This window comes from Suncus etruscus, chromosome 5 (assembly GCF_024139225.1).
Source record: "Suncus etruscus isolate mSunEtr1 chromosome 5, mSunEtr1.pri.cur, whole genome shotgun sequence".
Taxonomy (NCBI): Eukaryota; Metazoa; Chordata; class Mammalia; order Eulipotyphla; family Soricidae; genus Suncus; species Suncus etruscus.
In genome coordinates, this window is record NC_064852.1 from 2,473,752 (window position 1) to 2,534,699 (window position 60,948).

At 43.9% G+C, this 60,948-nt stretch overlaps 3 protein-coding genes across 4 annotated transcripts in view; 2 read left to right on the forward strand and 1 right to left on the reverse strand.

Moving 5' to 3' along the window:
* PHF19 (PHD finger protein 19) overlaps window positions 1-7,659 on the forward strand; it is a 16,552-nt gene extending 8,893 nt beyond the window's left edge. The window contains exons 9-14 of the mRNA XM_049773087.1: window positions 1,315-1,382; window positions 2,236-2,400; window positions 2,894-2,978; window positions 3,442-3,527; window positions 4,398-4,493; window positions 7,308-7,659. Of these exons, the coding sequence (XP_049629044.1) occupies window positions 1,315-1,382; window positions 2,236-2,400; window positions 2,894-2,978; window positions 3,442-3,527; window positions 4,398-4,493; window positions 7,308-7,650 (843 nt within the window). The 3' untranslated portion in view covers window positions 7,651-7,659. The remainder of the gene's footprint in view (window positions 1-1,314; window positions 1,383-2,235; window positions 2,401-2,893; window positions 2,979-3,441; window positions 3,528-4,397; window positions 4,494-7,307) is intronic.
* LOC126008810 (protein CutA homolog) overlaps window positions 1-31,800 on the reverse strand; it is a 484,819-nt gene extending 453,019 nt beyond the window's left edge. The window contains exons 1-6 of one of the 2 annotated variants that reach the window (XM_049773083.1): window positions 31,702-31,800; window positions 25,782-25,930; window positions 18,538-18,597; window positions 16,583-16,628; window positions 16,079-16,128; window positions 12,124-12,229 (exon numbers count right to left, since the gene is read on the reverse strand). In XM_049773083.1, the coding sequence (XP_049629040.1) occupies window positions 12,127-12,229; window positions 16,079-16,128; window positions 16,583-16,628; window positions 18,538-18,597; window positions 25,782-25,930; window positions 31,702-31,770 (477 nt within the window). In that variant the 5' untranslated portion in view covers window positions 31,771-31,800 and the 3' untranslated portion in view covers window positions 12,124-12,126. Of the gene's footprint in view, window positions 1-11,888; window positions 12,230-16,078; window positions 16,129-16,582; window positions 16,629-18,537; window positions 18,598-25,781; window positions 25,931-31,701 lie in introns of those variants that run through there. The other variant, XM_049773084.1, reaches the window with a different exon arrangement.
* Window positions 31,801-41,799: 9,999 nt separating this feature from the next.
* PSMD5 (proteasome 26S subunit, non-ATPase 5) lies at window positions 41,800-60,620 on the forward strand. Its single transcript, XM_049773070.1, has 9 exons — window positions 41,800-41,975; window positions 43,885-44,029; window positions 45,594-45,707; window positions 46,426-46,554; window positions 50,496-50,748; window positions 52,574-52,765; window positions 56,514-56,623; window positions 57,586-57,726; window positions 60,072-60,620. Exons 1-9 carry the CDS (start codon window positions 41,800-41,802, stop codon window positions 60,327-60,329), a joined length of 1,518 nt encoding a protein of 505 aa, XP_049629027.1. The 3' UTR covers window positions 60,330-60,620.
* The last annotated feature ends 328 nt before the right edge of the window (window positions 60,621-60,948 follow it).

A 60,948-nucleotide genomic window follows, 5' to 3' on the forward strand; every position in this document is an offset into this window, starting at 1 on the left:
CCACCAGGGGGGAATAGGGGACCCCGAAGCCTTGTACATACCAGGTTGCCTCCCACTCCATCTAAGGGGGTAGGCACCACCTTACCAGCATTTCACTCAAAATAAATGAATTTTCATTTGTTTTGCTTTGGATCACACAAGGCAATTCTCCAGGGTTGGTTACTCTTGATCATACTCAGAAATTACTCCTGGTGGTGCTCAGAGGACTGTCCTAGATGGGATATGTGGGGGTTGAACCTGGGTCAGCCTTCTTTTTTTTTTTTAAACAACTTTATTACATACATGATTGTGTTTGGGTTTCAGTCATATAAAGAACACCACCCATCACCAGTGCAACATTCCCATCACCAATGGCCCAAGTCTCCCTGCTCCCCACCCAACCCCCCCCCTGTACTCTAGACAGGCTTTCTATTTCCCTCGTACATTCTCTTTATTAGGATAGTTCAAAACGTAGTTATTTCTCTAACTAAACTCATCCCTGTTTGTGGTGAGCTTCCTGAGGTGAGCTGGAACTTCCAGCTCTTTTCTCTTTTGTGTCTGAAAGTTATTATTGCAAGAATGTCTTTCATTTTTCTTAAAACCCATAGATGAGTGAGACCATTCTGTGTCTTTCTCTCTCTCTTTGACTTATTTCACTCAGCATAATAGATTCCATGTACATCCATGTACAGTCCTCAATGGAGAAAAACTGGGTCAGCCTTCTCAAGACAAATCCCCTACCCATATCGTCTCCCAAGTCACAAGTGCTGTTATTTTCTTACTGGATCCCTTCCTGGTGTGGCTTTTGGCCTTTCCCCCAAGTCTTCACATTTGCTCCCCTCTACAAACAGGGATACAGCAGACATCCCTGTTTTTGTGTATGTTTTACCATCAAGTTGTGGTGAAGCTTTTTATTGTATCTACACCGTTGACTTGCTGGTTCTGAGGCCTATGCTCTGTGTAGTGAGGAGAGAGTTATTCTCCTTTATGTGTGGGGTGATAAACTCAAAAGGGTTAAGACTTGTTGGGGGGCACAGCGGTAGGGCATTTGCCTTGCAAGCAGCCAACCAGGGAAAGACCCGGGTTAGATCCCTGGCATCCCATACTGCACCCCAATCCTGCAGGAGTGATTTCTGAGTTTAGAGCCAGGAGTACCCCCTGAGTGCTGCCGGGTGTAGCCCAAAAAAACAAAAAGACTTGTTAGGGGTTGGGAGGAGTTGGTGGCCCACACCTTGGGAACTTGGCAACGTCAGGGGCAGAAGGAGGGAGGGTTGGCTAAAGCCTCTGGAAATGCCTGGTGCCCACCTCTGAATGCTGCTGGTCTGCTCCCTTCAGCTCACCAGCACCCCCATGACGGACCGAGGACCACATCTCCTCAACGCTCTGAACAGCTACAAGAGCCGGTGCGTACATGCGTGGCTGAGGGCCCCCATCTCCCACTTTGGCCGCATCCTGCCCAGAGCCCTGGCTCCTGCCGGCATCCCCCTCCATCTTTGAGATGATTTTGTAGCCTCCCCATCCTTCCCGGTCCTGAGAGTCTCCACTCTTCAGCAGCAGCCTAATTTACTGGAGTGCTGGGCTCAGCTCCCCGAAGGGCTGTGCTACTCCCCTGAGTTCTGAGAATCCTCAGAACCCCCAAAATTGAGATCACTTTCCATATTTTCCCACTCAGAAGCCCAAGTTTTCCACCAAGAGAGCCTTCACCAGACCTGGGGCGGGGGGAGATTTCAAGGCTCCCTTGTCCAACACGCTTGCTTCTGGCCCTTTTGGCTTCCTTGTTCTGTGGGTGTCGGCCCTGCCAAGTCCTTAGCACTCTTTACTTTGTCTTTTTGCTCATTTGTTCCATCAACTGCTGCTTTGTGTCAGCCTCGGAAGCCGAATGGCTATGCCCAGGCCAGCTCTGTAGTTGGCATTGCAGTAGCTCAGCCAGAGTCGGGAGTGCCTAAAGGGTTTGTTTCCTTGGGGAGCGCAGAATAGAAAGGTGTGGAATCCTGAAGAAGACTGTTGGTGTTCCCCAAGGTGCTGGAGGCCGCCTTTCCCTAGGTTGAGGCAGAGAAAGAGAAAAAGCAGCAGGAACCAAAGCTGCAAGGGGAAGGGCAGGGAGGAGCCAGTGGTGATGTTCTGGGGTGCTGGGTTACTCGGTGATATTGGGGAATCTGCATCTCCACAGGCTACTTGGGGTCCAGAGCCAGTCAAGTTGGGGGTGGGTAGTCCCCACACTTTTACTCTCAGACTTTCTCCTCTGCCCATCCCCAGGTTCCTCTGTGGCAAAGAGATCAAGAAGAAGAAATGCATCTTCCGCCTGCGGATCCGGGTGCCCCCTAACCCCCCTGGCAAGCTGCTCCCTGACAAGGGCCTGGTGGCCCCTGAGAGCCGGGCTGCCCCCTCTGAGCTGCGGAAAAGAGGAAAGAGCAAAGCTGGGTCAGTGCACAGGGACACCCTGAGACTAGTCCCAGCCTAGGGCCCTGTGTGGATTTGGAGGGTCCAGTGGGGTTCCTGTTTACGGGACCTACAAAACTAGGGTATGGAGGACTGTACCCATAGATTGGTAAATCTGAGGTACACTGAGGGCCAGTGGGACTTGACAGGAGTAGAGAAAAATTACAATCAAGTGGCCACATCTGGCTGGGTTAGGGCTCAGGGGAAGTCACTGTGGAAAGGGGTCCCCCACACCTAGCCATCTGGCTTAAACGGAGTCCCTCAGCCTATGGGGAACAGCATATCTGAATGAATTTGCCCCCCGACAGACACCCTCTCTGCCCACCCTGTCTCCCTTTCTCCCTTCTATGTCCCAGAAAACTGCCCCTTGTCCCCTGCCCGCTTCTGAGGTTCCAGCCCTGTTAGCTCCCTCACCCACCTCCCCCAGGCCTTCAGGCCCTGACCCGGCCACTCTCCCCTTTTTCTATCTTCACAGTTTGCTGCCTCAGGAATTCCCACAGCAGAAAAGGAGAGTTTATAGAAGAAGATCCAAGTTTTTGCTGGAAGATGCTATTCCTAGTGTTAGTTTTCTTCCTCTCTGCCTTCACCCCAGGGACACCCCACAGGCCTAAAAGGGGAAGCCAGACACTACAAGACCTCTTTAATGCCCCCAAGTTCTCCCAAGAACCCCCAGGAGGGAGGAGGGCAGGGTTAAGGGATACTCTTGCCCGCTCCCACCCCTCAACTGGAGGGAAACTGAAGTCCAGAGAGGGGCAAAGACTGCACAGGATGCTGTCTCCCCAAACTCTGGCCCAGCTCAGTTCCCAGACCCTGATCACCACTGTCCTGCTCTGGGCTTCCCCTTCTCCCAAGAGCCTCTGGGGCAGTGGGAGTGATGGAGGCTGGGTGTGGGAAGGTCAGAGCCATGACTAGAGTTTGGGCTGGAGGGGGGCAGATGGATCTGGCTCAAGTGCAGCTAGGGAGATGGGGTCTGGCTTTGATGCTCCCTGAACCCCAGTGTCCTATCTTTGCACCTGTCCACAGAGTGACTTCACCTCGGCCTGGAGCACGAATCACCATCTGGCCAGCATCTTCGACTTCACCTTGGATGAAATCCAGAGCTTAAAGAGGTGGGGCGCCAGGAGAGAGGGATGGAGCCACCATGTTCTCACTGGATGTAGCTCCCAGCAGGGGAAGGGTGGGAAGGTGGGCTAGACCGAGAGCCCAAGAGTCTTCCCAGTACCGAGGGTTTAAACCGTACCTTTCCTTGCCACCTCTAGTCCCTCCCACCTCGCCAACTTCTGCTGCTCTCTGTCTCAGCCTCTTGTGGTTACCTGTGAGCCTCATTTCTGCAGGAACCCTGGCTCCCCTGGTGTTTCTGCAGCTAGGGAAATACCTCTCCTTTGTTTCTGGGGTATAGAGGGAGGAGCCAAGGTGTCGGTGCCAGGCAGCTTCCAGAGTCAGCCCCTAAGTACCAGTTGCTGGCAATAAAACTACTTTGGAGGCCAGAGAGATAGCACAGCAGTAGGGCATTTGCCTTACATGAGGCTGACCCAGATGGACCTGGGTTTGATCCCTAGCATCCCATATGGTCCCCCATGTCTGCCAGGAGCGATTTCTGAGTGCAAAGCTAGGAGTAAGCCCTGAGCACTGCTAGGTGTGCCCTCCCCCCAAAAAACAACTACTTTGACTTTTTTTGGTCTTTGGGCCATATCTATCTGTGCTCAGAAGCTTGAGGGGAGTAGGGGGCTCCTGTGGTGCCAGGAAACAACTCAAGAATCCTTCCTGCAAAACCCGCATTGTGCCTGGTGGGGAATCTCAGGCCGAGGTGGGGGGGCATTTAACCTTGGACTGAAGTCTGGCTGGGGAGAAAATGGACCTTTGCAGGAAGCTGAGCCAAGGGGGGAAAGGCAGCCTCTTGGGAGATGAAGGACGTGTGTTGGGGACCACGAGATGTCAGCGAATGTTAGTGGCAGGCTGACCCTCTTCCTCCCTCTCAGTGCCAGCTCAGGCCAGACCTTCTTCTCAGACGTGGACTCCACTGACGCGGCCAGCACCTCCGGCTCAGCCTCCACCAGCCTCTCCTATGACTCCAGGTGAGTTTTCCTGCGTCATGAACACACCGCCCGCAGCCCTTCCGGCCCCCACAACTGGGACTGCTGGCTCAGTCTGTGCCCAGAGTCTCTCAGCCCCAGATCCTGGCCTGTAGTTGAGTGAGCGATTATGGGTTCTTATTTTTTTTATTTTTTTTTTTTTTTTTAGTTTTTCGGGCCACACCCGTTTGATGCTCAGGGCTTACTCCTGGCTAAGCGCTCAGAAATTGCCCCTGGCTTGGGGGGACCATATGGGACGCCGGAGGATTGAACCGAGGTCCTTCCTTGGCTAGCGCTTGCAAGCCAGACACCTTACCTCTAGCGCCACCTTGCCGGCCCTGATTATGGATTCTTGATCTTCCATCCTTGAGCCTGGGGTTCCTCAGACAGTGGTCTAGCAGGCATTCCTGTCAATCTTCTTACCCATAATTGTCATGTGACGCTGCTCTCTCATGATTCCAGAGTAGACATGTATGTCTACTATGCATGTATGAACCTATGCATGTCATGAGTTCATGTGTCTGTGGCTGCAGCTGCAAGCACGTGATTCTGGGCTATTCGTCTGGTCTCTGTCAGACCTCCAAGGAAAAGGCTGATGGAGGAAAATGAAGGGAGAGAGACTAGCAAACTGCTGGGTCTCACTGGGGTCAAAGGGTTGGGGGGAGACAGTCTGTTTGGCACAAGCTGATCTTGCCCAAGTAAAAGTGAGAGTTTAATCCCCACTGATGTATATTTTGGCATATTCATCTCCAGAAGGCTGCATTTGCTGTTGTCCTCTCTGTAAAATCACCCCAAGGTGAATGAGTCTGAACCAGGGTCATGCATGAAATAATCCAGACCAAACTGAGGGTGGAACACATGTTGTCTGGCATTCTTCTACCCCATATCTCCACCCAGCTGCCTGCCAGAACTGCTGACTTTGTTGTTGTTGTTGTTTGTTTTGTTTTTGGGCCACATCTGCTGGTTCTCAGGGATTATTCCTGACTCTGCACTCAGAAATAGCCCCTGGCAAGCTCGGGAGACCATATGGGATTCCTGGAACCTAACCCAGGTCTGTCCTCCGTCCGCTGATGTAAGGCAAATTTGCCTTACCACTGTGCTATCTCTCCTGCCCCACAGAACTGCCGTTTTTATTGAGTCCGGAGACCATCCTGGGTGGGGCAGTAAGGACAGTGTAAGGACAGATAGTTTAGGCTATCCTGAGCCAGACCCACCCAGGTTTCCAAGTCAGACCATCTCTGTTTGGGGGTAAACCTAAGTTGTAAACAAACATGAAAGGAACCAGGAATCGTCTTTGATTTAGGTAAACTAAGTTGTAACCTAACAATTTCTTTTCTTCCCCTTTATTTCTTGGATCTTGGTTCCTGTTTCTAAACTGCTATGAATGTCTCAGTTTCTCTTGCACTGCTGCCTCTTGTCATCTGTGTCATGTGCATGCCCACAGGCCTGCTACAGAGCCTAGGATACAAGGCCCTTGAGTATGTCATGGACTTGTAGCCATAGATGAGTCCTAGAGAAAGCTGGGCATGAAGAATAGGGTCTCCTCTGGTTTTTTGTTTGTTGGCTGGTTTGGGGGCCACACCTGGCAGTATTCAGGGGTTACCCTGGCTCTGCACTCAGAAACCGCTCCTGGCAGGCTCAGGAGACCATATGGGATGCTGGATTCGAACCACCGTAGGTCCTGGGTTGGCTGCTTGCAAGGCCAACTCCCTACCGCTGTGCTATCTCTCTGGCCCGGAGATTCAGGATTTAGATAATGCAGAGGAGCTAAATAAATACAAAGATGAACTTCAGAACAGTTGGGTCGGGAGAGAGATAGCACAGCGGCGTTTGCCTTGCAAGCAGCCGATCCAGGACCAAAGGTGGTTGGTTCGAATCCCGGTGTCCCATATGGTCCCCCGTGCCTGCCAGGAGCTATTTCTGAGCAGACAGCCAGGAGTAACCCCTGAGCACCGCCGGTGTGGCCCAAAAACCAAAAAAAAAAAAAAAAAAAAAGAACAGAGCTGGACTGCCCTAAATCTGTCTGTCCCATCTCATTGGTGGTTTCTCTAGAGTCCTGCTCCAGGTGGACAGATCTGAAGCAGAGTCCGTGAGGATCAAGAAACAAGACAGACACTAGAGAGAAAGCATGGGGGGTGGGGGTGGGGTTAAGGGACTAACTGCCTCGTGGATAGAGAGCCCCGACTGTCCTTTCCATTGGATAGTTATTGTTCAGCAATCATTGGTCATAGAAAGAACAGATAACAGTCTTTAGTACAGGGATGTGAGGAATGAAGAGGTTTTAGGTAATAATTTCTGGTTGTCTTCCTCCAGGGAAGGGTAACAGATAGGAGACTATAAAAGGTGTCCCACCCTAGGACATTCCCTGAATGGCGTAGACATTCCCATAACTTGTCTTAAAAGCCCTTCAGTTCATTATCTGTACCTTTTCACAGAATCCCTGACCTCTAGAACTTTGGGCCTTTTTCACCACTTATATTTCTAACGTGTCACTTCCTACTACAGGTTTCTCCTAGGCAGGGCAGTAGTGAGAGAACCTATGGCCAAGACTGGAAAAGGACCTTTGTTTTTTGTTTTCATTTGGGGGGCGCCACACCTGGCAGTGCTCAGGGCTTACTCCTGGCTCTGCACTCAGAAATCGTTCCTGGCAGGCTCAGGGGACCATATGGGATGCCTGGAATCGAACTCGATTCTGTCCTGAGTTGACCTGGGTTGTGCAAGACAAATGCCCTGCCACCGCGCTACCACTCAGGCCTTGGAAAAGACCCTTTGGATCATTCCAGCTCATCCCTCTTTTCTCTTCACCTCTGACCATAGGTGGACAGTGGGCAGCCGAAAGAGGAAGCTGGCAGCCAAAGCGTACATGCCACTGCGGGCAAAGCGGCACACGGCGGAGTTGGGTGGTCGCTACCCCTCGGACAGCAGCGCCGAGGGGGCTTTGGGCCCTGAGCGGCCAGATGAGGGCATCGACAGCCACACTTTCGAGAGCATCAGCGAGGACGACTCGTCCCTGTCCCACCTCAAGTCGTCCATCACCAACTACTTCGGGGCCGCCGGACGGTTAGCCTCTGGGGAGAAGTACCAGGTGCTGGCCCGGAGGGTCACCCCCGAGGGCAAGGTCCAGTACCTGGTGGAGTGGGAAGGGACCACCCCTTACTGACTCTTACAGCCCTGGACACGTCGGGAGCCCCCAAAACCAAAGGAGAGTGGGGGCCTCGAGCTCCCCAGTGCTGTCCAGGCTGGTCGGAGGAGGAGACCAAGACTGATTCCCAAATGCCACCAAGGCCTTTCTTGCCTGCCTGCCTGCCGGCCCATCTGCCAAGGCGCCTCTCAACACCCCGAGTTCCTCAGTCCTCTGTGCCTCTGTGTTCTCTCAGCTGTGACTCTTTCCCGAGACCTGAATCTTGTCTCTGGTCTTGTCCCTAATTTGGTGCCTCTTAGCTCTCGGCCTTTTTGGGGTGTTTGTGTTCTCTCTCTGTACAGGGATGTTTTATTGGGTGTCTTACATTCAACCCACTGGGCAGCCAGTCCTCCTAGGATGCATCCCGAGAAGGAGGAGTCTTTGAGAAGAGCCAGAGTTGCCTCTCCTGCTGTCTGCAGAAATGGTGGCGAGGCAGGACACCTCTGTGAACGCCTGTGTGGCAGAGACCCTGTGCCCCTCGTGGTTTGAGGAGTGAAGGGGGTTCTGCCTGCCTGTCCCTCAGCAGCCACCACCAGCATCGGAGCCAGGTTATTCTTAGAGCTAGGATGAAGGTCGCCTCTGAAGTTACAGCTATTCTCTCTGGCTACGTCCCTAGCGAGCCCTTGCACGCTCGAGGGTTAGGACGCCATTGGCTAAACCTCAGATCTGTTTCCTCTATTGCCCACCGCCAAAACTGACACACCACCAACCAGTATACACTCATTCACACATAAGCTCTTCTGCCTTGTCCTTTCCTCGTCCAGAGTGGTCCCCACACCCACACACTCACCTCACATTCCCTCCAGGGCCACTCCTGCTCTGCCTTGTGCTGCCACTGTGAAAACTCCCAACACTTTCCCCTTCCTTACAGCCCACAGGCCAGCTTGGACCCTGTCGTCAAGAATAGGCCCTCTTCTTTCTTACCCTTTACCCTGTCCTTAAGTTGACCATTTTTGCAACAGTCATTTTCTTATTCTACCCCTCTTAAGGGAAACTCTGCTCCTTGGGAGTAGGTGGAGAATCTCTAGGACTGACTGATCCTCCTGCTTGTACCACCTGAAAGGAAACCAAAAATGGGAGGGGAGAGGATGCCCTCGTTTGTGCTGCTTCCAGAGATGAAGTGATGTTAGAAGCTGCTTCAGTTGGTTGGAACGTGACAAGAAGTGCCTTAGCAGCAGGGGCTGGGAGATTGTCGCCGTTGGGGACCAGCCTTGCCAGCACTGTTGTGACCTCTATTTGGCTAGCTGCACAGGCTGCCAGCGGAGTCATCCCTATAGAAGGGGGTGCCAGCAGGGCTTCTGGCCTGAGGAGCTGGTTTTCCCGTGACTAGATGGTTCCCCCTCCACACCTATAAGCATGTGGGGTCTCTGGGAGAATTCAGATGCCTCTGACTTAATTTTCCTCAGTGCCTTTCAAACAGGACCTGACCTGGTCACAGCCTGCCTGTTCCCTCTAATTCCCTGGCAGGGACAAGCTGGGACACCTCCATGTCAGCCCCCAGCTGGGATGAGTTGAAAGGGAACTGAGAAGCCAGCGCCCAGCCTGACAGTGGGGTCCCATTGATGTCTTCTGGCCTGGCTACTGAGGTGAATCTGCCTGAGCTTAAGGCCCTCAGAGGGTCTCTGCTTGAGGAGGAAGCCTAAGGCCTAGCAAGGTCACCCCGACTTTGCACCCTGACATTTCATTCATACCAGTTACTAGCTATCTGACTGCCAACTGACCTTCCTTGTAACCATGTGCACCTTCAAAAAGATTGATGGGTTTGATGTGCTGCTTTTAATAACATTTGTTATATTAAAGTTATAATTAATGTGTCTCTGCCTATCTTCTTCACAGTCGGCTATTGGGTAGCCAAAGGAATTGGTTCTGGTATCTTGCCTCGTTCTTCTGGGGGCTTAGGACAAATGGCTACACCTGCCACTGCCTGCCACCTTCAGCAATATCCTCATTTTGGTTGGAGCGACAGCATAGCAGTAGGGCTTTTGCCTTGCACACGGTTAACCCAGGTCCGATCCCTGGCATCCCACGTGTCCCCCAGGACTAGGTATGTGGTAGGGCATTCACATGGATTCAACTCAGCACAGCCCAGGTTAGGGCTCCACTGATCCCCAAACACCTTGGAGTATCACTTCCACAATAATGAAAAAGTTCCAGGCAAAATTAAAAAGGGTTTTGAGACACAAACCAAGAAATTGTTTATCTTAAAAGCAATAGGGGCAATACTGTTCTGTGGCTCCAAACCTGGGGTGATCATTGTTTTAGGTAAAATAACAAGTACATTTTAGTAGGACTTATGCTAAACAAGATTTTTTCTCTTTGTGTTTTGGTTTTGAATTACTTCTGGCTCTGTGCTCAGAAATCACTCCTGGCAGGCTTGGGATACCTGGCATATTGGGACACCTGCATTCAAACCACCATCCATCCTAGTTGGCCACATGTCAGACAAATGCCCTACTGCTGTGCTATCTCTGGCCCCAAGAGTTTCTTATGTATCAGAAACCAAGTTTCTTAACCCCAAAAGATAACATCACTATTTCTATTCTCTTTGTTCCAACTGATGATCAGACAGATATCCTCTAGATGGGAAGATCTTCAAAGAAGGGCCCATGGAGAACCTACACTGGTAGATCTAGTGTAATTAAGATCTGAGAAGTATAGCAAGTGTCAAAACGATAGCCTGACACTAGCCTCCTCCCCAGACACCCTTTCCACTGAAATAAAGACCAAGGGGACCACCACAGATGTCTGGAGCCCGCCAAACTGCCCACTTCTCCCTCATGTGGAGTCCCCTGTGATATTCATGGGGTGAGGGAAAATAGGTCAAGTTTCTGTTCCCACTATACGGGACCTGCCTTCTCTCCCTCTTCCAATTGAGAATCATGGAGGAGAAATACAAGAACAGACATGGTCACTGGTTTGTGAACTTTTTAGACAACTTTTTTTTTTTTTTTTTTTTTTTTTTTTTGGTTTTTGGGCCACACCCGGTAACGCTCAGGGGTTACTCCTGGCTATGTGCTCAGAAGTCGCTCCTGGCTTGGGGGACCATATGGGACGCCGGGGGATCGAACCGCGGTCCGTCTCCTAGGCTAGCGCAGGTAAGGCAGGCACCTTACCTCCAGCGCCACCGCCCGGCCCCATTTAGACAACTTTTAAGAACACAAAAAACATTTAAGAACTTTTAAGAGGGGCCGGGAAGGTGGTGCTAGAGGTAAGGTGTCTGCCTTGCAAGCGCTAGCGTAGGACGGACCGCGGTTCGATCCCCCGGCGTCCCATATGGTCCCCCCAAGCCAGGGGCGATTTCTGAGTGCATAGCCAGGAGTAACCCCTGAGCGTCAAACGGGTGTGACCCAAAAACAAAAAAAAAAAAACTTTTAAGAACACAAAACTTGGGGCCGGAGAGATAGCATGGAGGTAAGGCGTTTGCCTTTCATGCAGGAGGTCATCGGTTCGAATCCCGGCGCCCCATATGGTCCCCTGTGCCTGCCAGGAGCAATTTCTGAGCCTGGAGCCAGGAATAACCCCTGAGCACTGCCAGGTGTGACCCAAAAACAAAAACAAAAAAAAAAAAAAAAAAAGAACACAAAACTTTTAAGGACACAAAAATGTAGCAAGGAACAGCATACCAGTGTGAGTGTAGTTGGGGCGTGTCATATTTTTCCCATCCAAGCAGTTCCAAGGGGTCTTCTGTCAACCTAAACCTCAGTGGTACAGAGAATATTTGTTCAAGAAATTTTCAAGAAACAGTGAACCTGAAAATCAGTCTTCTAGCAGTTCCCCAGGGTTCTTCTTCAGAAAGCTGATTCAATGCCAGTGAAAAGGCTGTTATGGTGGCACAAAGTCTGTTTCCACCAAGCAAAGTACTAAAACCTAACATCTCTCAATTTCAGGGCAAAGAAGAGTCAGGACTTAACTCCCAACCCCTGAGATTCTGTCTAAGCCCCAACATTCCCCTCATCCTTCTCACATTCATGGGGTCTATTCTCAGTCTTAATTTCTGAGGATTCGACCTAGCTAGGAAAATATCCATTTGTCACTGAAATTCCACCATCAGTAGTTAATCCTTGCTAGTTCCCCTAGAAGACAACATTGATAAAACCCATTCCTCCACATTATAAGCAGGAAGAAAGTTTCATAATAGGCACCTGAGGTAAGTCCAGTAATTCCAGGAAAAAAGTGACAATCCCCATCCTCACTGCCACCTTCTCTTGATGGCTACGTACATCTCAGGCCACCATTAAACATGAAGCAGAGACCACCAGTTCCACAGGGTTCTTGATTAGCTCAAACGGCTCCATCTCCTCTTTGAGCATAAGAAAGCTTGAATCTTCAGCCTCTGCAAGTTATATAGCTCCTCTGTACTGCAAAGGCACAAAACTCAGAGATGTGAGGAAGCCGAAAGAACCTCTCCATCCCTGGAGTGCAGCTGATTAAGACTGGAGGCATCCTACGGGAATGTCAGTTCTTTGCTATGCCTTCCTCCAGCCACTTAAAATAGTGCTGGTCTCCTTTGTCCATGGTCAGGCTGAAGATCTCTGGGATTTCAAAAGGATGCATCAACCTTTGGAAAGAACACAGGGTCTTTCTTAGGAGTCAATAAGAGTGACTTAAGAGTGACAAACAATGCATGCAATGATGACTGAGGCCTTCTTTACTCTGCTGTGGTCACCTGTCCAGCCTTATAACCGACTGACTACTCCTGAGCCTGTATTTCCACCAGCCAATTGCAGAGATAGACCTAGATAGCTCTTGGTTTAAGTTTGCCTCTTAATATCTATAGAACTATGAACAACCACTGCATTTCTCTGAAGGCCTTTCATAAAAAGGATAAAATTGCATCTATCTGACTAGGTTGATAATGATTAAAGGAGATAAGGTATATAAAACATGTCTCTTTAGAACTATGCAATATGCCTAATGGTGTCCTTCCTCCAAACAACTCCCTTCCTCCAGGAACTCTAAATTCTCTCTACCTAGAAAGATCTACCTGCTCCTATTACTGACCAATCAAAAGCCACGGTGTACCTCAAGGCCTAACTCAATCACTGAATTTCTCTAAGGAATTTTCCTTCCAAACTCATAAAGGAGCTTCTCTCTTCGCCTCTCTTTCTTTCACCAGGCATTCAGCATACCATAGAAGTCACCATCATTTTTTCTATGCTGCTGAGGAAAGAAATACGAAGCCTTGGGCTTAATTTGCCATCAGTCTGAAGTGGGTGGCAACCCTCTTCTTCCTTTGGGATGAGTAACAGTACTGTAAAGTACTTATGCTCAGTGAATCATGTGTGTATAAGGTGTTTTGATGTGTGGAATTGGAAGGTCTTTTGTAGTTGGTATCTTGGGGTCTCACATGGAAGTATGACTTACTCCTGGCAAGGTTCAAGGTATCATATGGGGTGCTGGGGACTGAACCCAGATTAGCAAGCATCCTACCCTATGAACTATCTCTAGTCCCATAGATAATTTTACTTAATCTCTTCCTCTAGATAGGAATCTCAGAATGTTTTGCTTACTTCATGGGCACCTTGACCAGTGCTAAGTATTTTTATAAGCAGGTAGACAGAATTTAGGATGTTTGGGGTTGTTTTATGTTTTGTCTAGGGTTTTTTTTTGTTGTTGTTGTTGTTGTTGTTGTTTGTTTGTTTGTTTGTTTGGGTCACACCTGGGAGCACTCAGAGGTTACTCCTGGCTCTACACTCAGAAATTGCTCCTGGCAGGCTTGGGAGACCATATGGGATGTCAGGATTCAAACCACCATCCTTCTGCATGCAAGACAAACGCCTTACCTCCATGCTATCTCTCTGGCCCTTTGTCTTGTTTTTTTGTTTGTTTGTTTGTTTTGAATGGAGACTCTTCCTAGTGGTGCCCTATGGATCCTGGGGTCATTCCTGGCAATATTTGGACAACTGGACCAAGGGCCAACCTCTGTAGTACTGGAGAAGACCACAAGGACCACCTCAATGATTCTTGGAAGGCCTTGTAGTGCCAGGATCTAACCTATGTCAGGTGTATACTTTAGGTTCAAGGTTATCATAAACTTGTCTGAGTCAAAAACTAAACTGCATCCCTTTATTTTCTGGGAAAGGGCAGTATTTGGGGATTTGAGAACTATACCTGATTTTATGCAGGAGCCATTCCTGGCTTTGTACTCTGGGGACCATATGTAGTACCATAGATGCAACTGGGCCAATCACATATAAAGCAATCATTTGACCCCTGTACAATCTCTCTGGCCTCAAACTAGATTTTTTTTTTTTTTAGGAATGCCATTTTGTTGGTGGTGGTGGTTTTTGTTTTGGGGACATATACTTAGGTGCTCCTAGCCTATTCCAAATGGATCTGTGCTTAGGAGTGAGCTCGAAGTGCAAAGATGGGAGGGAGAGAACATCAGATGCGGTTCAAGGCAAGCATCTTACCCATCTATACTATCTCTCAGGGACATTTTAAACTCTTCTTGGTTAAGATCAAATTCAGAAAACACCATTTTAACACACTCACCTAAGTAACCACATTTATCATTTTTACAAACTATTTATACATGCAAATTTATTATTAGGGGTAGGTATTTCCTCAAATAGGGATAGTGAGTCCCTCAATCAAGATAATTCACATAATTTGTTACCAATTAAAAATTCCTGGGACCAGAGAGATAGCATAGCACTAGGGCATTTGCACGTGGCTGCCCAGGACAGATCTGGGTTCAATTCCCGGCATCCACTCTGGTCCCTGAGCCTTCCAGGGGTCTGATTTCTGAGTGCAGAGCTAGGAGTGACCTCTGAGTACCACCAGATGTGACTCAAAATACCAAAAACAACAATAAAACACAATTTAAAAATTCCTGTTTTCAAACAAAAACTGTTTGAAAACTTGACTTTATTACACCACACACTTAAAAGTGTCCTCAGACTTAGAGAGCACTCTTATTGAGCCAGATTTTGCAAAAAACCACCTGTAGTCTGGTAATTTTTGTTATTTTTGGATGATATGATTTATGGTAGGAGGTAACGAATCTTTTTTTTTTTTTTTTTTTTTGGTTTTTGGGTCACACCCAGCAGTGCTCAGGGGTTCCACCTGGCTCTATGCTCAGAAATCGCTCCTGACAGGCTGGGGGACCATATGGGATGCTGGGATTTGAACCACTGTCCTTTTGCATAAAAGGCAAACGCCCTACCACTGTGTTATCTCTCCAACCCCATGATTTTTATTTTAAATGAAGTGAAATATTAAAAAATGTAATATATATTACTGTATTTTTCATATCATAAGACACACTTAAAAGGTGGAGGAGGGGCGGAGAGATATCACAGCGGTAAGGCGTTTGCCTCGCGTGCAGGACGGTGGTTCGCATCCCGGCATTCCATATGGTCCCCTGAGCCTGGCGGGGGCGATTTCTGAGCATAGAGCCAGGAGTAGCCCCTGAACACTGCCGGGTATGACCCAAAAAAAAAAAAACAAAAAACAAAAAACAAAAAAAAAAGATGGAGGAAAAGTGTTACATCCCTTTTATTGCACAGACATTCCACATAGGATGAACAATCAGTTAACACACTTTCACCATCATATATAGAGCTTTCATTTAAGACTATATGATCGCTGCTGCAACTTTTTTTCTTGTTTTCCTCATCTAAAAACTATGTGCATCTTATGGTCAGGTGCATCTTATAGAGCGAAAAATACAGTACCTATTTTTTATATTTACTATATGTTAAATATAGTATATTAGTAGGGATTGGAGAGGTAGCATGGAGGTAAGGCGTTTGCCTTTCATGCAGAAGATCGGTGGTTTGAATTCTGGCATCCCATATGGTCCCCTAAGCCTGCCAGGGGCGATTTCTGAGCATAGAGCCAGGAGGAACCCCTGAGCGCTGCTCGGTGTGACCCAAAAACAAACAAACAAAAAAAATATATATAGTATATTAGTAAATTATAACTAAAGTCTGGTCTATTTCCTTAAGTGCCCTGAGGCCCTGCCAGTGTGGCCCAAAGAAATAAAAAAAAAATAGTAATGGAAGGGGAAGAGAAAGTAAGAAAGATAAATAAAGAGAGATAAAACCCACAAAGCTTCCTGGGTTCTTAAGGATTTGAAGCTGTGCTGGCATGTCTGAGGCCCTGGTTCAATTCCTGGAACCATATGAACAAACATCTACTCCTCAGCCCCCACCCCAACCCCAGCCCAATAACCTCCAAAGGCTTTTCCGTAAAGCATCTGGATGAGACCCCTGCACCCTCAGCAGCAATCAAAGTGTAAAGGGAGCCTTAAGGCAAAATCGTGCGAATAACTGGTTTAAGTGAACTCAGTCATACCTGTCACATTTTACAGGTGGAAACTAAGGGATAAGGACATAGCTAAGGCTGTTGGTGTTCAAACTCACTTAGGGCTCATTCCTTCCCCTCAGAAGAGACGCATTACCTGATGTAGCCAGACAGCAACTGGACCTTGGAAGTCTTTGTCTTTATTAACTGGAAAAAGAAAATCACTGCTGTAGGAACTCCATCTCACTTCTGTAGTTACTCAGACATCTGGCCACTGAGATGGCATTCCTCCTGGTCACCTGGCCCTACTAATAATGCATAAGGGCACAGAGGACATCTATATGGGACAAGAAACATCAGTTGATGTTTGCCTTGCACTTTCTGATCGGTTTTGTTTTGGGGGGGGCACACCTGGCAGTGCTCGAGGCTTATGCCTGGCTTTGAACTCATGAATTACTCCTAGAGACACTCAGGAGGTAGATGTGGTGCTGGGAATTGAACCCAGGTCAGCCGCTGGCAAAGCACATGCCATTACCTACCCACCCCCGCACTCTCTCTCCAGCACAATATTTGCTCATTTTTGTTTGGGTCTGTAAAAAAAAAATGACCTTGGTCTCACTCTCTCCCTTATCAAGGCTTCATCCCCCTCCTCCTCACTTACCAGCAGGATCTCAGTGTTTTCTTCTATTACTCCATTCCAAAAGTACCTGGAGAAGAGAAAGTCAAATTACAAACCTTTTATAAAAAGTCCAGTTATGATGTCAAGCCTTACTCTATTAAGTGGCATGGATTTTTGTTGTTGTTGTTGTTGTCTTTTGGGTAATACCCAGCAGCGCTAAAGAGTTACTCCTGGCTCTGTGATCAAAAATCTCTCCTGGCAGGCTTGGAGGACCATATGAAATGCCGGGAAATGAACGCAAGCCTGTCCCGAGTCAGCCACATGCAAGGCAAGCCCTACCAGTGTGCTATCTCTCTGGCCTGAAGTGACATTTCTGAGGTAGATACTAAAACAGTTCCAAGTCAGTCCAGATGGGCCAAATCTTCACAAAATCATCTATTTGGCCATGCTAATGCATTCTTCTATTATCTGCCTGTACATTCTAGCATATTCTCCTAGTGTTGCTTGCACATGGTAATGCATCCTTCTAGCATCTGCCTGTATGTACATACTAAGGCATGCTCCTAGTATCTGCCTACACATCACTGAAGGTGAGAGGCTTAAGATTGCTCAACCAGTCACACAAATCCTCAATCTCAGGACAGCCTTAGAGAAAAGTCTGTGTTTCCTGTCCTCCAAACTGAGTATCTCAGATTCTTTTTTTTTTCTGCCTTTTTTTTTTGGGGGGGGGGGGGCAAGCCTGGTAATTCTCAGGGCTTACTCTTGGCTCTGTAATCAGAAATGATTTCTACCAGATTGGGGCTCAGGGAACCATATGGGATGCTGGGAATGGAATCTAGGCAGACACATGCAAGGCAAGCCCCTACCTGCTCCAGGCCTTACTTTACTGTGTGTTTATCTTTTATTTGGATACAGCCAATGGTGTTCAGGGCATACCCCTGGCACTGCACTCAGGAATCACTCCTGGCAGAATTGGGGACCATATAAGGTACTAGGGGATAAGAGCTACATCAATACCCTGCAAGGCAAACACCCTCCTTTCACTTTTAGAGTCATATTTATTTCTCTTACTCTCTCTTCCCCTTCCATCATTTTTTTTATTTCTTTGGACCACACTGTCAGTGCCTCAAGGATCACTCCTGGCAGGCTCAAAGGACAATATGGGGTGCCAAGGATCAAATCCTGGCTGGCCAGGTGTAAGACAAATGCCCTACCTGCTATACTATTGTTCTGACCCTATCCTTTCTCTTCTTTGTAACATTTCACATCTCTTTTCCCCTTGGAAAAATGGATGAGCTACATGATAATCACAGGGACTAAGTTACAAGACAAATTCTCTGCAGCTAGTACTAGGATGTTGTAATAATCTGATCAGGAAAATGATGCAGACTCGGGGCAACTAAAGTGAAATGAAAGGTAATCAATACACAGCATCAGTTTGTCACATGGTAAACACACAAAGTTTTCCAAAGAATCCAAAAGTGATGGAAAAAATATTTTTTTAATTTCCTTAGTTGGCTTACTTAGAAATGAAATACCCAGTCTTCAATTTTCTAGGGGAAAAAAAAAACTGTTTTTTTTTTTTTTTTTTTGGTTTTTGGGTCACACCCGGCAGCACTCGGGTTCCTCCTGGCTCTGAACTCAGAAGTCACTCCTGGCTGGCTCAGGGGACCATATGGGATGCCGGGAATCGAACCAGAGTCTGCCTGGTGTTGCCTGCGAGTAAGGCAAATGCCTTACCACTGTTATCACTCCAGTCCAAAAGCTAAGTCATTTAAATAAAGATTGTGCAAACAAGTCATTGTTCCTGAACACATTTCCCCTTTATCTATATAAAACCTATTTTCACTCATTGATTTTCTTTAATACAAATCCACAATGAACTATTGGTTGATGAAAAGCCTTTGCGGTATTCTGTGGCAATTCTCATGAGATCATTGTTCTTTCCATGTGCCAGACCAGCCCCAGTCTGCTTATTTGCACTGTGTAGAACTCACAATGAGGATGTCTTGGGCAGGATGTTCACAGAAGCAGCCAGCTTCTTATCCAGGATAGCCCTAAGGCAGAGAAAGTGAGAGAGAAAGAGAAAGAGAGAGTCAGAATGGCTGAGGGAAGTATCTTGGATCCTAAGAAAAGAAACAGAGAGCATTAATTCCATTGAAAATACCTGAGAACGGGGCTGGAGAGATAACATGGAGGTAAAGTGTTTGCCTTTTATGCAGAAGGATAGTGGTTCGAATCCCGGCATCCCATATGGTCCGCCAAGCCTGCCAGGAACAACTTCTGAGCATAGAGCCAGGAGTACAACCTGAGTGCTGCCAGGTGTGACCAAAAACCGAAAGGAAGGAAGGAAGGAAGGAAGGAGGGAGGGAGGGAGGGAAGGAAGGAAGGAAGGAAGGAAGGAAGGAAGGAAGGAAGGAAGGAAGGAAGGAAGGAAGGAAGGAAGGAAGGAAGGAAGGAAGGAAGGAAGGAAGGAAGGAAGGAAGGAAGGAAGGAAGGAAGGAAGGAAGGAAGGAAGGAAGGAAGGAAGGAAGGAAGAAGAAGGAAGAAGAAGAAGAAGGAAGAAAGAAAGAAAGAAAGAAAGAAAGAAAGAAAGAAAGAAAGAAAGAAAGAAAGAAAGAAAGAAAGAAAGAAAGAAAGAAAGAAAGAAAGAAAGAAAGAAAGAAAGAAAGAAAGAAAGGAAAGAAAGAAAGGAAAGAAAGGAAAGAAAGAAAGAAAGAAAGAAAGAAAGAAAGAAAGAAAGAAAGAAAGAAAGAAAGAAAGAAAGAAAGAAAGAAAGAAAGAAAGAAAGAAAGAAAGAAAGAAAGAAAGAAAGAAAGAAAGAAAGAAAGAAAGAAAGAAAGAAAGAAAGAAAGAAAGAACATGAGATCAAGGAGGAAACACCACTGTCTAAGCAAACAGAAGCAAAGATAAACAAATGGGACTATATGAAACTGAGAAGCGTTTGCACTTCCAAGAAAATGGTGAGTAGGATATGGAATGGGAGAAACTATTTACCCAATACCCATCTGATAAAGGGTTAATACCTAAGATATATAAGGTACTGGCAGGTCTTTACAAGAATAAATTCTAACCTCATCAAAAATGGGAAGAAGAAATGACAATTTTTCCTCAAAGAAAAAATACAGATGGCCAAAAGGCACATGAATAAATGGTCTATATCACTAATCATCAGAGGGATGCAAACCAAAATAAAAATAAGGTATCATCTCACACGACAGAGACTGGCATAAAGAACAAGAACAACCAGTATTGGCGTAGATGGGGAGAAAGAGACATTCACTGCTGTTGGGAATACTGTCTAGTCCAGTCTTTCTGGAAAACAATATGGAGATTCCTCAAAAAACTGGAAATTGAGCTCCCATATGATCTAGCTATACCACTCCTAGGGATATACCCGAGGAACACAAAAATAATACAAAAATGCCCTCTGTATTCCCATGTTCATTGCAGCACAATTTACCATACCCAGAATCTAGGAACAATCCAGAATCCCCACACAGATGAGTGTCTAAAGAAACCATGGTACATCTACATGATAGAATGCTATGCAGCTACTAAGGAAAATTAAGTTATGAAATTTGCACTTATATGTATGGACATGGAGATTATTAAGCTGAATGAAATGAGTCAGAGGAAAAAGATAAACATAATAATCTCATTTATCTGTGGGATATAAGAAAAATAAAAAATAGTGTGGGGAGGAAATTCAGAGATAATAGAGATAAGGATTAGGAGGACCACTCCCTGGTAAGAAGCTTGCCACAATGAATGAAGAGTGCAGTTAGAATGGAGAATGGTCTACTACAAAAGTGATTGCTGGAACTGATCACTCTGGGCAAGAACTGGGTGATCAAAGGGGATAAAGTGATATGCATGGCACTCCCCCCCTTCACTAACAGTAGTGCAAACCGCAGTGTCAAGAAAGGAGAGAAGGGGCCAGAGATATAGCACAGCGGTGTTTGCCTTGCAAGCAGCCGACCCAGGACCTAAGGTAGTTGGTTCGAGTCCCAGTGTCCCATATGGTCCCCCATGCCTGTCAGGAACTATTTCTGAGCAGATAGCCAGGAGTAACCCCTGAGAGCCACTGGGTATGGCCCAAAACCCCCTCCCAAAAAAAAAAAAAAGGAAAGAAAAGTAAGAGAGGAGAGAAAGGGGCTAGAGAGATAGCATGGAGGTAAGGCATTTGCCTTGCATGCAAAGGGACAGTGGTTCAAATCCCAGCATCCCATATAGTCCCCCATGCCTGCCAGAAGCGATTTCTGAGCATAAAGCCAGGAGTAACCCCTGAGCACTGCCAGGTGTGACCCCCCTCTCAAAAAAAAAAAAAAAAGGAGAGAAAGAAAGAAACAAAGAAAAATAGAAAGAAAATAGAAAGAGAAAAATAGAAAGAATAGAAAAAGAGAAAGAGAAAGAGAGTGAAGTAAATTGCCAGCCCAGAAACAGGTGAAAAGTGGATAGAAGGGAAGTGGGTATCAGGGAAGATGAGAGGGAAACTGGGAACATTGGTGGCGGAAAATTCGCATTGGTGAAGGTTGTTGTATATTGTATGACTATAACTCATTTATGAACATTATCTGTGAAAAAAACTATATTATGAACAACCTTATAACCATGGTGTTTAAAAAATTTAATGACAGTTTTGTGAAAAAACATTAGTTATGCTACTTTGTAATAAAAATAAAGGAACATTGGAGCTGGAGAGATAGCATGGAGGTAAGGCATTTGCCTTGCATGCAGAAGGACAATGGTTTAAATCCCGGCATCCCATATGGTCCCCCTAGCCTGCCAGGGGCAATTTCTGAGCCTAGAGCCAGGAGTAACCCCTGAGTGCTGCCAGGTGGGACCCAAAAAATCAAAACAAAAAATAAATAAATAAAGGAACATTGTTAGTAGAAAACAATTTTAAGACATGACATTAAAAAAATATGAAAACAACAAAAACAATAAAGCAGAAAAAGACTTGGATTCTACTCTCAGTCTTGCAAAAGGTGGTAGAGTGGCCAGTTAGATGCAAATTATTTCCTTCACTGTGGGAATAACTGTTTAAGCACCTCTCTGGGGAAGGCATAAGCACCCCCTTTTTAGTCCTGGTTCACCTTCTCCACTAAAGGGTTTGCTGAATCAGTGATTTCCAACCCTTTTCACCTTTTATTATGCCCCTTACTCCTGTATTATTATTTAAAGTAGGTAGAGACATCATATCCTGAGTTTGTCTTTGGCAAAAATAGAATTGTTCACCCTTTATTTATTTATTTATTTATTTTGTAGTTTGTTTAGTTTAGTTATTTGGGGGGGGGGAGCCAAAACTGGCCATGGTCAGGGCTTCTTCCTGGTTCTGCACTCAGGTACATTTCTAGAGGGCTTGGGGGGACTACATGGGATGCCGGGTATTGAACCCTGGTCTTTAAGGGCTCTGCCTGCTATACTGTCATCTCACTTTTCAGATTTATGAAGGTTTCAACCCTGGCCCTCAGAGCAAAATCATCTTTTTAGGGCTATGAAATTTTATTTTATGTTTAAGTTTTGGGTCATAGCCAGCAGCGCTCAGGGGTTACTCCTTGCCCTGTGCTCAGAAATCACTCCTGACAGGCTCGGGGGACCATGTGGGATGCTGGGGATGGATCCCAGTCTGTCCTGGGTTGGCCACATGCAAGGCAAACGCTCCACCATTGTGCTATCTCTCTGGCCCCAGGGCTATGAATTTTTATGACATACTACTGGTTGGACTTCCAACCCTGACTGTGCCTGATTTCTTATGTATCATACTGGGGAACCCAATAAAATTTTCTTGAACGAGTATAAGTACCATCAAAACAGAAGTACCAAGTCATGGATGTACAAACTGGTGCCCAAGCATCAAACCCAAAGCCCTCAGCATCATGCAGGTATGCAAGCAAATCTTACCCAGGTCTCAGGCAATCATGGCAGCCAATCTCTATTCTTTGAAGTGCCAAAAAAACCCCTGCTCCCGGATCCCTGCTTCCCTCAACTGCTGCCAAGAGAGCCGACCTACTTTGCCTTCCCTTGAGCCCTAAACTGAACAGAACTCTATTTAAGGCTCCACATTAATGCGCATTACCACCAACCTCATTCCCCTGGAAAGTTCCAGCGCTAAATAAATCCCTAACTGTAAGATGAAGCACATGGCACAAACTTGTTTAAACAACTGCTGCAAATTTTGCTCACTTACTCACCCACTGAGAAGTCATATTTTCTTGATTATGAAGGTGAATAAACAAATACAGGGAATGAATGAAACTCTAGGGGGAAAAGGGGATTCCAAGGACCAGGTTTGTGGTACGAGTAGTTGAGCACATGCCCCAGAAATGCTTGTTCCTAGTCCCCCGTGACCACCCACAATAAAAAAATAATAGAAATTTCATTGCTACATTTTAGGCCCGAGTATAGTAAATCAACCTTGAGATTTGCCACCATACGAACACTGGCAAGTGTGAGCCCTGAGTACAGAGCCAAGAATGAGACTTGAGCACTGCAGCGTGAGGCCCCCATCCAAAACAAAATCAAACAAAAAAGGCAAAACAGTCATTGATGACAGCCAAGAACAAAAGGGAGAATTGGTGGCCAGAATACTAGGGTGCCCCAGCCAGGAGAACGTCCTTCCCCACCATCCACACTCACAGAGAAGAGAGTATTTATTGCATGATGCTAATTCCTTGTATGTATTCCTATGCCACTTCTACAGAATAAATAAAAAGATGAGAGAAGTTATAACCAAGAGTCACAAGAGCACTTCTGGAGGAGCCGGAGCAGTGGCACAGCGATTGAGCATTTGCCGAGCACAAAGCTGATCTAAGATGGACCGTGGTTCCATCCCCCAGCATCCCATATCGTCCCCCAAGCCAGGAGCAATGTCTGAGCACAAAACCAGGAGTAAACCCTGAGCATCACAGCATGTAGCCAAAAACAAAAAACGTACTTCTGGAGTACCAAAAATAGACAGATTTAACAAACAAAAGAAGTTGTAGAAAAGGAGAACGAGGGGCCTGTGAGACTGTCCAGCAAATCAGGTACATGCTTTAGATCCTGAGCCCCTGAAAGCTGCCGGGATTGATCCTGAGTGTAGAATTAGGAGTTAAGCCCTGAACACCAAGAATAACCGAGAGAGAGAGAGAGAGAGAGAGAGAGAGAGAGAGAGAGAGAGAGAGAGAGAGAGGGAAAGAGAGAGAGAGTGAAAGAGAGAGAGAGAGTGAAAAAGAGAGAGAGAGAGAGAGAGAGAGAGAGAGAGAGAGAGAGAGAGAGAGAAGACAACCAGTTAACAGGACTTTTTCAAAACCCAGAATCAAAAATAACTAAGATTAAGGGTTTTTTATTTGCTTGTTTTGGTTTGGTTTAGGGTTTTATTATTTATTTATTTATTTATTTTGCCACTCCTGGTGGTGGTTCAGGGCACAAACCTGGTGGACAATGCTCTGGGGACTACATAGTACAGGAAGTAAGGCATTGCCTCGCCTCGGTTCATTCCTCGTCACCACAGTTGGTTCCCTGAACATTGTCAAGAGTGGTCGCTGTGCACAGAGCAAGGAGTAAGCCCTGAGCACAGGTAAGTGTGACCTAAAAGCTAAACGACTTCCTCCTTCATAAAACAAGAGATGTCATAGGTGGAGGAAGGAAAGATGCCAAATGTCAAATGTCAAATGCCAGTTATTCTGAAACCAACAATTCAGTTCCTAGAACACAGTTTCAGTATTTTAAAACCCTGTGACTTACTCTTTGAAGAATGCTAAATTGTAGCTCAAGGGGAAGAGGGAGCTAAACCACACCAACGACCTTTTGCCATGTAGCCTCTACAAAGTAGATTGAAGATGGGAAATCCAGACACACGAAACTCAGTTGCATGTGTTTCTGGGGTCACTTAACCCTCACAATTCTGTGAGACAGGTAGCATTATCTGCTTCAATGATTCAGAAAACTCATACTTAAAGAAGAGACACAATTTTCCTAATTATGTACCAGAGCCAAGATTCTCTCTGGTGTGATGACAAGTTCAATGTTTTTGTTTTTTTTTCCTAGAAAGAACATTCAGCTTTTAGAAGCTTGCCAAATCTTAGCCATGGCTTTATTTTCCTCAATTGTCATAGTGACCATCTCTTGAACCGAGCGAAGAGAAGAGAGAGCTGAGTTAAGAATGAGGAGACTTGGGGCCGGGAAGGTGGCGCTAGAGGTAAGGTGTCTGCCTTACAAGCGCTAGCCAAGGAACGGACTGCGGTTCGATTCCCCCGGCATCCCATATGGTCCCCCCAAGCCAGGGGCGATTTCTGAGCACATAGCCAGGAGTAACCCCTGAGCATCAAACGGGTGTGGCCCAAAAACCAAAAAAAAAAAAAAAAAAAGAATGAGGAGACTTGGGCCGGGCGGTGGCGCTGGAGGTAAGGTGCCTGCCTTGCCTGCGCTAGCCTAGGATGGACCGCGGTTCGATCCCCCGGCGTCCCATATGGTCCCCCAAGAAGCCAGGAGCAACTTCTGAGCGCATAGCCAGGAGTAACCCCTGAGTGTCACAGGGTGTGGCCCAAAAAAAAAAAAAAAAAAAAAAAAAAAGAATGAGGAGACTTGGGGCCGGAGAGATAGCATGGAGGTAAGGCGTTTGCCTTTCATGCAGGAGGTCATCGGTTCGAATCCCGGTGTCCCATATGGTCCCCTGTGCCTGCCAGGAGCAATTTCTGAGCCTGGAGCCAGGAATAACCCTTGAGCACTGCCGGGTGTGACCCAAAAACCACCAAAAAAAAAAAAAAAAAGAATGAGGAGACTTAAGTTCTCAACTGGGGGGGGGGGGGGCCTGAGAGATAGCACAGGAGTAGGGCATTTGCCTTTCACTTGGTCAACCCAGGATGGACCCAGGTTTGATCTCCGACATCCCATAGGGTTCCCAGAGCCAGCCAGGAGCGATTTCTAAGTTCAGAGCCAGGAGTAACCCCTGAGCACTGCTGGGTGTGGTCCAAAAACAAAACAAGAAAACAAAAAAGAGTTCTCAACCTGCAGGGTTCACTGTAGCACCTTAATAAGGGAAGCCAGCCATGTCCTTGTCTTTCATTTCCTTTTATACCCTAATGCAACTTCACTATCTGCAGGAGCCATTGAGATTCTCTTATTATGCCAAGCAGAGAGTTGATAGGCGATTCCTTGGTAGATCTGATTGTCAAAAGCAAAAGGGGACCTAAATGTGACACTCCCTGGTTCTCTTTGAGCTTCCCAGAGCAGCATCTAAGCTCGTCCACCATACCTTGCCATATCTCTAGCAATCTGTTCATTGGGAGAGTTGACAAAGACGACAGAATAGGTGCCGGGGATGTAGATGCCAGTGAGAGTTGAATGGAGTTGCCGGCCCAGGGTCCAGAGCACAGGGTAGAGCAGGAAAGAGGCTGCCAGACTCTATGAAGGAGAAAAAGAAAAACAAGTCAGAGGAGGTGCCAGTTCACCTGGCAGACTAGAACCAAGACTGGGCATCAGTTGCCAACCTTGTTACACAGCCACAAAATAATTCCGGGATCTGTATGGTGTTTAAATAAAGTTTTATTTTTTTTTAAATCTATTTGTTATATATATTCCCCTTGGACCCATGATCTTTCACGGCTCAATTTACGTCTTGAACAAGAAAAGAGTGAATCTGTGGAACAGGCCGGTTTGAAAGAGGCAACTATTCACAGGTGGAGTTCCACTGTTGTCTTTTAAGTTCAAGAACGTGATGTTTTTGTTGTTTTGTGGTTACCCAGTGGTGCTTAAATCTACTCCTGGCTCTGTACTTAGAGATTACTCCTGGGAGTATACAAGGGGCCATCTAGTGTGGGGGCAGGGATAAGGGAGGGTTAAACCCAGGTCTACTCTATGCCAAGCAAACACCCTACCCACTGTAGTGTCCCTGAAATATAATGCCTTTTTTCCCTGAGTCATTTAATGGTCTTTTTTTTTGGGGGGGGGGGGGTGGGGGGAGGTCTTTGGGCCACACCCAGCAGTGCTGGGCACTCAGAAATTACTCCTGGCAGGTTTAGGGGACCATCTGGATTCTGGGATTGAAGGAACACTCAAAGAGAGACCCTTCCTCAAACCTCAGGAATCGCGGACACCCAAGGAGACTCGGAGACCGACTTGATGCAATCGCAGGAGGGTTTATTAGAGCACGAAGTCACACATCAGCATGCTGAGGCCAAACCTCATACTCCATTCATGAACAGAGGAGGTTTGACCCCCCTCAAAGGTTTCAACAGGGTTTATATAGAGAAACCTTAACAAGCTTAGGAGGAGGTTACAGACAGCTAGGGCCGTGGCGGGAAAGAGGTATTTGCTTATCACTGGGAACACACATGGGGCTGCGACATACCTAGGAGACCCGTGAAGAGGGTCTGCTTATCTTTATGAGGCGGCTAAGCCTTGTTCTGTGCGCATGTGGAGGGGTTGTAATTTTCCATCATACAATTTCCTATGAGCAAGCAGGAACAGAAGCTAAAAGCATGATTAACCTAACTGCTAAGAAATCACTTAAACAAAAAGGAATTCCTTCCTTAAGAACAAATGAACTCTCTTATATCATAATCAGATGGAATGCTAAAGGGAAATTTTTATTCTCACAGGATGTTGAGGATCAAACCTGGCTCAGCCACATGCAAGGCAAATGCTGTAGCCACTATGAATTTAATAATAAATATTTTACTTTAAATGAGAAGAAAGTCGAAAATTGGAGAATTCCAAATGGAGAATGGAGACCTTCCCTGGCAGTGTTCTCTGCTGGTGAGGCAGAATGGAGCCTTTACAGGAATACAGACAACTTGCAAGGAGTCCTGTTGGGAGTCAGGCAAGGCTAAACAAGAATGTTTCTGGGGGCCGGAGTGATAGCACAGCGGTAGGGAGTTTTGCCTTGCACATGGCCAACCTGGGACAGACCAGGGTTCAATCCCGGGCATCCCATCTGGTCCCCCTAAGCCTGCCAAAAGCGATTTCTGAGCAACGAGCCAGGAGTAACCCCTGAGATCCACCAGGTGTAGCCCCAAAAAACAAACCAAAAAAAAATAATAATATATTTCTGGCTAGTAACCCAGAGCCCATGCCTTGCTCAAATAAACCTCTGTCATCCCAATAACTTTATCTCCTCTCCTGGCTTCCACTTCTTGGCAAGGCCTGAGTAGTGTTTTTATGTTTTCAGCTTCAGTTTGACTGAAGGCCTTTCTGGTTTGGCTTTCTCTTCCCTCCTGCTACCTTTCACAATACTTCTAATTCAACAGACTAGTCCTCTAAGGTAGACCCGTAATCATAAAATAAAGAAAATATATATGCATAACCAGGCTTTTCAATGTTTATTTTTGTAACGATTTATTTCTTTTTTGTTTTTGTTTTTTTGTTTTTGTTTTTGGGTCATACCCGGCAGCGCTCAGGGTTTACTCCTGGCTCTATGCTCAGAAATCGCCCCTGGCAGGCACGGGGGACCACATGGGATGCCGGGATTCGAACCACCGTTCTTCTGCATGAAAGGCAAATGCCTTACCTCCATGCTATCTCTCCGGCCTCTACGATTCATTTCTGAAAAAATTAAAAAGTAAGTTCTAGTGCCGGGATAGTTACGTGTAGTCTTCAAACAACTTTTATTTTTTTCCCCCACTTATAAATGTTAGCTAGAAATTTAAAAGGATGACACTTGTGATGCCTATCTTAGTATTGCCAGGGTTTTAAACAAGATAGATAAAGTAACTTGTAACCACTAATAAAAAGAAGGAACAAAAAAAAAAAAAAAAAGAAAAAGGAACTACGGGGCCAGAGCAATGGCGCAGTGGTAGGGTGTTTGCCTTGCACGCAGCTGATCCAGGACAGACCTCAATTCTATCCCCAGCGTCCCATATGGTCCCCCAAGCCAGGAGCAATTTCTAAGCACAGAGCCAGGAGTTGCTCCTGAGCGTCGCCGGGTGTGGCCCAAAAATCCAAAAAAAAAAAAAAAAAAGAAAGAATTACACTTTGTTTACCATTTTATCCCTGTACAATTCTAGCACAATGGCAGGTTTTCCAGAAATACTTGTATACCCATAATCTAATACATTCTTGAGATGTTATTAGGAGTCAGTGTCCCTTGGGCCCAAGAACATATCTGGCAAAAACATCTGCCCTGAAGGCCTGAGGTCAATAGGAAGCAAATTCAATTGCTTCATTCCACAGGCCTGAGAGTAATAAAATGTGCAGCCTCAGGGCCAGAGTGATAGTCCAGTAGGTAGGGTGATTACCTTGCATGCAGCTGACCCAGGATCCCCCAGAATCCTATAATGGTCCCATGAAGACAGCTATTGTTGAATGTGGCCTCCCCAATAGAATATACGAGCCCCACAAATAAAAATATGCAACTCCTGGCAAGCATGTGTGCAGCATCAGTCAGGCTGTGTGTAATCTTTCATCACCGAAACAAGAAAAAAGGAAGGGCAGGGAAATAAAAATAAATACATGTAGTGGCCGGAGAGCTAGCATGGAGGAGGTAGGGCATTTGCCTTGCATGCAGAAGGACTGTGGTTCGAATCATGGCCCTCAAAAGTGTTAGATTTGAGTCCCAAACCCCCGCTTCCTATTCTGGCCCATAAACTGTCAAAGACATCAGTCTGATGGGCCCGAGATATAGCACAGCAGTTGGGCATTTACCTTGCACGTGGCTGACCCAAGACAGAGCCGAGTTTAGTCCACGGTATCCCATATGGTTCCCCAAACCTGCCAGGAGCAATTTCTGAGTGCAGAGCCAGGAGTTATCCCTGAATACTGCTGGATGTGGACCAACCTCCCTCTCCCAAATAAGTTAAAAGGCAAAAAAAAAAAAAAAAAAAAAAAGATAGCAGCCTGAAACAAGCACTATTTCTTGAACACATAATTGAGCCAAAAGTCAGAAGGGAGCTGATCAAATCTTATGCAGAGGCCAAAAGATTTCAAACTATGTATGGAGGTAGAAAAACAAAGAACCCAAGGCCATATCAATGATTAACCACCAAGGTTACAGGGATACACTAAACATAGGCAATTTCTTTGTTGTTGTTTTTCATAACAACCTCCAAGCCTCACTCCCAGTTCCCAAAAGATGCTAAGACCTGGGGAAAATTGAATCACCCTACTTGATTGCCTCATATCTCGGCCATGCCATACTCCCTACAAGTACTTACTGCAACTTACCCTCATGTACATAGAGCATAAACCTCTAAATCAGAACCCAGAACTAAGTTTTCTCATAGCAATCCGAGGATTTTTCCCAGGCTCAAGCCTTCAGTTTGATTCATTAATAAACTCACCTAAAAGCTAAGCTTTTTTTCATGGATAGAGACTAGGATTGCTGTTGTCACCACTGTGATCTTTTTCTTTTATTCTGAGGCCACATCCAGTGGTACTCAGGGGTGACTCCTGGCTCTGCACTCAGGGCTCATTCCTGGAGGTAATAAGAGAACCAAATGGAATGCTGGGGATCGAACCCAGGTCAGCTGCATGCAAACACTCTACTCACTGTGCTATTGCTCTGGCCCAACTGTGTAATTTTTAAATTGAGGCAAGTGCTTTTATATATGCCCCCACACACACACTGGACCATAGCTCTTCAGTCTACTTCTGTAACTCCGAGCACTGTCCAACCCCTCTGGGCTTGTTCTTCATTTTTGGACTATACCCTGTAGTGCTCAGGGGCCATGCAGTGCCAGGGATCAAACCTGGGCCTCCAGCATGCAAAGCAGTTCATTGAGCTATCACATTGGCACCTCTAGGCTTGAAAAAATTTGTGGACTATATTAACAAAGTATTGGAAGCATACAGGGTAATATGGAACCAAGGATTAATTATACTAACTGAGGAATTATCCTTATCTGAATAAAAAATTAGCAGAAAGTACACATAAACCAACTGAACATCATAATGTAAAAATATGTATGATTTGTAAGGTCTTCATAACATTTTTATATTTATGTCTTTTATTATAATACCTTTCCTAATTTTATAATCTAAAAATCACTCTGAGATTGGACAGATGGTTCTAAGGGCTGGAGGGCCTGCAGACACCTCATGTTTGATCTCTGACACATGGACCCCTAAGGGTCACACGTATGAGAACTCCCCCCAGTTTCTGCCACAAATACGTTTTTAATTCTGTCAGCTTTGTTCAGATTTCACTCTGTCTTTAACTTCTCTCTCTCTCTTTTTTTTTTTTTTCATCTTTTTTTTTTTCTTTTTCTTCTCTCTCTTTTTTTTTAACTGTGGAACATTTGCATAGCCTTTGTGGGTTATGACTTATTTTTTTAAAAGAGACTCAAAAATCACCCAGCTCTTTTTGATTGGTTCTTTTCCTGGTTTTAAGAAATCTACTTACTACTCTAAAATTTTGAATTTGACTATAGAAGTATTTTTCAAAAAGCATGTACAATCCCCAAAAGATTAAAGAGTCTTTTGCAATGGGTAAATTTGCCAGTTACTACCTATCGGGAAAGGAAGAATAAGAGATGGGGGTAAAACCACCCAGGAAGTGAATAGCAGAGTGGGGCTAGGCCCCAGACTTCTTACCGACTCCTTTCCCCCACTACCGACCACTACTACCACTGGAGGTATTGCGTAGTCACTTCCGACTTTCACATGTCAATGATGAAAGCACAAACCCCACATAAAATACAGAAAAATGGAGAAAGTATCTGATAATAGGAAAATAATTCACTCTGGGGTCCTCAGATAAGAATTCACCTCTGATACCCTTCAGTCCCCCAATACTGGCAAAGAAACTCAGGCCCAGCCACCCTCTTTTCAAGGCCAGGACAGACTTGAAAAACTCTTGCACTAGTGAAGGGGGGTGTTCTTTCCTTATACCTAAAACCAAATACAAACATGTTTGTAATCATGGTGTTTAAATAAAGGCATTAAAAATTAAAAAAAAAAAAACTTTGGGGGAAAACAGGGTTCAAGTCTTTTTTTACACAAAGCCTAGAGCATGCTCCATCTACAGCAACAGTTGGGGACTTGCTAGAAATGCCGGGTCCAGTTGCAGACTCACCCCCAAATCCCCAGACTAGCAAAGAGCTTGAAGGTGCATCCTCTACCTGCTTGGCCCCAGCTGAGCTCAAAGGCTCGGAGGCAGTTAAAAGAAAGGACTCTTGTGCCTTCCGGCCCCAGGCCCAGGGCCAGGGGGCTCCTGGCCTGCAGTGTGAGGAGCCACTTACCCAGAGGCAGACCAGGACACACGACCTCGAGGAGCCTGGCACGGAGCACCGGGAGCTGAGCTTGTCCATAGCGTAGCTGGGAAGTCCAGGATCAGCACGTTCCAGGACTCCGCAGCCTAGGAGGAGTGGCCGGCTGTGGGTGGGCACAAGGGGACACAGTCCTCGCCCACACCACCTGCTGCCGCCCACTGAGCAGCCCGGCTGTTGGGTGCTGATGAAGGGCGGAGCAAGAGGCGGGATTTGCACCGGGCCCAACTTTCCTTCCACCTTGTGCCCCAGAAGCAGCTGTCAGTTGCTCCTCTTTCTAGGGGCCCCTTCTTTAAAAGAAGCAGCAGCAGCAGCAAGTGAGGCCCTTTCAAGGCCTCCCTTTTCCAATCAGCAGCACCCCTCTTCCTCCAATCTGCCTTCTCAATCAATGTCCCAGCAGCAGCAGCAGCCGCAAGTGAGGCCCTTTCAAGGCCTCCCTGTTCCAATCAGCAGCAGCAGCAAGTGAGGCCCTTTCAAGGCCTCCCTTTTCCAATCAGCAGCACTCCTCTTCCTCCAATCTGCCTTCTCAATCAATGTCCCAGCAGCAGCAGCAGCAGCAATGTCAAGGCCTCCCTGTTCCAATCAGCAGCAGCAGCAAGTGAGGCCCTTTCAAGGCCTCCCTTTTCCAAGCAGCAGCACCCCTCTTCCTCCAATCTGCCTTCTCAATCAATGTTCCTGCCCTGGCTTCAAACCCTTTCTCCTAAAAACTCTCCCACCACCCACATTCGTTTTGCAGATCAGATGCTCCTTGCAAGTCCTCAGTTCCCCTAAGGAGCCACCACCCCAGCCCCAGGCCCAGAAGATAGTTCCCTTGCATCTGTGTGCACTTAATATTTTACCCTGTCCCAGAGTAAAATAAGAAATAGTTACAAATTTGAAAGTGAGGGGCCGGGACAGTGGCACAAGCAGTGGGCATTTGCCTTGCACCGCTAACCTGGGTGGGCCCCCCACCCCCCCACCCCGGCGCCCCATCTGGTCCCCCAAGCCAGGAGCAATTTCTGAGCGCAGTCAGGAGGAACCCCTGAGCGTCACCAGGTGTAGCCCAAAGACAAAAACAAAAACCAGAAAAAATTTAAAAATAAGAAAAATGTAAAGACAAGGCATATTAAATAATTTAAAATTAAGGAATATTTAAAAATAAGACATATTAAGAAGTTAAAAATAAGGGATATTTAGAATTAAAAAATAAGGCATATTTAAAAATAAGAACTATTAAAAAAATTTTAATAAGTAATATTTAAAAAAAAATTTTTTTTTTGGTTTTTGGGTCACACCCGGCGGTGCTCAGGGGTTACTCTTGGCTGTCTGCTCAGAAATAGCTCCTGGCACGCACGGGGGACCCTATGGGACACCGGGATTTGAACCAACCACCTTTGGTCCTGGATAGGCTGCTTGCAAGGCAAACACCGCTGTGCTATCTCTCCGGGCCCTATTTAAAAAATTTTAATGGGGAGTATTTAAAACTTTAAAAATAAAGAATATCAAAATTTTTAAATATTTAAAATTTTAAAAATAACGCATATTTAAGAATAAGAAATATTAAAAATTTAAAATTAAGGAATATTGGGGCCGGAGAGATGAATGGAGGTAAGGCATTTGCCTTTCATGCAGAAGCTCATTGATTCAAATCCCGGCATCCCATATGGTCCCCCAAGCCTGCCAGGAGCGATTTCTGAGCGAAGAGCCAGGAGTAACCCCTGAGCACTGCCAGGTGTGACCCAAAAAAACAAAACAAAACAAAAAATTAAATTAATAAATATTTAAAAATTTAAAAATAAGGAATATTTAAAAATAATAAATATTAAAAATGTTAAATTAAAGAATACTTAAAAATTTTAAAATAAGGAATATTTCCAATTTAGTTCAATTTAAATGTTATTTAAAAATCTGAAATATTAAAAAAAATATCTGAAATATTTCAGATTTCTAAACTGGGCACCTAAGTGTAATGAAGAAAGCATTTGCAAAGGGCTAGTAAGCCAGTCATTGCTGCTCTTCTAGCAAACAAGAAATTTTAATAATTTAATTTTTAAAATGATTTTTATTGAGACCAATATGAATTACAGGTTAATTCGATTTATTTTAACTTTCTTTTTCTTAGAGGTTCAGGCTGCTTGTCGCTGCTGCTGTTGAGCAGGGTGCTAGACCCACATGTGTGCATGGACCGTCACATGCTCCGGTGCATGGATTGCACCTGCATCACCTGCAGGAGATGGCCAGCAGCCTGGTCGCAGGAACTCAAGAATCTTTTCCACTGCAGGTGGAACTCCCAGCCTTGTGCTCCTGCTGGCCGACCAGCCGCTAAGAACTCACTGACCCCCGAACCCCTCCATAAACACCCCAAAACTCTAAGAAAAAAGAAAATTAAAAAAAAGATTTCACATTTTTAAATGACATTTAAATTTAAATCATTTTGAAATAGTCCTTATTTTTTAAATAACATTTTGGGGACAAGGTAAGATATTAAATGCACATGGATGCAAGAAAGCTTTGTTATGGTAATCATTCTATATTTAGATTGTGGTGTTGATAATACAAATGTTAAAAAATTGTTTTAACACTGGGGGCCGGGAGCGATAGCACAGCAGTAAGGCATTTGCCTTGCACACAGCCTACACAGGACGGACCCGGTTCGAATCCCGGCGTCCCATGTGATCCCCTGAGCCTGCCAGGAGCGGTATCTGAGCACAGAGCAAGGAGTAACCCCTGAGCGGCACCGGGTGTGACCCAAAAACAAAACAGAAATTTGTCTTAACCAATACTGGTGGTGGGAATGTCCCTACTTCACTGTCACTATATGCCTGAAATACAACTGTGAAAGACTTGTTATTCACAATGGTCTCAGTAAAATTTTTTTAATTTGTTTTAACAAACTAAATAGTACCTTTAACAGGGGAAATGGGGTATTCTGGGTAATAATTCAAAAGTATGTTTTTATTTAAAGGTGTTAGGTCAAACAAAACACATCTGTTAGCTCATTCTGACCTGCAAGTTGTCAATTCAACCACCTCTGAGTTCAATTACCTGCTTGTTTTATTACCTGAGGTCGCAATTTTTTTTTTTTATTCCAGAGTTTGAAATAGAAAGGTTTATTAGTAAGTAGAAGGGAAAGGGAAGGAAATTCCCCAACTGGAGAGGAATTTAGTACAGGACTAAGTTGAGTATTATAAATTCTTAAAAGCCTGATACAATCCCTAGCAAAATAATCAATAAATTTGTTATAGCCCTTTATAGCTATAGATGAAAGCAAATTACTGAGCTCTTGGAGGGTTTGATCAAGGAAGAGCTAATACCTTCTTTATAGGTCCAAAGTAAGCACTTACAGAGATAAGTGATTAGATTAACCACTAACACGAGTGGTTTATTATACTGAAGATAGCAATATCGACATTTCAACACCAAACTTAGATTTTCCAGAAAATGTCCATTTGTTACTTTAAAAAAAGTATTAAAGAAAATGAAGCTGAGTGATTTCAAGAAAAACTTTACTTTCAAAGTTTACAAAAATAGGGATTTTACATATATTTTTAAAAAAGGCCAGCATCAGATTGGAATTATATCATAGTGGGTAGGGTGTTTGCCTTGCATACAACTGACCCAGGTTCGAGCTCCGGCATCCTATATGGCCTTCCATGCCTGTCAGGTGTGATATCTGAGTGCAGAGCCAGGCGTAACCCCTGAATGCAACCAGGTGAAGGAGAAAAGGGAGGAAGGAAGGAAGGGAGGGAGGGAGGGAGGGAGGAAGGAAGGAAGGGAGGGAGGGAGGGAGGGAGGAAGGAAGGAAGGAAGGAAGGAAGGAAGGAAGGAAGGAAGGAAGGAAGGAAGGAAGGAAGGAAGGAAGGAAGGAAGGAGAGAAAGACAAGACAGTGAAGTGGGGGAGGAAGGAAGGAAGGAAGGAAGAAAGGAAGGAAGGAAGGGAGAGAGGGAGAGAGGGAAAGAGGGAGAGAGGGAGGGAGGAATAGAGGATGGAAGGGAGGGAGAGAAAGAAAGAAAGAAAGAAAGAAAGAAAGAAAGAAAGAAAGAAAGAAAGAAAGAAAGAAAGAAAGAAAGAAAGATAGAATGAAAGAAAGAAAGAAAGAAAGAAAGAAAGAAAGAAATAAAGAAAGAAAGAAAGAAAGAAAGAAAGAAAGAAAGAAAGAAGGAAGGAAGGAAGGAAGGAAGGAAAGAAAGAAAGAAAAGAGTGAGAAAGAAAGAAAGAAAAAAAAGAGAGAAAGAAAGAAAGAAAGGAAAGGAAAGGAAGAAAGAAAAAGGAAGGAAGGGAGGGAGGAGGGAGGAGGAAGGAAGGAAGGAAGGAAGGAAGAAAAGAAAGAAAGAAAGAAAGAAAGAAAGAAAGAAAGAAAGAAAGAAAGAAAGAAAGAAAGAAAGAAAGAAAGAAAGAAAGAAAGAGAAGAAAGAAAGAAAAAGAGAAAGAAAGAAAGAAAGAAAGAAAGGAAGGAAGGAAGAAAGAAAAGAGAAAGAAAGAAAGGAAAAGGAAGAAAGAAAAAGAAAGGAAGGAAGGAAGAAAGAAAAGAGTAAGAGAAAGAAAAAGAGAAAAGAAAGGCACTATCAAAGACCATTGATACCAAGGTTTCACCATGCTTATCATAGGTCCCAGTTTAAGCTCAATAAATAAGGATATCAATCTGAGACAACGATTATAAGGACAGTAGTCTATGAAGGCAATATTGGAGCATCATATGGATGGCAAGAGACAAACTGCTATTTGGAAGAAAATATATCTAAACTTTTTTCCATTTAACTCAGGAACCTTTACCTCTTCAGATGTGTCCATGGTTATGTTCCAAAAGGCCATTCTGCATTTATAACTGATGGAAGCATCATCTATAGTGAAAGCCTCAGAACCACTGAATCAGAGTCTAGATCTTCTGGAAGTTTCTTATACAGTCTCAGTACCTTGCCTTTTCAGTCCAAACTCAGACTCTCCTTCATCCACACTTGCTTCCTTCTTTCTATTTTGGGGTCAGACCTTGTGGTGCCTGGGGAACTTACTGGGGACTCAACCTGCACAATACAAGGCAACCTCTTGACCTTCGGTTCTCCCTCCAGTCCCTTAACTTCTTTGCTTTATTTACAGGTCTGTTTTGCAGCACTCTTTACAAGTTACACAACTATTTATTTGGCTTGGGGACCACATTAGGCAGTGCTCAGGATCACACTCATGGTAGGGTTCTGAGAACCATATTGGGTGCCAGGGATTAAACCCTGATCAGCCATGTGCAAGCTAAGAGCCCTACTCACTGTATTTACTCTATTGCTCTGGACCTTACAACTGTTAAATATATTTGTTTGTTTTGTTTTGGGACCACTCCTGGCGGTACTCAAGGATTACTCCTGGCTCTGCACTCAAGAATCATTCCTGGTGGTGCTCTGGGGACCACCTGAGATGCTAGGATTAAACTCAGGTCAGCCGCTTACAAGGCAAACAAATGCACTACCTCCTGTGCTATTGCTCTAGTTCCAAAGGACAAACTTTGATTCAGAAAAGGATCTCTGTCAATTAGATCATCAATAAAAGCAGACGTCTGACTTAATAAAGAATCCAATTTCCCGTCAAATTCATGTTTCCCTTTGTTTCTGATTACTTTTATTCTTCACTTATACCTTTGGATTGCCAAATCTGGAAACAGGAGTGGCTTAGTGATTTTTTTTTCAAGAACACAAATGAATGTAAAGCCTCTCCATTTTTTTAAACTTTATTCATTTTATGGGAGGATGCATAATTATTCAGATGATCATTCCAACCTTTCCACCAGGTTTTCCAATTGGTTTTATATAATCCATCACCTTTTATCATAAAAAAAAAGTAGTTGGTTGGGTCCGCAGCAATGGTACAGCAGTTGGTAGGGTGTTTGCCTTACACACAGCTGCCCCAGGATGGATTTGGGTTTGATCCCTGGCTTCCCATATGGTCTCCCAACCCAGGGCGATTTCTGAGGGTATAGCCAAGAGTAACCCCTGACTATCACAGGGTATGGCCCAAAAATGAAAAACCAAAAAAAAAAAAAAAAGTTGGTACTGTTTTTACTGTTTATTTTGAAGGCAAGGGTTCTTTCAACATTAAGGGAAGTGTTCCAACATATGCTTGGTCTATTACTTTCTAAACGTTTCCACTCTATCCTGATCCAAGAACTGAAGGTAGAATCACAAAATCAACATTAAACTGAGCAAAGAATAATGAATTTGGGTGATGAGTCTCCAAAATCTGCAACACTCTGAAGTCAAGTTTTCCCACTAAAATAAAGCTCAGCATAAAGGATAGAACAATCATGAAGCCAATGCAAAGAAAGGCACTCTAATGAAAGCTCTTTCTTTTTCTCAAACACAAGTGGGGTTAAGGTCTTAAAAAAATAAAAAGTTGGGGCCGGCGAGGTGGCACTAGACGTAAGGTGTCTGCCTTGCAAGCGCTAACCAAGGAAGGACCGTGGTTCGATCCCCCGGTGTCCCATATGGTCCCCCCAAGCCAGGGGCAATCTCTGAGCTCTTAGCCAAGAGTAACCCCTGAGCATCAAACGGGTGTGGCCCGAAAAACCAAAAAATAAATAAATAAAATAAATAAAAAGTTAAAATGGTCTTTGTCATTTTGTCATCAATGACCCTGATGTGTGCAAAAACTGTGTCCTTATAACATATTCTTTCCAGGTTTTTGCCTTTTTTCCCCAAATAGTTCACAAAGGATTATTTTCAAAATAGGTTTATTTCTGTGACCTGTTAAGATGCACAGGCTCTTGCTCTGATCTGATCTGATCTGATCAGAGGCTCAGTCTCTGGAGTGGCTTGGAGCATCAGGCCACAGCTTATTAATTACTTATTAATTAATAAACAATATATTATATAGTATAGTCATATGTTATTACCTAATATTTATTATATAATATTAATATTTAACCTCAGCATATAGGGCTTTTGTTCTCCCATGCACCTCTTTATTTCGCAGCCATGGAAGTGATTCCTAAAGCTTTCAAAGCACCATATAGCCTGCTCAAAGCTTTTTGGGGTTGCCCTTGGGGTGCGGAGGAAATTGAGGCTGTTTGATCTGTTGCTTGTAAACATACCTGCTTGGTCTTACTGCAAAGGGCCTACTATCTTAGAGGATGCCCCAATTTTGGGCTTCCTCCAAATCTGCCTCATCTCTCAATGTTTATGCCTTGGGAAGAAGGCACAAACTCTTGGAGCAGGTGAGGGGTGGGGGAACATTTCTTCTTGTCAGCCCTGAGTCTTATCATTTTTTCTTTTGATGCTTTTTTTTTTTTTTTTTTTTTTTTTTTGTGGTTTTTGGGTCACACCCGGCAGTGCTCAGGGGTTTTTCCTGGCTCCGTGCTCAGAAATTGCTCCTGGCATGCACGGGGGACCATATGGGACGCCGGGATTCGAACCGATGACCTTCTGCATGAAAGGTAAATGCCTTACCTCCATGCTATCTCTCCGGCCCCTCTTTTGATGCTTTTAATTTTTTTAAAATAATATCTTTATTTAAGCACCATGATTAAACATATTTGTAGTTGGGTTTCAGTTATAAAAAAAGAACACCCCCTTCTCAATTATTCTTTTTATTTTTTTACTTTTATTTTTTTCTTCCCCTCAATTATTTTTTATGATTTTAATAATATCTTTATTTGACATATTTGTAGTTGGGTTTCAATGATAAAAAAAAAACCCTTCTCAAATTTTCTTTTTCTTTTTAATTTTTTTTTAATAATGCCTTTATTTAAGCACCATGATTACAAACATGTTTGTAATTGGGTTTCAGTTATAAAAAAGAAGACTCCCTTCTCAATTTTTCTTTTTATTTTCTCTCCCCTCAATTATTTTTTATGATTTTAATAATATCTTTATTTAACATTATTTGTCTTGGGTTTCAATGATTAAAAAAAAAAAAAAGAACACCCCCTTCTCTAATTTTCTTTTTCTTTTTAAATTTTTTAATAACATCTTTATTTAAGCACCATGATTACCAACATGTTAGCAGTTGGGTTTCAGTTATAAAAAAGAACACTCGTTTTATTCTCTTTTTTTTTTGTTTTTGTTTTTGTTTTTGTTTTTGTTTTTGGGCCACTCCCGGCGTTGCTCAGGGGTTACTCCTGGCTGTCTGCTCAGAAATATCTCCTGGCAGGCACGGGAGACCGTATGGAACACCGGGATTCGAACCAACTACCTTAGGTCTTGGATCGGCTGCTTGCAAGACAAACACCGCTGTGCTATCTGTCCGGGCCCGTTTTATTCTCTTCTAATGTTTATTTTCATAATCTCTTTATTTAAGCACTGTGATCACAAATAGGTCTGTAGTTGGGTTGCAGTTATACAAAAGAACACCCCCTTCTCAAGCTTTCTTTTTATTCTAATTTTTAGTTTTTCTCCCCCTCAATTATTTTTTATTATTTGAGTAATATCTTTAACATATTTGTAGTTGGGGTTCAATGATTATAAAGAAAAAAAATGATTAAAAAGAACACCCCCTTCTCAAATTTTCTTTTTATTATTTTTCATTTTTTATGGTGCTAAAATAATTTTATTAATTTTAAAAGAAGAGGTATTTATTTTTTATCTAGTATGTTTATTGAATAAAATCTGATATTAAGAGAGGGAATGGGAAAAGCAGCCAACCTTGTACATTCTTTTCATGCTTATCAAGTATTATTTTTAATTTTTTAATAATAGATTTAAGCACCATGATTACAAAGATGTTTGTAGTTGGGTTTCACTTATAAAAAAGAACACCCCTTCTCAAATTTTCTTTTTATTTTTTCTCCCTCTCAATTATTTGTTATGATTTTAATAATATCTTTTTTTTTGGGGGGGGGTCACACCCGGCGGTGCTCAGGGGTTACTTCTGGCTGTCTGCTCAGATATAGCTCCTGGCAGGCATGAGGGACCATATGGGACACCAGGATTCGAACCAACCACCTTTGGTCCTGGATCGGCTGCTTGCAAGGCAAACACCGCTGTGCTATCTCTCCAGGCCTGATTTTAATAATATCTTTATTTAACATATTTGTTATTGGGTTTCAATAATCAAAACAAAAGAACATCCCCTTTTCAAATTCTCTTTTTCTTTTTATTATTTCTAATTTTAATAATATATTTAAGCACCATTATTACAAATATGTTTGTAGTGGGGTTTCAGTTATTAAGAAAAAACACTCCTTTCTCAATTTTCCTTGTTATTCTTTTTATTTTTTTCTCCCCCTCAATTATTTGTTATGATTTTAATAATATCTTTATTTAACATTATTTGTCGTTGGGTCTCAATGATCAAAACAAAAGAACAGCCCCTTTTCAAATTCTTTTTCTTTTTATTATTTCTTTTTTTTTTTTTTTTTTTTTTGGTTTTTGGGTCACACCCGGCGGTGCTCAGGGGTTATTCCTGGCTCCATGCTCAGAAATTGCTCCTGGCAGGCACGGGGGACCATATGGGACGCCGGGATTTGAACTGATGACCTTCTGCATGAAAGGCAAACGCCTTACCTCCATGCTATCTCTCCGGCCCCTCTTTTTATTATTTCTAATTTTTTACTCACATCTTTATGTAAGCACCATGATCACAAACAGGTTTGCAGTTAGTTGGGCTTCATTTATAAACAAAAAAAGGGGGGACACCCCCTATCAACTTTCCTTTTCATTCTTTTTTATTTATTTTATATAAAAATATATAATTTATATATTTTATTTTATTTCTTTCCTTTTCATTCCTTTTCATTTTATTATTTAATTTTATTTTATATAAACATATATAATTTAGATATTTTATTTTATTATTTTATTTTTAACATCTTTATGGTGAGAAACAGGTCTCAGCTGGGCTTCGGTAGTCAAAGCCTTCAGGTGGGCCCCAGGGAAGCCCGAGAAGGCGGCAAATCGCGCGAGAGTTCCGCCGCGAGAACACAAGCGTGACTCGCAGCCGACGTCATCCGACGTCGCCACCGTGGGAACTCTTCCGGCTCCCGTTCTCGCGAGACTCGAGCGTGGCGGCGGGCGCGCGAACGCGTCGCGGGTCTCGCGAGAGTGGGAGGCGCGCGCCGGAAGCCGGAAGCCAGAAGCCGGAAGCCGGGCCCGGAGGCGGGCGAGCAGTGCAAGATGGCGGCGCAGGTGTTGGCGCTGCTGCGCGCCTTGTCGGGGCCGGAGGCGCCGCTGGAGGAGCTGCGCGCGCTGCACTCGGCGCTGCAGGCCGTGCCCCTGGGCGAGCTGCGCGAGCGGGCGGACGACCTGCGCCTGGGCCCGCTCTTCGCCCTCCTGGGCCCCGGCAGCCGACGGTGAGGGCCCTGCGAGCACTGGGCCGGGAGCACTGGGCAGGGGCCGGGCCGGGCCAGAGCGACATAGGCACACGCATGCGCACACATATACACACATGCGTACCAGTCTATGATCCCTTTTGTATTTGCATCAAAGGAAGCGTCCCTTGACAGGGTTCTTGTGTCCCTCCCTACAAAGTGGGTCTTTTCCTTCCCCCCCCATTGCGTTATTCTGACTTATTACTAAAAAATATTTTAAAGAGAAAAACAGGAGGGGAAACTTGTCTTGTTGCTGAGTCATTGTTTGTTTGTTCCATTGGACATACCACTGTTTATCACCTTATCCAATTATGAGCTTTTTTTTTTTTTTTTTTTTGGTGGTGGTGGTTCTTGGGGGTATGTATGCCCACACTTGGCAGTACCCCAAGCTTACTCCTGGCTCTGTATGCAAGTATTACTCCTAGTGGAGTTTAGGGTACCAGAGATCAAAACCAGGTTGGCCGTGTCTGTGCAAGACAAATGCCCTACTATTTCTCCATCCTCTGTCTGTACAGTTACAGTCTTTTAAAATATTTTTCAATGGGGTACCAGAGCAATAGCAAATTGCCGGCCCAGGATGGACCCAGGTTCAATGTCTAGTGTTCCATATGGTCCCCCGGCCTGCCAGGAGTGATTTCTGAGCACAGAGCCAAGAGTAACTGAATGTTTTGGGTTTTTATTGGTTTTTGTTTTTTATTTTAGTTAAACTGGAGCTTCTTTCTCTAACATTGATAGACTTTTTGGGCCACACCCAGCAGTGCTCAGGAATTTAGATCTGACTTTGCATTCAGGCATCACTCTTGGTGGGCTCAGGGAGTGAAGGAGTGATGAGGATTGAAGTCTTGTTGGCTACCTGCAACATTCTACCTACTACACTATCATCCCAGCCCCTGCTTTAAATATCTTCTTCATGGTATTACTGTTGCGTTGTGACAAAAATATAAATTTCCTAACATGTATCAGGATATGGGTTCTGTATACTTGTTTCTTTTTTTTTTTTTTTTTTGGCATTTTTGCCTTTTGCCTTTTCTTTTTTCCTTTTTTTCTTTTTTCTTTTTTTTTTTTTCTTTTCCCCATTTTGAGGACTGCTCAGCTATAGCTGTGTTCATGACTTACTCCTGGCTCTGAGCTCAGGGATCACCCCTGGTGGGGTTCAGGAACCATGTTGGATGCTGTAGATCGAACCTGGGTTGGCTGTGTTTGGTTACCTACTTTATTCTCATTCTGACCCCAGTTATACCAGTTACTTTTTATTTTTAATGAGTGACTGTCTCATATGGTTGAACCTTTTATTTGATACTGCTCTCCTACCTAGAAGACTTTTTCCAGGTAGCTCCCATTTTTACAAAATTTAGCTTAGGCGTCACATGAAGATAAAGTGATGATGAGTTGGCATGCATGCATATAGGAAGTCCAGGTTTGACCCCTGGCACTGCTTGGTCCCCCAAGGAGACTCCTAGGAGCAACCTCTTAAACACCAAGTGTTCACTATATATGACACAAAATCTAAAGGTAAATACATTTAAAAATTTGGCTTGGGTATTACTCCTCTGGTTGCTTTAATTTTTCTGTACTGTTCTTTTCTGAGTTCTCACAGCATCCCTTTAAACTAATTATAGCATTTTTCTACCTATAATATAGTTTCTATTTTTTCTATTCCTTCCATAGACTAAGTTCCTTGAAGTTAGAAAAATTATATATCTCCTTTGTAGTGTCAGCAAAGACATGGCATATAATACTTAGTGGATGTCAAACAAATCTATAGAGGCTGTTATTTTAAAATGAGGTCTTTGTGTATGAGATGAGTTGAACCAGGTTTCAGAATTTATTAGGTGGTGGTTTCCTACTCATACAGGGCTTGAACTAATGAACTATGTTACATCTCTTCTAGGGAACAAACTACTTTGTGTGTATCTATTCTAGAGAGATTGCTCCAAGCTGTGGAACCAGTTGATGTGGCTAGGAACTTCAGAGTTGACCTGCAGAAAGGACTGGCTCACCCCAGTGATTCTGTAAAAACCCTCACTCTGTCACAGGTATGAACTTTTACTATAATACAAGAACACTGTTTAGTGATGACCCATTCTGAGCACGGCTCTGTGTTGGTTGCAGAAAATGAAAGATGAGGAAAACATGATTTTTATATGTCCCTAGGAAGTATCTAGTCTGTTTCTGTTGCACACAGCTAACTATACTCTGAAGAGTACAAGTAAAACAACAAGTGCCATCTGAATCATTTACTGACTGAGTCCCTTTTTATAATGCCATATGCTAGTAGAGCTACTAAGATAAACCAGTTTTTTCCCTTGGCGTGGTCTCTTTATCTAGAGAAAAGAATTGCCATGTTAGATCCTGTTATGATGGCATGAATGAAATGCTATTGTAAAGATAGACTAAACCAATAAAAGCCCTGTTATTTGGGTGAAGCGCTGATGCTGCTGAATTTCTTGTTAAAATGTTAGGGCCTTAGCATATACAATCCAAAAGATTTGCTGATTTTCCTTTTCTCTAAGGCGTTTGTCAAAAAGAGGGAAAGTATCAACTTATCCTTTGACCATTTTTTGTACTGGACACTATCCTAAGTTCTTTATCATATTCAGTAACACATAATTTTTTCACATAATTTTCTTAACTGTCTTTAATCTAGCATTATACCACCTATTAAATAAGAAATTATGTGTACAGAAATAACATAATTTTCCCATGATCAATATAAGTGATATAACTAGAGTCTGTTTTCACTGGGTTTCACTATTTATTTTATTTTATTTAATTTTTGGGGGGATTTTTGGTTTTTGGGTCACACCCGGCAGTGCTCAAGGGTTAGTTACTCCTGGCTCTACGCTCAGAAATCGCTCCTGGCAGGCTCGGGGGACCATATGGGATGCTGGGATTGGAACCACAGTCCCTCTGCATGGAAGGCAAACGCCCTACCTTCATGCTATCTTGCCGGCCCTGCTTTATTTCTTTTTTTAAAAACAATATCACATATAGTTTGGCTTTAATAAATGTAGCAAGAGGCCAGAGTGATAGTACATAGGCCATTTGCCTTGTATAACACCCAGGTTCAATTCCTGGCACCCCATATGATCCCTCGAGCAGGAGTGTTCTCTTGAGCACAGCTGGATGTGGTCCAAAACCCAAAAGAATAAAAAATTAAAAATATGTGAGACTAGTTAGAATATTTTCCTTCCTTTTTGTTGTAGTGTTCGGTAGTTAAGAACTTATAGTGCCAGAGCTCACAAACTTGATTATGTGTGATAGTTTTTCACACTTAGTTCTGGTGCACTGAAAGATTGCAACTTGTTGTGGCACCAACGTCACAACTGCAGCACTGGAGCTGCCCTCAACAGTGTGGGGTGGTGTTTGCGATCACATTTGTAGCAGCTTCACACATTGAAGGCAAGTGTTTTACTACTGAGCCACGTCCATAGGCCCTGACATTTAGAATGACGCGTCTTACTGTCATCAGCTAAAGTGATTAAGAATCGGCTAAAAAATTAAATTTAATAAAAATAATCCTAAAATAATTCCCCTTTGTTTGCTCACCCCTTGTCCTGCATTGGAAGAATATTTTTGATTGTCTCTTTTTTCTTTCAGGTTGGAAGAATTGTTGAAAGTTCTGATGCAGTCACTGAGATTTTAAACAACGCTGAATTATTAAAACAAATTGTTTATTGCATTGGTGGAGAAAATCTGTCTGTTGCTAAAGCGGTGAGTCAGCTAGAGCCACAGCATAAACAGGTAGAAATGTAAGTGTCCATAGGGACAAAGAAAGGCTTTTTGGATTGCAAGATAAGGCTTAAAGCGATTTATGCTATTGAGTTTGCAACCTCTTTTAGATGATAGCAGATGGTACATCCCTTCTGGTTTCTAAAATATACTTACTTGGGGCCGGAGCAATAGCACCAACAGTAAGGTGTTTGCCTTGCACACGACCAACACAGGACCTACGGTGGTCCGAATCCCGGCATCCCATATGGTCCCCTGTGCCTGCCAGGAGCGATTTTTGAGCACACAGGCAGGAGTAAACCCTGAGCACCGCCGGGTGTGATCCAAAAACCAATATATATATCCCTTACTGTTTGATAAGACAAATCTTATATAATTTCTATATATCAAAAATTAATCTTTTTTGTGGGCCAGAGCAGTGGCGCAAGTGGTAGGGCGTTTGCCTTGCATGCACTGAGCTAGGACGGACCGTGGTTCAGTCCCCCGAGCCAGGAGTGATTTCTGAGTTCATAGCCAGGAGTAACCCCTGCGCGTCACTGGATGTGGCCTAGAAATAAATAAATAAAATAAATAATAAATAAATAAAATAGAGTGCATGCTCATAAGGCCATGTCCATTATATACACAGATTTTCATTTCAGTATTAAATAGATGCTAGTGATCTGTATTTGAATAACTTAAGGGTTTTTTTTCTTCTAAGGCCATTAAATCTTTGTCAAGGGTATCACTAACTCAAACTGGACTGGAGGCTTTATTTGAAAGTGATCTGCTAGATGATTTGAAAAACGTAATGAAAACAAATGACATTGTTCGGTACAGAGTCTATGAGGTAAGTGAAGCCCTACACTCTGCTCTCAGAAAGGCAGAAGACAGTGACACTGGCAGCAGAATGACTCCCTGAGCCAGGGATTTAGTGGTAGTGGCAAAGTGTTTACCTGCCATACTTAAGGCCTAGGTTCAAAACTTTTTTAAAGATGTCTCCTTTTGTACGTGTTTATAAAGAATACGATTTGTGGAGTCAGAACAATAATAGTGCTGTGGGAGGAAGATTGCCTTGCATACAGCCGACCCAGACTCAGTGAATTCCAGCATCCCATGTTTAGCATACCTGAGCCCTCCAGGACTAATCCTTGGGCACTGCCAGGTTTGGCCCCCAAAAAGCAAACAAATATGATCTGTGCTAAACCTTGCTACTTGCTCTGACCATAAGAACAACTCAGCCCAATGTGTGAGATACTCATATAAAAATATGTACAGAGCAACACATGAATGATTTCTAAGAAAGGAGATAACATATCAAACCAGGCAGGAATAATTTACAGTTACAGTAATAGTAGTAATAGAAATGGCTATCATTGGGCCAGAGTGATAGCACTGTTAGGGCGTTTGCTTGGCACACAGCTGGCCCGGGACAGACCGGGTTTCAATCCCTGGCATCCCGTACGTCCCTCAGCCTGTCTAGAGCTCTTTCTGAGCGCAGAGCCAGGAGTCCCTGAGTGCTGTTGGGTGTGGCCCCAAAACAGCAACAACAACTAAACAAATGACAATCATATCTGCCTGTTTTGTGCTGAGTACTTGCTGAGTCCTCACTTCTATTGTCTTCGGTTCTCATATGTGTTATTAAGCTCAGTGTTGATTAATCCCTCTCCTGCTAGCAGTGAATAGCTGCATATTCAAAGTGGAATTCTCTAATCTTAATTTCCTCTTTAGAACACTTTTCCATTAATCCTGATAATACTGTTATTGTTTTCCTCCTTCTCTAGCAGTTCTGAGTCCTGCTGTGTTGAACTTTTACTTTTGGATTGCAGAGTAATTTAACAAGCTCTGTTCTCACTGTACTGTAGATTGGCTATTTTCTAAGTAGCTTTATTCACTTCTCACCTGTGTGGTTACTTTTCCATAGACCCACAACGCAGATATTTCTTCTATGCTCAGACCTTCATGTCCTTTTACTTACTCTCATTCTTACGTATATTATAGTTTCCTCATTTATGCTCAAACTAAACTAATTGTAATCCGCTCAGTAATGCATGACCCAATAGAAAAGCTGAAAACTTTCAGGTCCACGAAATAGCCTAGCCCTAGACACCCACTCACTCCCAACCCCACCCCACTTATATACTTATATATAATATATATTAAAAAAAAAACAGCTATTATAAAAATAAGCATCAGGGTAATGGAGAGATAATACAGCTAGTAAGGTGCTTGCCTTACACTTAGCTAACCTGGCTTTAATCACTGGTATCTCATACGGTCCCCTGAGCACCACCAGGTGTAATTTAGGACTACAAAGCAGGAGCAACCCCTGAACATGAACCAGGATGGCCCAAAAACAACAATAAGAAACAGTAAAAGGAAAAACTGCTTACAGAAAACTGCTGCTTATTAGAATATACTCATTATTGGCTTTGTTTTCTCTGCCATGTATCCATTCATCAATTAGAAAATCATGTCAGTTTTATTGAAACTGCATTTTTCTTCTTTTTTTTTTAATCCTGGCTCTGCACTCAGAAGTCACTCCTGGCAGGCTCAGGGAACCATATAGGATGCTGGGGATTGAACCCAGGTCTGTCCCAGGTTGGCCGCATGCAAGGCAAATGCCCTGCCTCTGCTATCACTCCGGCCCAGGCATTCTAACTTTGTTTATTTTGTTTTACTTTATGTTAAAATGTTTATTTTACTCTTAAGCTGCCATTATATTAGTCTCAGTGAGGTATTCCATTTGCCTCATCTCTTCTCATCTCTTTGTACCACAAATCTTTTATATTCATATGCAATCATAATGATCCTTTTATAATCCATTTTGATTCTGTCTTTGCTGTATTTAATGTTCTTTAGTCCTCTTCAGGATTTCTCAGTAAGGTCTCAGAATATACTTGATTGACTAAGGGAATGAATGACTGGTAGAATGCATAAAGTAATGTTGCTGTTTTATACTTTATAGTCTGATTGATGCTTGCTGTCTTTGTTGTTGTTTGTTTTGAGGCCACACCCAATGACGCTCAGAAATCGCTCTGGCTTGGGGGACTTTATGGGACTCAGAGGGATCAAAGCGCTGTCCCTCCTAGGTCAGCCGCATGCAAAGCAAACGCCTTACTGCTACACCACTGCTCCAGTCCCTGCTTTCTTTTTCTTCTTTTTTTTTTTTTTTTTTTTTTTTTTGTTTTTGGGTCACACCTGGCAGCACTCAAGGGTTACTCCTGGCTCTACGCTCAGAAATCGCTCCTAGCAGGCTTGGAGGACCCTATGGGATGCCGGGATCCAAACCACAGTTCTTCTGTATGCAAGGCAAATGCCTACCGCTGTGCTATCTCTCTGGCCCCAACTTTCTTTCTTTTTAAATGTACAGCAACATCCAGGTGTAAAAGAGTTTGTGTGAAAGTAGTGTTTTATGTATTTGACAAAGTTTCTCTACTAGTGAAAACAAATTATGGATTTTAAAAAGTCACTTATTGAGTCAGAAAGAAAGTTCAAGAGAATAGAGCATGCGTTTGTACCCAGGAGTCTGAGTTCAATCCCTTGCACGATGCATGGTCCCCAGATCACTGGCGGGAGTGACACCTGAAAACAAACCAGAATTGATCCCAAAGCACTGTGGGGTTTGGTCCTAAACAGAAAACAATTAGTAGAGCAAACAGGGGGAAACGTGTATGTCTCTGGCCTCGATGGGGAACCGAGAGCTCTTAGAAGTTAAGGAGACTCTCTTTTCCCTTCCAGCAGCTGGCTCATTCTTGTTATCGCCCAGAGGAAATGTTTGAAAGGAAACTTTTAACTTTTTAATACCTCAGAGGTTCTTTCTTTTTTTTTTTTTAAAGCATTTTATATATAAAAAAACGACCCTTCACCAGTGCAATATTCCCATTACCAATGTCCCAAGTGTCCCTCCTCCCCACCCCATAACTTGCTCCATTCAGCAAGAGAGAGTCCATTTGTTTGCCTTTCCCTGCAAGTTTGCTAGCCCCATCCCTAAACAATATCAATTGCTAGTTCAACCGATAATAATCAGCTAGTAAAACAACCTGATATATTTTAACCAAAAGCATTTTAGGTTAGAGCACTTTAAAATTTTTGTTGGTTTGTTTTTGGGTCACACCTAGCAGCGCTCAGGGGTTACTCCTGGGTCTATGCTCAGAAGTCTCTCCTGGCAGGCACGGGGGACTATATGAAATGCCAGAGATCGAACCACTGTTCACCCTGGGTCGGCTTCGTGCAAGGCAAATGCCCTAGCATTGTGATATCTTTCCAGCCCCTACAAAGAACTTTTAATTGACTTTCAATCACAATGTTCTACCACCCATCCCTTTACCAGTGTAAACTTCCTACCACCAGTGTCCTAGTTTTCCTCCTCTGACCCCCTTCCAATAGATCTTGTGCCTGTACGTTGCAGACATTGAGGACATCAATAAACAAAGTAAACAACAAAAAGACAATGAAGTTTTCAGTTATAGAAAGTGCCTAGACCTCCGTTTAATTAATTAATTAATTAATTAATTAATCAATTAATTAATTAATTCTTGGGGCAGAGAGATAGCACAGCAGTAGGGCTTTTGCCTTGCAGGCAGCTGGTCAAGGACAGACAGTGGTTCGAATCCCGGCATCTCATATGGTCCCCAATGCCTGTCAGGAGCGGTTTCTGAGCACAGAGCCACGAGTAATCTCTGAGTGCTGCCAGGTGTCCCAAAAATTTAAAAAAAAAAAATTTAAATCTAATAGGTTTGCCACAACTTTGACCTATCTGTTTTGTTTTGTTTTTTTCTTTTCTTTCAGTTAATTGTGGAGATTTCTTCTACATCACCAGAATCTTTAAACTATTGTACCACTAGTGGATTGATAACTGAGCTCCTCAGAGAGCTGACTGGCGAAGATGTGCTGGTCAGAGCTACATGTATAGAAATGGTGACATCATTGGCACAATCTCACCATGGACGACAGTATCTTGCTCAAGAAGGAGTGATTGACCAGATTTCCAATATAATTGTGGGGGCAGAGTCAGACCCTTTCTCTAGCTTCTATTTGCCAGGTAAGAATTATTAATGCCTGTGAAAACGACGATGATGTTTTATTTCTGTGATATCACATGGATTGTTTCCTTTATGCCTGTTTCCGTTTAAAAGTTTGTTTATTAATTTTGGGGGGGGGGGGCCGGCGAGATAGCATGGAGGTAAGGCACTTGTCTTCCATGCAGAAGGACGATGGTTCGAATCCCGACATCAGATATGGTCCCCTGTGCCTGCCAGGGGCGATTTCTGAGCATAGAGCCAGGAGTAACCTCTGAGTGCTACCGGGTATGACCCAAAAACCAAAAAAAAAAAAAAAGTGTGTGTGTTTGTTTTGGACCCTGTCTGAGGTGCTAGGAGTTAAGTCCAGCGATTAGGGTCACTCCCAGTATTGCAGGAGAACCATGTGGTGTTGGAAGTGAACTGGGGAATCTTACATGCGGATCATGTGCTCCAGTGTTGAGTCATCTCTGAAGCCCCTGTAGATGATCCCCTTTAGAGAAATGTCTTCTGGAAACCAAGATTGTGACTCAGGAACAGCTGATGCCTCTAGTGTGTGAGGCCCTGGGAGCCATGTACTATTGAGTCTCATTTTCTGAAAATAGTTCCTAGTTAGAGCATTCGTTTCCTTTACATCGTAGTCAAAAAAAAAAAATGAAGGTACAAATATGAGCAATGATACTTACAGTATAGTTCAGAGACTTGTCAGATCCTGAATTGGAATTTTTATTTTCCCTTGCTTTTTGGGCCATACCTGGTGATGCTCAGGGGTTACTCCTGGCTGTGTGCTCAGAAATCGCTCCTAGCCAGGGGGCCATATGGGACATGGGGGGATCGAACTAAGGTTCATCCTAGGTTACTGCGTGGAAGGCAAACGCCCCACTGCTTGCGCCACTGCTCCAGCCCCCCTTGAGTTGGAATCTTTAATATAGACTTTACTTCAGCCATTATTTTTTCTTTTCTTTTTTTTCTTTTTATTTTGGTTTTTGGATCATACCCGGCAGCGCTCAGGGGTTACTCCTGGCTCTACACTCAGAAGTTTCTCCTGGCAGGCTCAGGGAACCATATGGGATGCTGGGATTCGAGCCACCGTCCTTCTGCATGCAAGGCAAATGCCTTACCTCGTGCTATCTCTCCGGCCCCTGTTTTTCCTTTTTGTGAGGCCACACCTAGCAAAGCTCAGGGGTTACTCATGTCTCTGTACTTAGGAATCAAATGACATAAGGGCCCTTAAGCACTACTAGGAATCACTCCTGAGCACAGACCCAGGAATAACCTTGGAGTATCTCAGGTGATAACCAAAAAATCTTCCTCAAATCTCTCCACACACCCCCATTTTTTGTTTGTTTGGTTGGTTGTAGCTCAGTGGTAGAGTGCCATAGCTTTGATTGTACCCTGAAAACAAAACTCCCCCCTATTGTTGATTTTATTTGGTTTTTGGTTTGGGGCCCATACCTGGCAGTGATCAGGGCTAATTCTTGGCACTGTTCGGGGTGGGGGGGGGTAATGGAAACTAGGTTGACTGCATGCAATGCAAATGCCCTTCCTGCTCTACTATTGCTCAGGTCCTCCTCCTAAAAATAGTTTTAGATTTGTCTTTCTACCGTTTATATCCACTAATCCTTATTCTTTGTTCTCCCTCTTACAGAGGACAGCTATATTTGGATCCCACTATATTGAAATGGGGTTTCTTTCTTAGTTGCCTCACATCACTCAATTCTTAAGTCTCTCCTAATTTCCAAACAACACAGTACATAACCTTTCTTTTCTTTCTGACCAATAGTGAAGGTATAGGACTCAAATGGTTTGTTCCTCCTTTATAAAGTCTGTTTTTATAAATGTCTTTAGGATTTGTGAAGTTTTTTGGAAACCTAGCTGTCATGGATAGTCCTCAACAGATATGTGAGCGTTATCCAGTCTTTGTGGAAAAAGTCTTTGAAATGACTGAGAGTCAGGACCCCACCATGGTTGGCGTAGCCGTGGACACCATTGGAATCCTGGGATCTACGGTGGAAGGGAAACAGGTTTTACATAAAGCAGGTGGGTGAGACTATTGTGGCTTTTTTGGGGAATATTTTAGTTATTGATGAGGATCAAATATATTGTAGAATCTTTACAGTTGATCTTTTACAATGGTTTCAAACTCATTTATTAAAAAAAACAACTAATTATAGTGGGTGGGTTTGTTTGTTTGGTTGGTTGGTTGGGCTTGGTTGATTGGTTTTTGGTTGGTTTTTTGGGCTACACCTGGTGGCACTCAGGGGTTACTCTTAGCTCTGTGCTCAGAAATCGCTCCTGGCTTGAGGGACCATATGGGGTGCCGGGGGATCAAACTCATGTCCATACTCAGTCAACCATGGGCAAAGCAAATGCCCTACCATGTGTTACCTCCCCAGCCTGTTTGTTTTACTTGATCAAAACTGATTCCCTCTATATTTTTCATGAGCAGTATTTGGCACAAATACCACAAACTAGAGTTAAAAACCCTGGATTTGTTTCAGTTCTAACTGTAGTGTTTTAAACTTAATTTACTCGCTTTACCTTTCTAGGATTTTTCCCTTTATGACAATAGCAGAACTGCTTCTCGGTGCTGTATTGAACATTTAATAAATGGGCATGTTCTATGTTTATGATGCTGAGGAAGTAAAAACAATTCATTGCAACACTTTCTGTAATGAATGATACTTTCATGATATATTTATGCAATGAATTCTGTTTCTTGTGGAGCCTCCCAAGTGCTCAGGGTGCCAACCCAGCTAAAAAGCAGTACTTGGTGCCCTCTAGGGCCACATCCAGTGATGCTTGGGCGCCTCCAGGATTCTCCTGGTGATGCTAGACTTGGGAGGACATCTGGTGCTGTGGATTGAGCCAGGGTGTTTTAGGTGCATGAAGGCCCTGCACTATGAATCTTGTGACTTCCAAGCCAAAAAATGCAGCACTATTAAACCCTAGTAGGAGCAGGTAATGAAGATTATTATTCTGTTCTGTATCAATTAGTATACTTAGTATATCCACTCTTTTTGGGGCAAGGGGTCACATCCAGTGGTGCTCGGGTTACTTATGGCTCTGCGCTCAGAAATCGCTCCTGGCAGGCATGGGGACCATACGGATGTCCAGGAATCTAACTGGGATCCATTCGGGGTTGGACACATGCAAGGCAAACACCCTACTGCTGTACTATCGCTCCAGCTCATTATAAGTGATATTTTATAGACCTGTGGTGAGGATTAGCTATTATTTTTGCTTTTTTCTTGTTGTGTTGCCACGCCTAGGCTGTGTTCAGACTTAATCCTGGCTCTCTAGTCAGGGATCACTTCTGGTGGGATTTGCGGGGCCATATATAGTGCTGGAGATTTAATCCAGATTGGTTGCTGCAAGGCAAGTGCCCTACCCACTGCAGTACCTTTCCAGTCCCTAAGAATAATCATTCCCATTTTAGAGATAAAGTAGCTGGAATTCAGAGAAGTTAAGAATGTTTTCTAGGGGCCGGGCGGTGGCGCTAAAGGTAAGGTGCCTGACTTGCCTGCGCTAGCCTTGGACGGACCGCGGTTCGATCCCCCGGTGTCCCATATGGTCCCCCAAGCCAGGAGCAACTTCTGAGCACATAGCCAGGAGTAACCCCTGAGCGTTACCGGGTGTGGCCCAAAAAAACCAAAAAAAAAAAAAAAAAAAAAGAATGTTTTCTAGGTTTAAACAGTCTGCTTTAAGGGCTGAGTGCTTACTTTGTAAGTAAGTGATTCAGTCCCAGGCACTGCATGGTCTCCTGAGCATTGCTAGGAGCAAAGCTCAAGTACATATTCAGGTGTAACTCCTGAGAACCATTGGGTATGGCCCTTTCAAAGATAAGATCATGCAGACTATGAGGCAGGTGCTACTTTTCAATAGATCCTCTGTACTTCACGTTATATATATTGGCTTGGGGCTTGTCACTTGAACTCTGCATGTTGTTTTTATGTTACGGGCCCGGTGAGGTGGCGCTAGAGGTAAGGTGTCTGCCTTGCAAGCACTAGCCAAGGAAGGACCAAGGTTCAATCCCCCGGCGTCCCATATGGTCTCCCCAAGCCAGGGGCAATTTCTGAGCGCTTAGCCAGGAGTAACCCCTGAGCATCAAACGAGTATGGCCCCAAAAACAAAAAAAAAAAAAGTTTTTGTGTTACTTTAGCTTAGCTTGATAGGGGTCATAGTATACTTCCTTGTTGGCTTTATACCTTTAGGATAGCATTTGTTAAAATAAAAAATAAGTGGGCCGGAGAGATAGCACAGCAGTAGGGCATATGCCTCACACACAGCTGATCCAGAATAGGTGGTGGTTTGAATCCCAGCATCCCATAGGGTCCCCTGTGCCTGCCAGGAGCGATTTCTGAGCACAGAGCCAGGAGGAACCCATGAGTGCTGCTGGGTATGACCCCTCCCAAAAAAAAAAAAAAAAAAGAATAAGCATATACAAGGATGCAGAGAAATTAGATCTCTTGTACTGATCTATTAGGAATGTAAAATGGTACATCTACCACCAAAAAAAAATATATTGTGGTGACTCCCAAAACATTCAAACAGGTGGAATCAGTGTATGGTGCAGTTCTTCTGTGTATATACCCAAAAGAATTGAAAGCAAACACACACACACACACACAACCCTGTTTTCATAACAGCACCATTCAAAATAGGCGAAAGGGTGACTACTACCTAGATGTTTACCAAGAGATGAAAAGATGATGGTATTAATGTAATGGAATTGAGCCTTAATTAAAAAGGAAAGAAATTATTATATATGCAACAGCATGGAGAAACTACAGATGTGCTATATGAAATAAGTCATATGCAAAAGGACAAATATTGTATGATTCCACACATTCAGGGTGACAAGTTAAATATGTAAAGATAGGTAGAATAGTGGTTGTTAGGGGAAGAGGCCCGAGTATAGACTTAAGGTTTGTTTTTGTTTTGGGGTCATACCCAGCTATGCTCTAGGGTTGCTCTTGGATCTGAGCTCAGGAATCACTCCTGGCAGGAGGTGGGGGCTCATCGGGGATTCCAGGGATCAAACCTGGGTCTTCCCTACCCACTGTACTATCACTCTGGTCCCAGATTTAAGGTTTTAGATAATTAAAAAAAAAAAGTGCTGGGGTCGGAGAGATAGCATGGAGGTAAGGTGTTTGCCTTGCATGCAGAAGGTCAGTGGTTCGAATCCTGGCATCCCATATGGTCCCCTTAGCATGCCAGGAGCAATTTCTGAGCATAGAGCCAGGATTAACCCCTGAGTGCTGCTGGGTGTGACTCAAAACAAACAAAAAAAGTTCTGTGGGATTGGAGTGATAGTACAACGGGTTAGGTGTTTGACTTGCTCACAGCCAACCCGGGTTCAATGCTGGCATCCCATATGGTCCCCTGAGCTGGCCAGGAATGATTTCTGAATGGTCCCCTGAGCTGGCCAGGAATGATTTCTGAGTGCAGAGTCTGAATTAAGCGTTGAGCACTGTTGTTGAGGCCCACGAATAAATTAAAAAATACAAATTGAAAATAAAAGTTCTAGGGTCCGGAGCGATAGTACAGCAGTAGGCGCTTGCCTTGCACGTGGCTGACCCAGGACTGACCCTGGTTCCATCTCCAGCATCCCATATGGTCCCCTGAGCACCACCAGGTGTGACTCCCCAAATAGAAAAAAAAAGTTTTAGATATGGTTAGTGTGAATAGTGGTGATGGCTGCACAACAGTGTGAATGTATTAATGCCATAAAATGTCTATGATATGTGTTTCCCCCATAATTAAAAAAAATCATCATCTTTCAAAGGAACGCACTTTGAACACTTGCTCATGAAAGTAGGATATCAAGTAAAGAATGCCTCAACAGAGCTCAAAATTAGGTGTTTGGATGCAATTTCATCTCTTCTTTATTTATCAGTAAGTGATTGGGAAATGTTCAGTAGATTATGTTTGGAAAATAAATTTGCCAACATAGTACCAGTTAATATAAATGTTGAGCACATAAATGCCATTTTACTCCTTTGGGGGCTTGGGGGTTGGATCACACCAGCAGCGGCACTCATGGTTCCTCCTGGCTCTGTGCTTGGAAATCAATCCTGGCAGGCACAGGGACCATATGGGAGGCCAGGATTCGAAGCACTGTCATCCTGAATCGGCTGCATGCAAGGCCAATGCCCTACTGCTGTGCTATCCTCTCCGGTCCACCATTTTACTCTTTTTTTTTTTGGGCCACACCCGGCGGTGCTCAGGGGTTCTTCCTGGCTGTCTGCTCAGAAATAGCTCCTGGCAGGCATGGGGACCACACGGGACACCGGGATTCGAACCAACCACCTTTGGTCCTGGATCGGCTTCTTGCAAGGCAAACGCCACTGTGCTATCTCTCTGGCACCATTTACTCTTAATAAAAGAAGATAATCCTCGTTATAGGGCCAGTGATGTTGGGTGGTGGGGTGGGTGTTGGGCCACATCCAGCAGAACTCAGGTTCTCTCTGGCTCTGCTCAGCAATGACTTTGACAGTGCCAGGGACCGTACTTGGCCAAGGGGGTTTGAGCTGGGATTAGTCACAGCAAGTCAAGTGCCTTACCTCTATTCTCTCTCGATGGCCTCTATTGACATATTTTTTAGAAGTATGGAATCATAAAATGTAAGAATTAGAGAGGACGGAGTACGTTAAGAGAGCTAGCTTCGTCACTTCCATCAGAAAACAAAGCTGAGGATATCTATCTGCACTAGGATTGGGGAATGGTATTCCAGAGTTTGCAGCAACCACACAGAATAAATGAATAGCAGCAACCACACAGAATAAATGAATAGAGTGTCATCAGAGGCCGGGTTTCTGACTCTCAAATGTCTTTAAATTTTTATTTTTCACCTGTAGCCTGAGCAGGAGACTGATGACCTCCTGAGGATGACAGAATCTTGGTTTTCTTCTTTATCACGAGATTCCTTGGAGCTCCTCCGGGGCATCAGCAATCAGCCTTTCCCTGAACTGCGGTGTGCGGCCTTAAAGGTGTTCACGGTAAGGGTGGGGAGATGGGATTGGCCATGGGGACATTGTATGCTGAATAAACTTTGTAGATCGCAGCGTCTACATAAACATTAAATATTTTAATTTTTTTTTAAAGTGCTCATAGTAAGTATGCTTTTCTTTTAGGAACTCTGCCACTTCAACACATGAGCAGTTACAGTGAGTCAGTCCGTAGGCTTTGCCCTGGATCTAGAAGTGCACATTTTAGTTTCTGTCCCCTGGTACCTTTAGGGAGGCAGGTGTGTGATGAGGGACAGATGAATCAACAGGCTGTTTCTGAAAAGAATTGTTCAGGTTATGGTAGAGTCGAAACACTTGTGGCAACAGAAGTTATTTCCAGATCCCTTTTCTACCATTGCCCTCTGGCACTTAATTCTTTACCTTTTTTGTTTGATTTTTATCCCAAGTGCGTTATTTACTCACTCTTTTCGCTTTTTGCTTTTGGATCATTTTGCCTCTTACTAGTTTTTCAAGGCCTAAATCAGGTATCTTTCCAGCAGTCTTTGATCAAACACACAGGTTGAATGCAGGAATGTCATTTATTTACATTTATTACAATTTACGTTTATTCACTCATTTAGTGAACATTTATTGAGCTTTTTTGGATTCCATAGTGTGTTTATGACAATAAAGAAAATATGCAAATATACAAAGATCTTCCTTTTAAGTAGTTTACTATCTAATGAGGGTCCCAGACAGTAAAGATAAGTATGAAGTAATAACATTATTATAGTGTGGTAAGGATTATATTTGTTTCCTACTTTATGTTGAAAATGTCTAGGCCGGAGAGATAGCATGGAGGTAAGGCATTTGCCTTTCATGCAGAACATCATTGGTTCAAATCCCGGCACCCCATATGGTCCCCTGAGCCTGCCAGGGGCGATTTCTGAGCGTGGAGCCTGGAGGATCCCTGAGCGCTGCCGGATATGACCCAAAAACTACCAAAAAAAAAAAGAAGAAGAAAATGTCTGTTTACTGGCTTATCTGTCTAGAAGACACAATATCAGATCTTTTTGTTTTGTTGTTGTTGTTGTTTTTGGGTCACACCCGGTGGTGTTCAGGGCTTATTCCTGTCTCTGTGCTCTGGGGTCACTTCTAGCACTGCTCAAAGAACTGTATGTGGTACCAGGAATCCAACTGGGGTCAGCTTCGGGCAAAACAAGCACTTAAATCCCCCATATTATCTTGACTGAAATCTTGGAGGGCTTATTCAAATGTAGATTCTGGCCCCCTCATGTGTTTTTTCATTACTAGATACTATAATTTACTTTTTGTTTGTTTGTTTGATTTTGGTCACACCAGTGATGCTTAGGGGTTATTCCTGGTACTCAGAAATTGCTCCTGGCTTGGGGGACCATATGGGATGCCGGTCCAACCTAGGTCAGTTGCATGCAAGGTAAATGCCCTACCGCTGAGCCACTGTTCTGGCCCCACTGTAATTTACTTTGTGTGTGTGTGTGTGGTTTTTTTGGGCCACACCCGGTAACTCTCGGGTTACTCCTGGCAATGCGCTCAGAAATCGCTCCTGGCTTGGGGGACCATATAAGACACCGGGGGATCAAACCACAGTATTTCCTAGGTTAATGCTTACAAGGCAGACGTCTTACTGCTAGCGCCACCACTATTTTTTATTTTTTTGTTCCATTTTTTGTTTTGTTCTTTGGTTTTGGGCCATACCTGGTGACACTCAGGTTACTCCTGGCTATGCGCTCAGAAATCGCTCCTGGCTTGGGGTACCATATAAGACACCGGGGGATCAAAATGTGGTCCATCCTAGGATGGTACAGACAAGACAGACACCTTACCGCTAATTTATTTTTATGTGCTTCCACTACTAGATATATATGTTGTAAATTCATAAGTGATAAACATTGTACACAAAGCTCTTAAATTTTTCTCTTTGGTTTTTGGGGCCACACTTGGCAGGACTCGGCTTACTCATGGCTCTATGTTTAAGAATTGTTCCTGGGTGGTGAAGTGATAGCACTGCGGTAAGGCGTTTGTTTTCCTTGCATGTGCCCAGCCTGGGTTTCATTCCCCGCATCCCATATGGTCCCCCAAGCCTGTCAGGAGCCATTTCTGAGCCCAGAGCCAAGAGTAACTAACCCCTGAGTGCCCCCAGGTGTGGCCCTAAAACAAAACAAACAAAAGAATTGTTTCTGGTGGTGCTTGTCTGAACCAGATGTGGTGCCAGGGAGCAAATTCAGCCATGTACAAGGCCTACTGTATTACCACTTGAACTCCAATTTTAGATTTTCTTAAATTAGATTCCCAAGGGGAAATTAACTTTTGCGAAATAAATGATTTATGTACGTTCTTTCTCCGTTCCATTTCAGGCCATGGCGAACCAGCCCTGGGCTCAGAAACTTATGTTTAATAGTCCAGGGTTTGTAGAATATGTGATGGACCGATCTGTGGAGCGTGACAAAACTTCAAAGGATGCCAAATATGAACTGGTGAAAGCACTTGCCAATTCCAAGACCATTGCCGAAATCTTTGGGAATCCAAATTACTTGAGGCTCAGAGCATACCTGAGTGAAGGTCCATACTACGTGAAGCCTGTCTCCGTGACTGCAGTAGAAGGAGCTGAGTGATTTCTTCTGGAGCCTTGACTACTGTCACTCAAACTTCCAAGGCACTTCATCGTGTTTTACAAAACAAAGACTTCCTTCCTTGCAGAATTATTATCGACTGTCTACTATAATTTTATTTTCAGCATTTTTGTTTTTCTATAGTGAAATACAATGCCGGGCCAGGAAAGCAAGCAAAATGTGCTTATGATTGAACTAGCTGTTTTCCAGAAAACTTTGACTGCCTTAATCTTGGAAAGAAAGTATTGTTCTCATCTCAGAAAATTTCCATGGACTTAGTCTTATTTAAAAGTTAGTTTCAGAGGCCGAAGCGGTGGCGCAGCATTAGGGCGTTTGCCTTGCACGCGGCTGACTTAGGACAGACAGGGATTCGATCCCCTGGTATTCCGTACGGTCCCCCGAGCCAGGATCGATTTCTGAGTAGCCAGGAGTAACCCCTGAGCGTCCCAGAGTGTGGGCCCAAAAAGCAAATAAAAAAAAGTTTTAGGTAAAATGGAACCAAATTGATTTTGAATTTTCTTCACCTTTTCTTCTTTTTTATAGTGTGAGGCATTGAATTCAGGGCCTCACACATGCAAGGCAAGTGCTCTTCCACTGAACTAGATTCCTTGCCCTTTATTTT

Excerpts from the sequence above, each read along its gene's own strand:
- PSMD5 (XM_049773070.1), top strand. The coding sequence starts at position 41,800 with ATGGCGGCGCAGGTGTTGGCGCTGCTGCGCGCCTTGTCGGGGCCGGAG. Across the intron at positions 46,555-50,495 it reads TTCGGTACAGAGTCTATGAG|TTAATTGTGGAGATTTCTTC; the intron begins GTAAGTGAAGCC and ends CTTTTCTTTCAG. Across the intron at positions 50,749-52,573 it reads CTCTAGCTTCTATTTGCCAG|GATTTGTGAAGTTTTTTGGA; the intron begins GTAAGAATTATT and ends AAATGTCTTTAG.